We start from the raw sequence: 52,015 nt of genomic DNA, 5'->3' as shown, positions 1-52,015 counted from the left end.
TTCTTCAGTGCTTTTGCTTGGTTTCACTTCTTAGAACCTGACCTCCATGCCATTTATTTACAGTTTGGTTCTGATTATGTTAAAGATGACAGTATTACACAGGTTCCGATAGTGTAGTAGTTATCACGTCTGCTTTACACGCAGAAGGTCCTGGGTTCAATCCCCAGTGGAACCAGACTTATGCTTTAAAGTAAGAACTATGTATTTGTACCACCTGGCAATTGTCATTTGAAAAGTCTTTAGAAGAATTGAATGCAAATAATAATATAAGCCCATGTCTTTCAGAACCTCACCTCCAGCCATTATTTTTAATGTATTGTTACCATTATGTTAATGATGACAGGACGTCAGAGGTTCCATAGTGTAGTAGCTATCACTATCTGCTTACATGCAGAAGTCCTGGGTTCAATCCCCAGTGGAATCAGACTTATGGTTTGAAGGACTGACACTCTGAAAGAATGTCTCTCGTTGTCGGCAATTTTAACCCTAACCTGCGCGGGGAGACCCCAATAGATTTCTAGTCATCGCCTTAACCACTCTGCCACAACAACCTGAAGAGACAGCTATACCTGTTTGGACAAATGTTCATAACTTTTCAAATGGTTAGTAGTAGTTACCAGACACGGGCAAAGTGCAAATTGTAGTGCACTGCCTGTCTCTATGGATCCTCGTGAAGGCAGCTTGATTGATTGATAGTTCCCTTATTTGTACCTTAACAGAGATCTAATATTTTATCAAATCGGGTTGGGCAAGTAACCTTTCTAGTTACTTCTTGACAAATAAACTGCAATGGTTGGGAAACAAACCCAGGTCAATTGCGGGGGAGGTAGCTATGCTGCCCACTATACCATCATCACTGGGCAATACAATGTTGACTGCAAATCTTGCAAACACATCTGGGCACTGAGACTGATTTTTGCATTAAGTACCATACATGCAAGGATGCACAACACTGTGCTATACAAATTTGTTCAAATCCGTCTCAGTTGCTGAGTAAAGCAGGAGATGGTAAAGTGCACAGAGTCATCAGTCACTTATTAAGTTAATCTTCCACTTTATTGCCTTTGTTACACTTGTTGCATTATTTCCTTTCATCAGTCAGAGTAAGATCGTCTAAAGCTCTTTTACAGACTGGACCATAACACCGGATGGAGATGCCAAGGACTGAACCCAGGTCCTTATAAATTCAAAGCATGCATTTGACCACTGGGCTGCATCCCCTGAAGTTTGTCTGATTTTTTTTACTTTCTTGAAACCTGGGTGAAATATGTAATGTTAATGTTGTATGTGGTTTCAAAACGTGGCGGTGACTGGAAATCAAACCTGGGCAAAATGCTTGCACTGCTATGGTATATATCATAGTCAAAAATTAACACACAGATGGAAAATTGCTAGAACTCTGTGTTTCATGGCTTTTTGGTTTATGGGTATGATTCTCGCGTTGGGTCCGATAGGTTCCGGATGAGACCACTTTGCATAGAAGTCGGTCATTGGAGCCGTGAAAAGACCCCATGCCAATCTACCTGACAGAGATGGGAAAAGTACTCACTTTTCGTACTTGAGTAGAAGTACAGATACTTGTGTTAAAAAATACTCTGGTAAAAGTGGAAGTACTGATAAACTTCTTTACTCAAGTAAAAGTATCAAAGTACAGGCTTGGAAATTTACTTAAAGTATAAAAGTAAAAGTAGCCTTGCGAATGACAATAATTTTTTATGCAAAGCTACCAGGACCACACCAATGTTACTAGAGAGCACGCTAAGGAATTTCACTGGACATGAGGAACACGGTGTTTATATGGCAAAGGCTACATTTTAAATGGATGTGTGCCAACAGGACTAAAACATAACATATGATGATGATGGGAATGTCTTGCTGCTTGTCTGCCAGATCTCTATTTTCTTCATTTTCAATCATGTTGCCATCCATACTACTATGTGCTAACGTTAGCGCCATAAGGCACAATGATTTGCTGTGAACTAATGCTGAATCTGTTGAGTTGTCTCAGTCGTGCGTCAAATGCAACGTACAGTAGATGTATTCCCATCCATTTAGACTGAATATGGTATTGATGACGTAAACAATAACGATATCTCCAGTGAAATGATGTGAAAGTTGAGGACTAGATCAGGACTGGATTAAAGCTGTTTGGGGTTTTCAACTTCGCCCCAGGTGTGTCTGTTAAAACACAGATGGAGACAACTTCTCTCTAGCTAAGTTTCCATCCACTTGTCAATTGAATTACAGTATCTGAAGTTTGGTAAAAAAAACTAAAAAAAAAACTCATGCGAATAAAGCTGGTGAAAGTGTTGATTAATATCAACGTGCAAACTAGCTAACAGGTGAAGAACACACCAAAACCACTAGCTAACTTACTTTAAATGTGAAGAACTATAGACCAGTAACAGGCTTAAGTGAACTGACAACATGAGTTATACGACTTACAGTTCTCAAAGACGCACACACACAATATCAGTGATTGTCCTCCGGACAGCTCTCTTTTTCTTTTCTCTCATTTTTTTCTCCGTGTGGCGCGCGCGCGCACCCGCTCGCGGTGTGTGGCGCGTGTCCGCGCTATTTTCCGACATAACATCTTCTTGTACAAACGAAAGTAACGAGCCAATTTTGTAAAATGTAAGGAGTAGAAAGTACCGATATTTGTGTTAAAATGTAAGGAGTAAAAGTAAAAAGTCGCCACAAAAATAAGTAGTAAAGTAAAGTAAAAATATCTGAAAAATCTACTTGAGTATAGTAACGAAGTATTTGTACTTCGTTACTTCCCATCTCTGCTACCTGACCATAGCCTTTCAAGTCAGTGACAAATTCAAGCTTCATTTCCTTTTTAAGCTGCTTTTCTTTTTACCAAAATTCAAGGTCCAATTTTGGTCAAATGTTTTGCTTCAAAAGTAGTCTTTTGTCCAATATAATCAGACAGCTCAATCCGGCAGTGGAGCCATAAAAACACTACATGCCAAACAAACTACTTAACAATTGCCTTTCGAGTCACTGACTGATCACATTTACTTGATGGAAAATTGCTAATAGGAGGTTTATGCATGGCTCGTTGGTCTAGGGGTATTATTCTTGCTTCGCGTGCGAGAGCTCCTGGGTTCCACTCCCAGATGAGCCTTTTAAGGCAGGAGCTGTTACAATCTTAATCTGTAATTTAAAATCCAGTTTATCGTTAAATTAACCCATGCTCAAATTGTAATAGAGCATGTAGGCTATTTTAATATCCTGCTTCAACTGCCCAAAACAGAAAAAAATGGGAAAGAATATTAGGAACAAACGAGCAGGTCATGGCTCTCCTGGTTCATTGGTCTAGGATTATGATTCTCGCTTGGGTGCGATAGGTCCTGGATGAGACTACTTTCCATAGAAGTGGAGGTGTGGAATGAATAATCTGGTTATTTATTGAGTGATTAATAATTGTTTGTTTTATTTAAATCCCCATTAGCTTCAGCATAAACTAAAAGCTATTCTTCCTGGGGTCCTACAATACTCTTAAGACATTTCATTACACACAGACATACATTTAAAAATACAAATCATAATTAAATCTTACAGTTAACGCTATTAATTATTAATAAAAGGCACTACTCCGAATAGACAAATCTATTTTAAAAAATAAGATAACAAACATATTTAATTCCTTTGAAGTAAATATGACTTAAGTATTTTTTAAACCCTACTGAGAGTTGTGTTTGATAGTCGTTGGGAGAGAGTTCCATTCACACATCGCTCTGTACCTGACTGAACGTTGAATTATTTAGTTTTCACTTTAGGTAAAATAAAACTCCCTCCTACTGCATGCCTCATTGGATAATGATGTTTGTTTAATGTAAAGGACAGTTTTGTGTATAAAGTAAAAGGTTTTTTAGTTGTTATAATGTTATGTAAAAAAACACTAGCGAATACACAAATCTATTTTTAACTTTAAACTATGAGAGTTGTTCATGCATGTTATCAACATTTGATCTAAACCCACACGAGAGAGCCACACGTGCAGCTTTAGTCTGAATCACTTGTCATTTTTTCATATTAATTGCTGAAGTGCTGGACTCTGCCACTTTCAAAACACTGACACTCTGAAATTTAAAGCTACATGTTTTACTTTCCATGATCTTATTTATCAATGTTTTTTACAAATCCGTGTTAGCTGTGTAGTTTTTAAGATTTATTTTATTTATGAAATAATCATTGACACAATTTGCTATATCACTTGGTTTAGTAAGAAAATCACCTTCATTTTTCTATCTAAAAGGTCTATCTCTGTAGGGATCCATCCCATAATGTTGTCACACACTTAGAATAATAATCTGAGTCTTTCAGCACTTTTAGTGGATGGAACGTTCTCTTATCAAGGAGTTTAAACACAGAAACGGCAGGAAGGATAAATCCACCATATCAAGTCTCAAATAATCAGCATGAGGCCTCGTTTAATTTATTTTATTTTAACTACAAAACAACAATAACTTGAGAACGTAGAATTAAAAATGGCCAACTTCTAGTGTGCTGGTAATAATGAGAGGACCAATTTAAACAAACATTGAATTTGCGCTTTTTCTAAACTTCCAACTTTTCATAGTTTCATCCCAAACCCACTATATAAGGGTGACAAAATGTATTCCTAAAATAAAATTACAATGACTTTCTGTCAGCCTAAAAAAAGTATGTTTCTAGAGATGAGAAGAAAGTTTTTACAAAATCAAAAAGTTTCAAACACGTCTAAAAAAACATCTTTAAACGTCTTAATGTTTCGCCTTTGGGCCTTCTTCTTCAAGCAATTTACTGGAGAAACATTTAAAAAAATTACATTTAATTTGGACCATATAGCGATAACAAGCTGTTCTTAAATGTTGCTGGCTGTCTTTTTGTGCTCCTTTTTTTAAATTTTTTTTTTTTAAAATATACATTTGAAAAATAGATTTTTAAAAGGATGGGTTCAGGCACTGATAATGGTCCCTAAATGGTAAAGGGTTCTGAGGACAGGCAGAAAACAGTCCAGCTGATCCACAATAACATACATGCTGCTCAGAAGATAAGTTACTGCTGGTCAGCCTTCAATGTGGAGAGAAGATCAGAATATAAAAACACAGCTATCAGGGCATGAGGAGGAGGAAACAGCTTGGCTCTGAAACATGTTCACAACGAGGCAGTGTGAATGGGCTGGTGTCTTTTAAGGCTATCACTCCGAGAAAACATTTCCCCACATTGTTCACACCAGTACGGCATCTCTCCAGTGTGAATGCGCTGGTGAGTTTTAAGGCTACCACTCTGAGAAAAGGTTTCCCCACATTGTTCACAGCTGAACGGCTTCTCTCCAGTGTGAATGCGTTGATGTGTTTTTAGGTTACTCAGTACTGCGAAAGCTGCTCCACATTGATCACAGCTGTAAGGCTTCTCTCCAGTGTGAACTCTCTGATGAATCTTTAAATATCCTGATGTGAAGGATTTGTCACAGTGCTGACAGCGGTGACGTTTGACTCCTCTTCCTCTCCGTTTCTATCAACAGAGAAAAACCAAGAGAGTGAGTTAGTGAGGTGCCATGCTGTAGAGCTCTATCTTAAACTAGAAAAAATATTAGAGCATGTCTATGGAACATTGTTTGACTGACGCAATACTTTTCTTAATTATCTGCCTACATTACTATTATGGAGTTGCATTATGGGAAATGTAACATCCATTGTTGGTTAGTTTGTGATAAATAAACTACTTTTGATCAATTTATGTGTGGTCTCCATTTTGTTGCCAGCCTTTAGCCAGCCGGTAACAAATGGGGGATCATCCAGGATGTTTTGTGCCGGGAGAGTTGTAAATGTAACATTTTCCCACAGATTTTTAGCTCTCACTGGTATCTGTAGGGTTACCGTGTTGTCTTCATGTTGCTGGAACAGCTCTACTCCAGTAAAGTAAATTGGAACCATTGTTCCTGATAGGCATTAGCAATGAGGGGCACCAGTTGACCTTTGACCTTTTGTTTTAGGTTGTTGTTTTGCTAAATCAAACTTGTATAGCCAGCAGTATTATGTAAGTGAGTAATATGGTAGTGTAATGTGGTATTGTCCACACAAGCTACATTTCCTCAAGCATTTCTGAAGCTCAGCAGAGCTTTCTGCTGTGCTCTGGAATAAAACTAGCTTTGATGTACAGTTGTGTTCACAATAACAGCATCACTAAACTCAAATTATTTTTTGGTAAAAGTCATATTTCTACATGGCAAATAATTTACTAGTAAGTGTTGTAGAGTCCTAGAAACCAACAGCCATGACATGCATGCTGCTCATTCTGTAGAATTGAATCTGTCATTGAAAGGAGCATGCTCATAATAATAGCAGTGTTGTGTTCAATTAGAGAGCTGATTGATTCTGTGAAGAAACAGGTGTCAGTTATGGCCCATATTTAATCTATATACTGTATATATTATAGACATATTTAAGGAAGGAAGGAAGTACATGTTGTGCATGCTGGTTATAGTGCTTTTCACACTGAAATACTCAGCAAAATGGCTCGTTCCAGCCATTGCTCTGAGGAACCGAGGACTTTGATTAAAAAGTTGATATGAGAGGGAAAACATATAAAGAAGTGCAGAAGATTATAAGCTGCTCTGCCAAAATAATTTCAAATGTCTTGAAATGGCATCCAACGCCTGACCGACGTGGGAAACAACCAAAGGACACATTGACTGGCCAACAGAGAAATGGAGCAACATTCTGGGGACTGATCTGGAAATTGTTGTTTTTGGGTCTAGGAGACGCAGACAGTTTGTCCTCCGACCCCCCTGCACTGAAATCAAGCCCCAGTCCACTGTGAAGACAGTAAAGCATGCTGGTTATGGGATGTTTCTCATACTGTGGTGTTGGGCCTGTTCATCACATACCAGGGATCATGGATCAGTTCCAATACATCAGAATACTTGAAGAGGTCACGTTGCCTTATGCTGAAGAGGAAATGCCTTTGAAACGGGTCTTTCAACAAGACAAGGACCCAAACACACCAGGAAGGACCAAAGTCTTGGTTCCAGATGAACCAGATTGATTTTATGGAGGGGCCAGCCCAACCCCCGGACCTCAATCCCAGAGAACACTTGCTGGGTGACATCATAAATGCTGTTTCTGAGGCCAAACCTAGTAATGCAGAGGAATTATGGGATGTAGTTAAATGGTCCTGGGCTGGAATACCTGTTCACAGGTGACTCCATGCAACACAGATATGAAGCAGATCTCAGAAATAATGGTTATGCAACTAAATATCAGTGCAGGATACAAACCCTGACCCATTTTCAGTTTATAAAGTAAACATTTGATTTTTAAAAGAAAATGCCAATACTGCTAATATTCCTTTTTCTTCACTTCCTGTAAAGGTAGAACACAAACTTGATCAATGTTGGTCATGTTCTGATTTGGAAATGAACGGCCAGTGTTCCCAATGCATTGGCATTATGGGATTAAAAGCTATTCTAAGGATTTGGATCATTATTCACTTCTTTAAAAACACTGTGGTTATTCTGAACACAACTGTATGTAAAGGGTTTGGATACAAAGGTGTAATGATTGGTTGAAAGGGGGGTGGCCTCATACACCCCCCAACAATACATGCATGTCCATTGATCTGTGTTTGTATATCAACAGACAGAGTGAGTTAGTAAGGCGCCATGGTGGAGCGAGCTAAGTAAAACCAGAAGCATTGTCTGTGTCTTAGTTCCACTGCTGCATTGCCATGGTTACGCTAAGTGTGTGTGTGTTAATAAAGTTTGGGTTGAAATATCTGCGTGGCCTTTTTGTTGCCGGCCTTGAGCCAGGCGGGAACAACCGGGGGATGGTCTGGGATTGGTAGTGCTGGAAACTTTTCTTTGTGGGAGTCTTTGACTTCCAGTTGAACTTGATCTAGTATCTGTAGGGGTCATCAGCCTCTCAGACTTAGGGGATTGGTTGGCACTCTTTGTTTCTTAATTAGATCAAAAATAAAAATTTGGTCACAAATAATACTTTACATGACAACCATAATCCAGAAAAACAAAATGTGAATAAATTGTGGAATCTGTTACGTTAAATTGGTAGAAATGTAAATTACGATAAACGTGACTCCACATTATATGAAAGGCACCGAGGAGATTATCCACACTGATTTTTCCCGGCCTTTATTTATCCGTGTCCCTCCCCCGGCCACTATCAGAGGGCCGCAGTTTAATTGACTAAAAGACATTTGTGAAACCCTCTGTGTGCATTCATTAATATTGAGATTAGATTTCTGGGACTCTTCAGTCTGGAGTACCCTCTTTCCTTCACTCACCTCCTCCTCCCTGACACCTTTCCTCTTGCCCTCCTTCTTCTTCTTCTCCTCCGTCTCCTTGTGTTTCTGCATGTACTGGGTGATAAGGTCCAGGTCCAGGTTGTCTTGTGGCTCCCATGTGTTCTCCTCACTGGAAAGGTGAGTGCAGACAGAAGAACATCTCCTCACACTTTGTTTTTTAGGAAATACATTCTCACTCTAGCTGCTAATTTGGATTATTCCTTTTATCTGTTGCCATGTTGTAAACTTATTTGCAGGTCTGCACCTTAGTGTCAAAATACCAAACCTTCAACTTTGAGGGTATGGTACAATACCGAAAATTATGCTGTAGAATGTGTGGTGTGTGTGTGGTGTGTGTGTGTGTGTGTATTCAGGACTAAAAACACCAATTTGTAATATTCTAGACTCATACTTACTCTGAGAACCCCTTCCATTTCAGCAGAAACTCTACTCTTCCCTTCACCACTCTGCGGTCCAAAACCTTCTCCACCACATGCTCCTCCTCTTCCTCCTTCACTGCTGCAGGCTCCTCCTCTTCCTCCTTCACTGCTGCAGGCTCCTCCTCTTCCTCCTTCACTGCTCCAGTCGCCAGCTTGACGTCTGCTGAGGACTCCTTTGGTAGACCCGGGGGGGGGGGGGGGATAATGATACAAGGGTTAGGCTGAATCTCATTGCTCTGTCTTACCCTTACCCCTTCCCCTCATTTTTGCGCGTTCACGCTGGACCTAGTGGTGTCCCAATACGTTTTGTGATCGAGGGCTAAGGGGTGCATGGCCCTAGACAGTGAAAGAAAAAATCTAGGGAGAACGCGGGCATACTTCAAACCGAGGGGGTAGGATAGACATGGTGCAACAGGCAACAATGGCTGCCGCATCGACCAGAGAGACGCATAAAATAAGTATTTTCGTCTTAAAGAATTGATTTAAAAATTACAACAGTCTTGTTTTGTGGTCTATGCAGTCCTGTACATGTATACTTGCAACCATGTTCCTAACTGAAACCTTTAAAAAAATCGCTAGCTTGCAATGCTAATCGCTGACGTTAACGTTGATTTGCACAACAGTCCCACATTTCTCTGCCTTGAATGGACTGTATACATCATATATATATATATATATATATAAATAAATATTAACGGTCTATGATACATCGCTACATGCTTTACATATACCGTCCTGTATCGCACAGGAGGACACAACAGCTGGTCCACTTTAGGGCTGAAAACGCAGACGTTTCCTAAATCATATGTTCATGTTGTACCCATTCATTATTGCATTGGTACTGTATTATTGTAATAATTTTTTATTAATTCCTGTTCATGCAGTTGTATATTGTTGTTGGTTTTGATACGGGACACTGATGAAACAGGAGGGGGGGTGGGGCACTTATATTAGATATATGAGTGCCTTTTTATGTGTGTGACATGTTAGTTATGGTTCTAATAGTTAATGGTTCTGTAACATAATTTTATGTAACGTTTTTGCCTGTTATGTTTTATTTATCGACAATAAAGACAGATTTTTGTTAAAATGTTTTTGTAAACATCAATGACATTCAAAACGGTGATAACTGAAACAGATATACAACACACCATGTATACATGGTGTTACATGGTGTTACACAGTTTCTATGCTCCTCATATCTGGAATAAACTCCCAGAAACCTGTAGGTCCGCTGCTACTCTCAGTTCTTTTAAATCAAGGTTGAAGACCTTCCTTTTTGATGCTGCCTTTCTTTAAATGACTGCTCATTTCTATGTAGAACAATATTCATGTTTTTATATTCTTCTGACAAGTGGCCGCACCAAAATAAAAAGATTAAGAACCATTGTGGTGTTCCCAGCGTGATGAATGTAAACTACACTACATACGTCCTGTATCTAGGCACGTTATTGGTCCAGGGATGTGAGACTAATTGAGAAGGTTATGAAACCAATGTACGCTATATAAAAAACATTAGGCCTACATATTAAGGAGTAATATAAACTGTCCTTTATTAGAGAAGGACAAGCAATAAGAAAATGAATCATGAATGTATTGGTCTCTGAGCAGTCTGCCATATTATCATCTGGGAATATCGCTACATTAATATCGTCACACTTAATCTCCGGAGCGCGTCCTGTATAAACCTGAGGCTGAGACCACGGACGCTGCGCTGCTCATCTCTACTTTAACAGAGAGAGTGGACACTGATGCGACTCGCAGGTCTGCCGGCAGGTAGCGGCCACCGCCACACGCCAGGCAGCCTCGAGACAGTACCGTCCCACCGAGAAAAGTCCCACTCCGCATCAGGATGCCAGTGCAACCATTTCTAACCATCTAAACAGCTGTAGTAGGGTTTAAATAAAACTTGCGACAACAATAGTGATAAGTAGACTAATGCATGTTAATAAAAATAAAGCAGAACACATGCAGAAGACAACGGAATAACTGTTAAACACGTTTATTTCGGATCAGACGGCAGCTGATTTGACACATGAGACTCCAGGATTAATCTTAGCCTGGCTGTTAGCCTGCTCTGGACAGACGCTACTAGCACTGACTAGCACTGCTCACTGTTGTTGTCTGAAAAACAACACAGACGGGACAAAATGTTGCGTTTACTGGTAAACTGGTAAACCTTGAGACCGACGTATAACCGACTGCTATCTGTGGAGTTTTCCTCACGCTACTCTGTCCTCTGTGACTGTCTCCATCTAGAAACTAAGCTGCACGGGGTGCTGGGAACAACTGATCATGTAGTAGCGGTAGATGGGCTTTGCAAAAAAAATCCCGGAGCGTTCTATGAAATGACGCTTTAAAAAAAAAAAGAAAAAGCAGCCCTACCTCTTTCCTTCACTCACCTCCTCCTCCCTGACACCTTTCCTCTTGCCCTCCTTCTTCTTCTCCTCCGTCTCCTCGTGTCTCTGCAGGTACTCGGTGATAAGGTCCAGGTCCAGGTTGTCTTGTGGCTCCCATGTGTTCTCCTCACTGGAAAAGGTGAGTGCAGACAGAAGAACATCTCCTCACACTTTGTTTTTAGACAATCCATTCTCACTCTAATTAACATTCCTATTATTCATTTTTTCTATTTCTAAGGTTATCTATTTTTCTATTGCCATCTTGTAAGGTTATTTAAGGTTATTTGTGGGTCTGCAACGTAGTGTCAAAATACCAAACCTTCAACTTTGAGGGCATGATACCATGCTGACACTTATTTGCAATATGTAAATATATTATATATCTCAGGACCAAGAACACCAATTATTAATATTCTAGACTCATACTTACTCTGAGAACCCCTTCCATTTCAGCAGAAACTCTACTCTTCCCTTCACCACTCTGCGGTCCAAAACCTTCTCCACCACATGCTCCTCCTCTTTCTCCTTCACTGCTGCAGGCTCCTCCTCTTTCTCCTTCACTGCTGCAGGCTCCTCCTCTTTCTCCTTCACTGCTGCAGGCTCCTCCTCTTCCTCCTTCCTCTGCACTCCTCCTTCCTCCTCCTTTCCTGCTCCGGCCAGCTTGACGTCTGCCCCAAGGCGGTGGTTTCAAATCGAGTAACCGGGGTAACAAATGATTTTTCTTGATTGGGGTTCACTACTTAACTCTCATAGGAGAAAACCTGGAAAGCAGAATCACGGAGTCAGTGAGTGAGAGAACGAACCGCCGTCCTCGTCTCCAAATCTCTGTTTATTACAAATTCTCCCAAACACAAAAGCATAAAACAGTCCTCAACAACAACATTCCCCTCGTGGAAACATGTTTCACTTCAATTTAAGAACCGGAACACCTTTTTCTTTACTCCCCATTTTTCAGTGGGCAAAATCTTCCACACTCAAATTCCCAGAAATAGTCTCGTCCTTACCAAAATAAATATCACCTTTACTGTACCGTTTCAATAATAATATCTATCTCTTCTTTCTACCTACAAAACTCCTCCATTATACTAATGTCCTCATGGAAATCATAAACCCTCTTTGGCTGTAAATAAATATTCAAACGACTTCAGAGTCAAAACATGAACCATCATACACCTGGGGACAATAGTTCAACTTATAATACATTCCTTTACTAATACTCTGTACAACTTTTAGGAGGAACTCCACTTTAAGAGTTAAATAACATTTTAACATTAACAATCCGGTTTTGGTGACCTGTCCCCGGCTGGATCTGTCCCCGGAAATGTCCCCGGATTTCACTGTGACTGACAGACCAGAAATTGGAATGAAAGAAAGAAAATACTGACAAAACGTAGCCGATGGTCGCACACCCAACACCCGTAGGCTCCAGGCAGCCAGAGCCAGCGGTGCTCAGAGATGTTTTAGAAAGCTGTATTTTACGATGCTAAAATCACTGATTATTTACTTGGAGTCTGGTGGGTTTAGCGAACGCAATTTTGCGAACTTTTATGTTTTAAAAAAGGATCTTAATCTTTAACAGAAAGGTCGAGCTCCTTAGAAATCATTTCCATAATGTTGTCAGACACTTAGAATATTAATCTGAGTCTGTTAGCAGCCAAACAAGCACTTTTATGAACGTAAATACAAGCTGGACAATTATCCCAATAACTCACGCTGCGGGACACATACAACATACAGGCAGTCGGCGAAAGTCAGACCCGTTAAAACTAGCTTTTTTACAACGAGGTTTGGCGGAGAAACAAAGCTCGTTTCACATTATCCGGGTCCATTTGAATCTTTAACGACGGATTTATGTTCTTCCTGTGCAATGACATAATATTAAACAATGATTAATCCACGAAACATGCCGTTGGGAAACGCAAAACCACATCTCATTAGCAAAACCTCACATTTAACATTTGGTTACCATATTCATAAATAATTCTCTCCTCGTTAAACACACAGTACATTTTTAAATCCTAAGGTTAGACTAAAAAATTCGGCATTAAAAGAAACACCAATGACCTCCTATTTTAGCTAGTTTTTTAACTTTTATCCGTCCAACATACAGCCAGTCGGCGAAAGTCAGACCCGTTAAAACTAGCTTTTTTACAACGAGGTTTGGCGGAGAATCAAAGCTCATTTCACATTATCCGGGGTCCATTTGAATCTTTAACGACGGATTTATGTTCTTATTGTGACATAATGTTTAACAATGATTAATTCACGCCGTTATATTGTATGCGGGGAAATCGCCATGCCGTATTCCATTAGTAAAACTTCAATTTTACGTTTCTTTTAGCCTTTTCATTAAGAATTCTCACCTGGACAAACTTGAATTGGGATTTTCTTAAATCGGCAATTTACACTAAGAACTTCGGCATTCAACCAACACGCCAAATAACTCTTATTTTACTGAGATTTACACTATTAAGTAGTAGTAATAACTCTTTCAACCTTAGATCCTACGGCGTCTGTCAGCTGACGGACCAGACTCCGATATCGAATCGTCGCATTTTAAATTTGTTTTGTCATTAGGGATTCTCACCTCCACAAACATGAAGAATTGTTTTTGTTTTTGTAATCGGAAGATTCGACATGAAAATTCGGCATCAATTAACTCCCAAAATGAGCTCTTATTTTAACTCGATTTTAACTTTTATCCCGACAACCTATAATAAACATGGCGGAGGTTGACGTGTTAAAAATGGCTATTTTATGAACAAGGTTTGGCGGAGGAGAAACAACAGTATTTGGTCCAGCTGGGAGGAGGCCCCGGGGGAGGGACAGCTCTAGGTCTAATGTCCCCGATTTAAGTTTTACAAAAATAAAAACATGACGTGTTTTGGAGGTAAATACGCCTCTGAGCTGAAAATGTCCCCGGATTTTGTCAGAGAAATCTGGTCACCTTAGTTAAAAACCACAAAATAACTCATTACCAGGGAATGGAAGCACCAGTACCCAGAATCACACACACAACCCTATGTTAACTAGCATGTTAGTTAGCAGTGATTAGCCTGTGTCTATGTTAATGTTAACTAGCATGTTAGTTAGCAGTGATTAGCCTGTGTCTATGTTAATGTTAACTAGCATATTAGTTAGCAGAAATTAGCCTGTGTCTATGTTAATGTTAACTAGCATGTTAGTTAGCAGTAATTAGCCCGTGCCTGTGTAAATAGGCTCGTTCGAGATGAACTGCGCCTCGCCTGTAAAGTGGACGAGAGCAGGCGGCAGCAGCGGGGGGGCGGGGACAAAAAGCTGCGGTAAAGTCGGACAGTTTCCAGCCGATTCCAGCTCCTTCAGGCTGGACAGGAAGTGATGAAAACACTGTGGTGCGATTCCGATTTAATAAAATATAATCAGACCCTCATACCAGCTGGTACACAGTCTCCAGTTGTTTTAGTTATGACAGAGTAGCTGGCAAAGTGCTCTACATGAGACCTGATCTGGTTTTAATGAACAACAGACTGGAGATGATCCGTGATCTGAACGGATTTAGTCTCTCTGACTTCTAAACTCAACTATCAGTCACACAACATGTGTTCTGGACAGAATAAGTCTTTAAATCAGACAAATAGCAATTAAAATCGCTCCGATTGAAAAACAATAAAAAGTTTATATAAAACGTCATCATGTTGTAAACCAATCAGGTGTTAAATCAGCTGAGAAGCCGGCGTTTCCCAGCATGCTCTGGGTCCGCCTGGGTCCGCCTGGCTCTTGCAGTCGGTGAAAAGCAACTGCGCCGCCTGCGTCTCAGAACTGCGGCCGCCTTGCTCTCGTGAGATTTCCGTTGCCCACGTGTGCATGACGTCAGAGCAAGTCGGGATCAAGTCGGACATAAATCTAACCGGCATGCAACGGGCGCCGATCGCCGGTGATCGATTCTGCGCAGACCTGGCTCATCTCGAACGAGCCTACCGTTAACTAGCATGTTAGTTAGCAGTAATTAGCCAGTACCTATGTTATCTACTAACATATACCTACCTCTCCGTCTCTGCTGATTGGGAATGATTGAGATTTCTCTTGCACAGCTACCAGAAGACTTACAGCTTTCAGACAGGTTGCTCACGTCACATCTACGTCATCAAGCTCAGTTGGAGCCTGCGCAGTAACGCTCAGCATCACCGGGAAAGAGTTTCTAATAGACTTCACTGGTCTCCGTCCAGAGCAACGGGACCTGTTGGTCCACTTCTTTAACTGTCTATGATCCCACCCCGATACACACCTGTTAGCTAGCCGCGAGCTCTATTGTTTACGAAACCCGTTTCCCGCGGTTACAAACGCGGCTCTTTAGCTCGCCTTTACACATCATAAACTCCATAACTACCCCCCCACAGCTTCAGTCCACCACACACACGGCAGAAGGAAACCGTCTGTTGTCATTTTTACCGAGTACCAACCTGGAAAGCAGAATTACGGCATCAGTGAGTGAGAAAACAAACCGCCATCCTCGTCTCCAAAGAGGAGGAAAGTGTCCGTCACCTGGGCCCCGTGGTGTACCGATACCCGCACATTGGTTCCGCTTTCTTTGTTTCCCCGCTGCGTTAATATTGCTTACCAATAAAATTTGAAATTCGTAAACGCTACGCTGTTATTATGTTATCCCTTAAGGGTGTATCACACATTCAAGCTGAAATAAATGTGGCGATATGCTGCTCTATGCACGCTAAAAGTAGTGATTATTTACATGGAGTCTGGTGGAGATATGCTGCTCTATACACGCTAAAAGTAGTGATTATTCACATGGAGTCTGGTGGAGATATGCTGCTCTATACACGCTAAAAGTAGTGATTATTTACATGGAGTCTGGTGGAGATATGCTGCTCTGTACACGCTAAAAGTAGGGATTATTTACATGGAGTCTGGTGGAGATATGCTGCTCTATACACGCTAAAAGTAGTGATTATTTACATGGAGTCTGGTGTAAATATGCTGCTCTATACACTCTAAAGTAGTGATTATTTACATGGAGTCTGGTGGGTTGGTGATGGTGATTTCGGGCTGATTCATGTTAACTAAAAGGATCTTACTCTTTAACTAAAGGTCTATCTCTGTAGGGATCCATCCCATAATATTATTAGAATAATAATCTGAGTCTGTCAGAGACAACAACTGAACCTTTAGTGGACGCAAACTTTACTTTTAATTAGGAGTTGAAACACAGACCAACCTGGGTTCAACATGGGGGCGGCACTTCATTTTCGTTAACAATTTGTGTCTTTTCTGCAGTAGTTTATGGTGCAAATGTCTCCATGAATGCAAAGGAAATATAATAGGTATTTGGAGTAGGCTGCACTGAGGTACATAGTTTTTTATTGGGGGGGGGGGGGGGTGTATCAATCTCAGTAAAGAGAGACAACTGATGAATGAAATCATGATATGATCAAATGAAAAATTGATGACACGTATAGATTTTTAAAAAGCATTTAGAAACATTAGACTATATGATGATTGTTTATAGAAACGTTTGTTTTTCACATTTTAAATATATTGCAATATGATTGAAAGTATAAAGGACATAATAGTGACCAATAACAGTTGATTATTTTCAGATGTGACATATCATGAAGTGTTTTAGTCAAACAGTTCAAATGTTGATAATCAGAGATGAAATCAGATGAATGTTGTTGTGTTTGAGTCTCAGATCTGCTTCACAGTGCAGAGTGTGTGTGATGGTGAACAGACTGAACTTTGATTTCAGCAGCTGGTCTTCAGTCAGTGTTTCTGTCCACAGGAGAGACTCTCAATCCTGCAGAGGAACCAGAAGACCCCAAACCCAGGATTAGGGCTGTAGTCAAGACCACCTTTGTCAAGTCCAAGAGAAGTCCGAGACCAGGACTAGTCAAGTCCAAGTCAACACTGAGTCCAGGACAGAAAAAAGGTCTTAGGCATGACAGTATCAAGACAATCAATTTGGGTTATTTGCTGATATAAAAGCAAAAACAGTGTCAGAACATCCAGGATTTCTGTGTATAGCCATTCCTCTTGATATCATATGGTGATAACTCATGATAGCTACATAGACAATACTGCTACAGTAGGTACTAGTACTGAGCATTAGAACAACTAAATCACAACAAAGCTTCACTCCAGATGTAGTGTAGGAAAGAAGTGACCAGTATTACAGAGTGGAGCCCTATGGTTGGTTTATGGCTTCCCTAAAAAAAAAAGGTTGTATTCTATTGTTATTTGGACGTGGGCTAATAGGAAATACATGTATTTACAGAAAACATTAAAGTTTGGTTAAACAACAATGAACAGAGTGTAATTTAACATGTTTGTCTTGAGACAAATTGCACACACACACACACTAGGGCTGCCAACTCTCACATTGGCCGTGAGACACTCAAATTAATTTAAACTTTTATAAAAGGTAATACAATGTGTAATCAAGTGATGCCATTAATGTAAATGCTGAATGCCCTAATACCTGTTGATACTACAACACAAAGGCTTTTAACCCTACAGTTTTGCACATCTCATGTAAGACTTGATTTCTCCATTTTTTGCACAAAACCCTCTAGAAAGCGCCATATAGTTTATTTTTCATAAAAAAAAAAAAAAATCCTTGGGGGGGGCATCCCCCCCCACACAAATCCTAGTTTAAACACTGAAGAATAATGATGCTGAAAGAGCCAAAGATATTCATTTTTATGTGGCAAAATATGGGTGCCCCCCCCCAGGTTTGGTGAAAAGTTGGCGGCTCTGGAATGTCACGTACAGGTTTTTTGAACACGTTAAATTTAGCTAATTTACCATAACTGTCCAAATGAGTTCAAGTGCAGGTGGTCTGGTCACTACGTCCATAGTCTGCACCAGTCACAAATATAACCTGTCCTTGATCTGTCAAAAGAAAAAGAAAACTATAGTACAATTTGCAAAGTGGAAAAGACAATGTGTTTAGTAATTTAATAAGATTTAGAGATGTGTTGCATTGAAAATTACATTGCTTGACCATAACTGCAAAAAAGATAAAGAGGAATTACCACACTGGAGTTGTGCAAAGGAGCCCTCACAGGCAACAAGGTTAACTGAATCAAAACTCGAAGGGTCGCAGGTGTAGGTGGTGTCCAGGTGTGTGTAGATGCCATAGCAGGGATCAGAGGTATGAAAAACGTTGATGTTTAGTTCACACTCGCTCTTGCCATCACACCTGCAAGGAAATGCATGACAAGTAGGGATGAGCCGAGTACTCGGCTGAAACGAGTATCCGGTACAGATAAAGCACTTTTGCCGAGTACAAGTATTATCCGAGTCAATATCTGTGCTCGGATTGAATGAAAGTCTCCACTGACTGTGTCTCCGTTCTGTGATAGGCTAGTCAGAGTGCCAGTCACAGCGCCTCTCCCTTACACTATTCTATGAGAGGCTAGTCACAGCGCCCCTCCCCTACACTATTCTGCGATTGGCTAGTCCCAGCGCCAGGCTGTGTGCCGCTCCGCTCACTCGCACACGGGACATGGAGAAGTGAACAGCTCTCTCCCTTCAGGTCCGCGGGCTTTCCCGTTAACATTTAGGGTTTCTTCAGCTTCAGGTTTGTTTATACTTCGGTTTGAACTAGTAACCAGGAGACTTCTGGTACCGTGGGGTTGGTTCAGACATAGTGCTTGGTAGAATGCTACTCGTGTGCATCTCTGCCGTCGGAGTTAATTTTTTTTTTTTTTTTTTTTTTTTTAACTGCCTGCTGCTCTTACCAGTTTGTTTCAGTGTCTGAAACTTTCTTGCTGTGTTTTATGAAAAAAATAAAGGCAGTGCGGTATAAATGAATAATATTACAAATTAAGATACACACAAACACATTCCAACCCCTGCCCCCTCCACACACACACACACACACACACCCACACACAAACACACACACACACCTTTATTAGGTGCCCCATGCTAGTAACGGGTTGGACCCCTTTTACCTTCAGAACTGCCTCAATTCTTCGTGGCATAGATTCAACAAGGTGCTGGAAGCATTCCTCAGGGAGTTTGGTCCATATTGACATGATGGCATCACACAGTTGCCGCAGATTGTCGGCTGCAATCCATGATGCGAATCTCCCGTTCCACCACATCCCAAAGATGCTCTATTGGATTGAGATCGGGTGACTGTGGAGGCCATTTGAGTACAGCGAACTCATTGTCTTGTTCAAGAAACCAGTCTGTGATGATTCCAGCTTTATGACATGGCACATTATCCTGCTGAAAGTAGCGCATCAGAAGTTGGGTACATTGTGGTCATAAAGGGATGGACATGGTCAGCAACAATACTCAGTAGGCTGTGGCGTTGCAACGCGATGCTCAATTGGTACCAAGGAGCCCAAAGAGTGCCAAGAAAATATTCCCACACCATGACACCACCACCACCAGCCTGAAACCGTTGATACAAGGCAGGATGGATCCATGCTTTCATGTTGTAGACGCCAAATTCTGACCCTACCATCCGACTGTCGCAGCAGAAATCGAGACTCATCAGACCAGGCAACGTTTTTCCAATCTTCTATTGTCCAATTTCGATGAGCTTGTGCAAATTGTAGTCTCAGTTTCCTGTTCTTAGCTGAAAGGAGTGGCACCCGATGTGGTCTTCTGCTGCTGTAGTCCATCTGCCTCAAAGTTGGACGTACTGTGCGTTCAGAGATGCTCTTCTGCCCACCTTGGTTGTAACGGGTGGTTATTTGAGACACTGTTGCCCTTCTATCAGCTCGAACCAGTCTGGCCATTCTCCTCTGACCTCTGGCATCAACAAGGCATTTCCGCCCACAGAACTGCCGCTCACTGGATGTTTTTTCTTTTTCGGACCATTCTCTGTAAACCCTAGAGATGGTTGTGCGTGAAAATCCCAGTAGATTAGCAGTTTCTGAAATACTCAGCCCAGCCCTTCTGGCACCAACAATCATGCCACGTTCAAAGTCACTCAAATCACCTTTCTTCCCCATACTGATGCTCGGTTTGAACTGCAGGAGATTCTCTTGACCATGTCTACATGCCTAAATGCACTGAGTTGCCGCCATGTGATTGGCTGCTTAGAAATTAAGTGTTAACGAGCAGTTGGACAGGTGTACCTAATAAAGTGGCCGGTGAGTGAGTACACACACACACACACACACACACACACACACATATATATACATACATACACATACATATACATATATACACACACACACATACATACATACAAATATCTTACTCACAGGCACAGACACTCACACATACCTGGTGGGAAAATAAAAAAGAACCAATAAAAAAAAAATACTCATACTCAAATTATTGAGTATGAAAACTCTTGTTCATTACATTTTACTTAATTGCAACCACATTGCTGTATTTATTGTTGCAAAACTTGTTATATACTGTAGGCCTATATAGTTTGTTACCATGACAACACCATTGATCTGAAGCTTGATGCTGTCATGTAAATAGTTTTCTAATCAGCAATAAATATAACAATTTCTGATCAACTCATATCAATTGCATGCTTAAATAACATAAAGGAAATGTGCGGGGTTAAAGCCCCGCACATTTCAAGAGAACCTGACACACTTCCGGGTTAAATATGACCACTTCCGGTTTAGGCCCCGCCCACTCCGAGTACGGATCCGGATACAGATAATCCATGTGGTAAACAGATACAGCTGTACTCGCTCATCCCTAATGACAAGCATGTTTTAGCACAAAGCAAAAGCTCTAGCCTGGATGCCAGCTGAACATAGCCCTGCCCACAACATTGAGGTCAGGAACTTCAAATTCTATGTAGATTAATGAGGTTAGGCTACAACAGCTCACCAAAACACTGTAGTGTCTAGTTAAGGGCAATATAGTGTGAAATGTAGACTTCATGAGGTACCGCTTTTTAAAATGCCGTTTCATTGTTTAGTCGTCTGTACAATGCGTTTGAGGCCCCTTAGACAATACTGTGTCCCTGGAGACATATTCTCAAAGTTGGCCTCTTCATGAACAGTAAATTAAAGTGAGATTAGTTGGGGTTAAAATAACCATATAGTCTTTGTCTACATGTATGCAAATCATCTTGACCTCTGCTGCATACAGCAGCATTATGTCGTGACTAAGGGGAGATCAGCTGCAATTAGTAAGGTGCATGCTGTCCTGTTATATTTGAATGATGCATGCATTTTTGAAAGCTCAGTGACTTTGTCTCCTCAGTAGGAGACTAATGCAGTGTCCCCTTTAGAATAAATGCAATTTATATTATATTTATAAAAAGTATATGCTATGATTGCATATGTAATTTGTACCTGTGCCCACTTGAGAGCACTGTCTTAAGCTGAGTATTCCTGAAGGTCTTCCCTCAATGCAGGACACACCGTATCCTTGTCCATACAGTGCTGTCTGCACACTGATCACTCCATCATCTGTTACACAGCAAGAGAGAAATTAATAACTTTTATTTATCTAGCTCTATGGCAATATAATACATTTGTCATACAGGCTCAGCTGACATTTACCAGTAACTAGAGCCCAAGATGTTTAAGCCCACAACACTGGTTGAGTCAGTTTATCAAGGCCTTCGACCCTAGTTATAAAACTAGTCGATTCAACCTGACAATCATATTGGTTAGACAAGTGCTCAAATCAGCACAACCAGGGCAATTTAAGCACACCTGGAAATGGCGGTTTCCATTTCCATTTTAACAGTATTGAATTAAACAAGTTTCAAAAGCTTTAGGATTGCAAGCAATTCAGAAACCACTGTTGAACACAAATGCTCCAACTAGTACATAAAAAGTATTCATCAGCTTGACACTGTGCTAACAAAGCAGTTTGTTTACATTTGTGGTAATTAAGCTTGGAAAATTACCACGATCTCTACAAAGAGAACTTTTGCTTCAGTTGACTGGCTGACTTAAATGGGGATAACTAGAAATAGTCATGCTTTTGAGAGCCTGTTGCCCCATAATGTGAATACAGTTTGATTAACTTTTGTTACCCATGGTTGTATAATCACATTAAACTAATTTAACAAAATATCCTCTACACTAAATAGAGCAGTTTAGTTCACAAGTGATAGCCAACATTAAAACTGTTGCCTGATCTTGTGTGATTTTAGTCCTTATAAATGGGTTTTAAAGTTATTTTTCCTCCTGATGTCTGTCTGAAACATGCCATTTGTGTCAAAAATGTTCTAGAGATATACTGGTCTAAAATTTACTTTGGTGACTGGGACGAAAGGGTCGCTCATAATCTGTAATTCCGTTCACTTCTCCCATTCGAATCAAGACACCCAGACCTGCAGCTAGTCTCCTGAAGAGACGTTGCAGTGGTGGAGCCCCTGTGACAGATACGGGAAACTACTCCAGAGTTGGCGAGTCTCATTTCTGGTTCCAACCATGGTGTCACTGGCAGATGTGACTTCAGTGCAGATTTGTCGTACATGCTCAGAGTTAAATGCTTTACGGAAATCGTAAAGAAATCCATAATAAACCTCATTAAACAGAACATGGAAATCATTTCAAAAAATGTTCAGCTATGTGATTGCCAATGTTAGCTCCAAATGCCACTCAAGTGACACGCGCGCGACTCACATAAGGCATCGATGACAGTCTCTAATTTAATGTCATATTTTTAATAATCAGTGTAATATTGCTTAAGTGTAGGCCTAGCACAAGCAATGGACCAGACTTAAGAGCTCAGTCATACCACAGCTCAGGCGCTGGACATTCCCGGGGTCGCTGCCACAGGTGGTAGCTCTCTCTGTGGAGACAGCTAAAATAATAGAATGAGTTAACGCGTGGTCAAGCTACACATAGATACATGTATAAAATAAAGGCTAACATTAGGATTCACTCAGATAACTTACATGTTGTCATGAGCGAACATGTTGCTGCCTGCACTGGAAAGAAACATTACTGTCAAACTGTGCCAGCCAAGCATAAGCAAAAGGTAAATCTCTATTTACATAGCTACATTTTTTCCTATATAAAATGGGCCCTTTAGGGGAAAAGGAACCTCTTGCACCCGATTTACATTTGTTACAAATAGCATAACTCAAGTCGATAAGAAAATGTCCATTGCAAATAACCAGCCATATTGTGCCAAACACAGAAGTTATGTGGTATGCGAGTCACCCTCTGTTTCGTAAACGTAGCCCATTGGTATTATGGCAAATAGACAATGATGCATTTCTTACCCTGACCCTCTACCCAGCACCCTGAAACTCCAACCACATAGTCTATAAGGTTTAGCTTCTTCAGCAGTAATTAAACTTAATTCCTAATTTTACATGAACCAATAGTCTAAACAGTCTTTTTAAACAACTTACGCAGTTGTTGACAAAGTATTCCCATCCTTGCTTGTGAATAATGACTAAGCCTTCGGGGGGGGATTCTCCTTTTATACCCAATCATGACACAGCTGTTTCCAATTACCCTGTTTACTTGTGGAATGTTCCAAACAGGTGTTTTTTTTTTTTTTTTTTTTGCATTCCTCAACTTCCCCAGTCTTTTGTGGCCCGTCACAGCTTTTTGGAAAGTGTTGCGGGTATCACATTTAAAATAAGTGAATATTTGCAAAAAATACCAATAAAGTTGATTAATTTTAACAATAAATATCTTGTCTTTGTAGTGCACATTTGTATCTATTTTTCTGTTGGAAGGTTCAATTTAAACTCTGTGGGATTAAAACTCATGACTAAATATTCTCAATAATTAGTTTGCCGTTAATGCTGCAGCTGGTGGGAATGGTGTGAGTCCAAAGCATAACTGAATCGGGAACTAGAGTCTGGAGTCTGGCTGTCACCAACATGCAAATAGTGGCTCCTGCTTTAATGCTCTGCGTGTGTCAGACACATGACTGCTAAATGGAGATGCAACCAGTCTGCAGAAGGACTCTTCATTTAGGCCCAACTTGTCCAGACAACTAATACTTGATTTTAAAACCGTTTAATTGTCTTTACATTTTTATTTGTTCTCGACCCACCGTCAGACCCTTTTCTCTGTTCCAGGTACCAAACTTAGTCATTTAAAAACCATTCCCCAGTCTAAAATGTTTTTTTTCTCCCCAACTATCTGATGATTCCCCTAGAAATTAGGTGTGACCCTCTTGGGGGTCTTGATCCCCAGGTTGAGAACCGTTGAGCTACTGTACTAAATACACTCTCAATTATGTTTTTGGCTCTCCAACTTCTGCTTACTTTCAGCTATTTAAACCATTCAACTTTTCAAATTTTCAGCCGATGATGGGACATTCAAACTTTTTTTCTATTTATGCTTTTTCAAACCTTTAGCTTTTAAACATTTTAATATTAAAGTGAAAAAGCAGTTTAAGTACAATGTACATTTTAGGATTTTTCTACATTTATATGTCTGTGTGTAAGTATGTGTGGAGTGATTAAAAAAAATCATCTTGGTTCTCTCTCTATAACTTGCTCCCATGCCAACAATTCTAACTTCTCATGGACAATTTATTCATCAAAACGTAGGTATTCTTGTCTAGTTTCAGCTAATGTGCTCATTCATGCGATATGAATGACACTTTTTGCTCGGCAAGCTTTCAAATGCCAACAGTTCCAAATCTTCCTCCATTCACTGCCATGTTAAACATCGTCTACATTTCTGAGCAAAACGCAGAGCGAAGCACTTTTTTAAATCGCTGAAATGCCCACATTTCTAAGTTTATCCACATGAATTTTATATCAATACATTCACAAAGGTTATTTTTATCGATATCACGTATCCTTTTGGCGTTATGACCGTTAGTTTGAGAGCTTATTCAGTGTCTGAATAGCTGGTGACAGGTACAGTCGTTAACTGATTACAGATCAAAGAGATGACCTCACAGAGATTAAAGGCTTCCTATTGGTCTTAGTCTCCAAGGCAACCATACGCTGTATGTCTGTCTGTCAACATCTATGTCTGTCTGTGTCTGTTTCTCTATCTCAGACACACACACACATACACGCACACACAGAGATACACAGACCTTACAAACATTTAAATCACTGCTGAAGACGCACCTGTTTGCTGTGGCTTTTAACCCTCGTTAACCTGGGGCCACGAAACCAGGATAAGGGATTAAGCCGGGATATTCAAGTTATCCTGGATGAATTTAGCTTGGACTCGGTTGCACGAAACCAGATTGAATTAAGCCCAGCCAAGTAACCATGGAGATTTATTCTTTGCGGCTAGCCTGGTCCAGAGCAGGCTAACAGCCGGGCTAAGATTAATCCTGGAGTCTCATGTGTTAAATCAGCTGCCGTCTGATCCGAAATAAACGTGTTTAACAGTTATTCCGTTGTCTTCTGCATGTGTTCTGCTTTATTTTTATTAATATGCATTAGCTACTTGTCACTGTTGTTGTCGCGAGTTGGATTTAAACACTACTACGTTTAGATGTTAGGAATGGTTGCACTGGCACCCTGATGCGGAGTGGGACTTTTCCCGGTGGGACGGCACTGTGTCGAGGCTGCCTGGCGTGCGGCCGCTGCCCGGTGGCCGCTGCCCGGTGGCCGCTGCCCGGTGGCCGCTGCCCGGTGGCCGCTGCCCGGTGGCCGCTGCCTGCAGACCTACGAGTCGCGTCAGCGTCTCTCTCTGTAAAAGTAGAGATGAGCGGCGCAACGTCCGTGGTCTCAGCTTCAGGTTTATACAGGATGCGCTCCGGAGATTAAGTGTGACGATAGCGATATTCCCAGATATGATTTTAATGGCAGACTGGTCAGAGACCAATACATTCATTTTTTCATTTTCTCGTTGCTTGTCCTTCTCTAATAAAGAGTAGTTTGTGTTACTCCTTAATAAGTGGGCCTATTTTTTTTTATTATAGCATACATTGGTTTCATAACCTTCTCAATTAGTCTCACATCCCTGGACCAATAACGTGGCCTATATACGTATGTAGTGTAGTTTACAGTCATCACACCGGGAACACCACAATGCTTCTTAATCTTTTTATTTTGGTGCGGCCACTGGTCAGAAGAATAAAAAAACATGAATATTGTTTACATATATGCTCACAGCGTGTATTGAAGTCACTTACTTCTTTTTCTAGTTGTTGAACAATCATGATTGTTCTGTATGAACATTAATTGTACAAAGAATTAGGAATATCTTATAGTGATTTGTGCATGGTTGTAAAACATGTTCTCACGTTGTGAATAAGGGTTTGAAATTAAGCCTAAAGTCCGTAGGGTCCATTTCCCGAGGAACATTAGTTCCCTCTGCTCTCTTTTGAGGCAAAGGCTATATTTTTAAACCCCCGCACATTCAGTCGGGTCCGCTATGTTGGGCTTTTTTTCTCGTTTGATAAGAGCCGTATTTCCCTTTTTGCATATTCTTCCTCCTCGTTACTGTCCATTAGAAGCTGCTGCTCATTGGGTGAAACATTTGGCGCATGCGTCTTCTCATTTCTGCATCAGTAAATCTGTGATCGATAACGTGATCTATCTGAGAAAGCCGTGAACGTGCACTTATCCCGAGCACTTATCCTGGCTATCTCCACCTGGCTTGACATAGCTCCACCTGTTCATCCTGGCTCGGCAAACGTGCAACCGATTAAGCCGCGATGAGCAGGTCACACTAAGTCAAGCTGCGCTTTTTCACTTATCCTGGATATCTTTATTCTACTTTTGTGCAACAGGCCCCTGGATTGAGATATTTTAAAGTGTTGTTTGTCTCCCTGTAATGTATTTGGTTGGAGTGATTTTTACACTTGTTATTTATGTATTTGATACCAACCCTGTTCAGCACTTTGGTCAACTGTTGTTGTTTTTAAATGTGCTATAGAAATAAAATTGACATTGACATTGACATACACACAACCATTTCCCAGACACTGCAATGCTCTGTATGTCTGTCTGTCTCCATCTTTGTGTCATCATATATTACAATGTATAGCTCACTGAGCAGATGATCTGGTGGCGGTGCAGTGGTAATGACACATGCCTTTTGTGTGGGAGACCTGGGGTCTGTTGCACAAAAGTAGAATAAAGATATCCAGGATAAGTGGGAAAAACGCATCTTGACTTGTGATCCGCTCATCGCGGCTTAATCGGTTGCACGTTTGCCGAGCCAGGATGAACAGGTGGAGCTATGTCAAGCCAGGTGTAGATAGCCAGGATAAGTGCACGTTCACGGCTTTCTTATTTAGACCACAGTGTAGATCACAGATTTACTGATGCGGAGATGGAGAATACGCATGCGCCATATGTTTCACCCAATGAGCAGCAGCTTCTAACGGAAAGTAACGAGGAGGGGAAGCATATAACATGCAGAAAGGGAAATACGGCTCAAACGGAGAGAAAAAGCCCAACAGACTATAGCGGACCGACTGAATGTGTATGGATGTAAAACTATCTATTTAGCCTACTAGTCACTCTACATTTTTACAAAGTTGTAGGCTACACTGTGTTTTAATTGCTTTAAATGTGCTAGTTTCATGTTTCTATTTTTATGTGATAAATGTGCTGGTTTTACTGTAAAGTGTCTTTGACTAGCCTACCATGTAAAGCACTATATAAATAAAATGTATTTTTATTTAGCCTTTGCCTTAAAGGGGTGATAGAATGGTTGTATAGAGTATATCACGCTGTTCTTTGAGGTCTCCTGATAGGGTATGTAACATTTGTTGGGCTGAAAATGTTGTTTTAGCTGTTCTTTTGGCCCTCATACCATCCTGCTAAATTTACCTGTCTTGAAACGAGAGCTTTTCTGCCTTATATGGTCTGCTCATGAATATTTAAATAAGCTGCGCGCTGATTGGTTGGTGTGCAACGAGCTTTGCTGCGGCACACAAACATGACTAAAACATCCAAGGTGGCGATAGCATGGTTACCGTATCTATTTGAGCCTGAATCAGAGAAGGATCTGATATCGAGGAGCAACCTGCCAGTAATTGGAAATGACTTCTTCAGACTGGTAAGTTTTGTCATTTAGCATTTACTTGCTTTTTCAACATTAGGTTTGTTGTCACACTAGTGTAATACTCCCACTTCAGTATTGTAGCCTAAGAATAACTTTGTATTAGCCTTGTTTTTAGTATTGTAAGCAACATAACTTATTAATTTGCACATGGACAAATATTTTACAACCCTCGCAATTTCAGTCAAGATGTCCAGTTGGCAGAAAAGTTAGTGGCCAGTTCATAGAGCTGCTCTCAACGAAAGTCTCTTAGTCACATTGTAACATTTGTTACCGTATACTCTCCTGCTGAATAGTGATTGATTGTGATTATGAGTTACGTACATTCTTTACCACGTAGTAGTAATGTTATCTTACAACAGGACGTCCATTTAGCTGCACAGGAGCCTATTTCTGTTCAGTTTGTATGCTACATCTAATGTTGTCTTGGAACTACTATCATGCAGATTAGATCATCTGACTATGAGATTATTACCTTCTTAACATGTAGTAATCTAATGTAGTATCTTACCTTGGCACGTGTTCTTGTGGAAACTGTGCACACATGCCCCAGGAGAGAGAAAATATATGTTGCCAATAAATACCTCAGTTAAATAAAACTAGAGATACATTAACTCAAGCTACTTTATGCTTTCTGCTCATTCAACATTATGAAATAACAACAGGCTCATTATGTTTGTTTTTACAGGTCAGAAGAATAAGAATGACCTAGATTCCTGAGGAGATAACCTGTATGGCTCACCATCCTGGCCTTCATCCGTGCCTCAATATATATTCTTTGCAAAATGAAATGAATATTTACAGAGTTGACCATGGCCAGTTGAGAATCAGATGGATGGAAAGGTGAGGCCAATGTGATACCACTGTTAGCAGTTCAAGTATATAAATAAAATGTTTATAACAATACCCATTGATTATTGATGCAGAATTATTACAAAAACACAGTATTAAAGACAACAAAATTAAAAACTTTATTACTTCTATTTTGTTTCAAAACAATCATTACTCTTAAATCTAAAAAATGTGATTGTCCACTACACCCTGTTCTCTTTGTAGGCAATGCAGACACATGGCTTATAGGACTTTTGTGAGCTGGTGCTGGGATTTTCTTGGTAGAAGTGTCCGTATCGTGCTGCGTATACGGAGGGAGTTTCTGGATGCTTCAGGCCAGTATGTCGGGTTGGGTGCCTGTCGAGCTGAGCACACAGGTCCTGGGGCACAGGAATCTGCAGGACTGCTTCCAGATAAGGAAGGGGGTCGTGGATGATCTCCTCGAACACCAGTCTCATCCGGTCTAAGACATAGCCTGTTGTGTGTGAAAAGTCATTTTTAGCACCTATATCATTGCACATTCAGATTTGTTGTTTGCAGTGTGTGAAAAGTTATTTTGAGTGCCTATAAGATGCAATTTTGTATTTTTTGTTGTAATAAAAAAAATATTTAAACTTACAAACTTTTGTCTCTGTCTTCACTTCTTTGACGGTGTAACCTCCCCTGTTGGCCTTTGGGAACAGACGTCTGTACATTAGTTTCCCCTTGGCTGTCTTCCGTTGTGGCTGCAAGATACAATCAAACAAAAACAAATATTGTAACATAACTGTATTACCTTTTACACACACCAAGCAAAATACTCCAGTTGACTCATAGCAAAAGCAGTTGCTAAACCTCTAAGCTGTGCCAAAGCAGGACTCTAACCAGTGTTGTTACAAGTGTCTTACAGTGGGAGCAGCTAAAATCTGAAATGATTTACATTTATATGGCCGGCCATTAGGCTTGATGTCTCTAGACCATGTTTGTGTCTCACTCCTTCACTGAACAAAACCAGTTTCTGCAGACAATTTGTCCCCCATTCACATTTGCCTTTTCTAAAGACTTGTTTTGTTGAATGACAAAGTTCATAGGGCGTGTACATACCTGCAAAAGGCATCGTCAACACACAATCTAGCATTCAGTCATACCTGTTGTATACAAACACATTCCTGCCTATTGTCCAAATTATTTTCACCAGCCCCCCCCCCACAAAAGGAAATGCAATTGATTGAGATCAGACCAATCAGTGATAATCCAGATGAATAGTTCTATTCCTACTTTAAATAATTCACTAATGTGTTGGTAATGGCTCACATATTTGATAAAAGTCACTCACTCATCATGATAACATTAGATAACACTGCTCTGCTAAATGCTACCCAGTCACAATGCTACACAAACACTATAAGACGTCTGGTTTGTAAGAATAATTAGAAAGGTTACCTTGTATGATATGTGAGGTCTTGATGTCTTATGAGACAGTTGTGTCCCCCGAGATGACACACTCGGAGCATCTGTTTGGCAAGCTGCATCTTTCGCGTCTTGTCCTTGTGACATAGCGTTGCTCTGAAATAAAAAAAAACTGCAAATCAATACATTGCAGTCTATATACACACTGTTTTCACGAGATTGACTAGATATCATATGAAATGATAACGTTTCCAGTTCTGTTGTCGAAGCAAACGGGATAACAGAGCTAGCTAGCTAGCTGAGTAACGTTACAGCTTAGCGCTAGCTAGCAACCAAACGATCATGATTCTACTCAGCTGCAGTTAGCTTTCTTGCTGAAATACAATAAAAATGAACCTGACAAAGTGGACAAACATGCATGGTGAACTATAGATGGAGCTACATGACAACACGGGGTATTTATTCGAATGGAACAGTTAGGAAAATGAAACGTTAGCCCCTTTGTCATTACAGTTATCAACACACATTCAGCCTATGCTAGCTACAGGATACATTAGCATTGCTAATGTTACTGTTAGCGACGAAATCATACTTACAGCTTGATGTTGGGATGACCAGACAGTCGGAACAGCAACCGCAGCTTAGCAAATCCTGCTTTAAATTGTCCGAAGTTTTGAAAACTGTCTTTGGTGAAAAAGTTCCCTGGGATCTCCTTATAAACAGCAGCCATGTCCGTCGAGTGGTTGCTTCCTTGGGAAGACTAGCTATGAGAAGTGTCTCCGTTCCCTGTACAGCCTGGAACTCTGCATTTACGACCCTGGTTCATTGTCAATATCCTGGAAAATATTCCAAACTTTCTTCTTAGTAAATCCCGTCAGAGTACAGGAGCAGCGTTCTCAGTCGGACATCTAATCGACCTAACGCTAGCTGCATTAGGAGCTGGTCTCAGGTCAGTGGCCTGTGTGTAAATGTTAGGGCTGGACCGTTCTCCTTATACGTCCATGGGCGTGACAAAGCTAATGGTTCTGAGATCCTGACGTCATCTTTTGGCTTTGTTGGGATTCGCCCGTTTTAGCGGCAGTTTCAAAATGTGGGATTTTCAGAGGAAAGGCATGTCAATGGGATTTAAAGCTTCTATATATGTCCTATTTACCCACTAAACTGTCGTTATTCACCTATGACAAGGTAAAATCGGTTTTGCATTCTATCACCCCTTTAACTTTTTTCAATGTTTTTCACTTTTTTTGACGTTTTTAACACTACGTAACACCAACTTATTAACTTTAGTTTTACAGTTATTTTTCGAATTCATGGTCAATAAACCTCATTTATAGGAAATTATACCTGATGTTTGTGTTAGAAAAGCAGAAATTAGGAATTATTTAGACTAAAATTAAAGGAATGGATGTTGATGATAATCACAGACTGGAATATGTCAACTTTTACTCAATACTATTTCAAAAACACTTCAATTTGTTTTCAAATGCTATAAAATTGAATAAGACGCCCCAAAATTAATGAAAGTAGAGATTTGTACTTGGCAAAGAGCGCTGTGTGGAATCAATTATGTTATTTTGGGGAATTAAAAAGAACATTGATATAGGACAACATGAGGGTTAAAAGATTTTCTTTCTTGGTTTTTGAGAGGTGGCGAGCCGAGTCCGTCGCTCCTCATTTGCATACAGTAGCCTGGATTCACCTTTATATAGATGTATCAAATATTTCGACCCCAAAAAGCATCAAACCACTCAGCAGCATCCACAGAATCTACCGGTATATGTGGGGGTGGAACGGCATCAAATGGGACACACCCAGTTTTTCTGATGCACACCCACATTAGCTTTTTCTGGCTCCACTAGTGGTCCAACCAGTCAGAATGCTTACTTTATTAATGAAGCAAGGACACGCACACACACACACACACAAGCACACACACCCTCTGGTTAATGATGAGAAACTGCGTCACTTCACTTTGTCTGTTGAAGGTGAAGCTCCTTTTCTACACAGACCTGCTGAGGACAGAAGACAGCTGCAAACTGATGAAGTCCATGGCTCAAAGTTCAGTAAGTGGAGTTGTGATTGGTCGAGATGACGTCTTTGATTGTTGTGGTTGGAGAAACGGTTGAATTGATGGTGAACGTGTGATTGTTTAAAGCTGGGAGACAAGATGGCCGCCTGTGTGAGCGGGCAGAGAGAAGTCTAGATGAAGGAGAAGGAGGAGAGTTGAGTCTGATCTGGGGTCTGTTAGGAGGTTCAACACAGAGAAAACAGCTGAGGATAAAATCTCACCTGCTATTATCAATCCTCAATCCTTTCCCTCTTTATTTAAACCCAACTTACTCTAGTGGTTGGATGTGTTTTGTGTTCATGTTTTCTCTCATTGGTCAGCAGCTTGGAGTAGAGTTTGGCCTTTTTTTATCTTCCTCAACATGTCTTCTTTCAGACGAGTGGAGAGAAACCATTTATCTGATTCCACTTTGTCCATTTGTGTCTGTAGATTTCTCCTATATTCACCAAAGGTTAGCATTAGAAAATGGCTCATTTTCATGTTGAAACTCATGTCAGAAAACCTGGAATCCAAAACCTAATCGTGTTAATGTGAGTAATGAGCTGGGGAAGTTTTCTGTTGATATGTTGAAGTAGTGTCTCCCCTTAATGACAGCAGCCATTTCAACAGGCACACAGCTTTCTATCTAGTATTATTTTGCACCTTTCTACATGTTTTCTAATAAGAAAAGAATATTACTTGTAGTTGAAAAGATGGCCGTCACCCAAAGTGACATCAGAGCCGTCTCCGGAGAGCCTGTTCACTGCCTATCTTACTCCCTATTAAGCCCCATTGTACCAACCCGGAATTTTCCCCAGAGTGGACGTTCTCCTTTATTAGACATTCTCTGGTGACATCCAGCTCTGATTCCCATGAAGCAGTAAAATCCTCCAAACAGCTCCATGAGGCCATCTAGAGGACTGATAGAAGTAGAGCATCTGGTGGCAGCTTTCTCTGCTCTGATTCGTCCTCACCACTGACCAATGAGAACCAGCAGCATCTTCTCTGTCCAATAACAAACTATTGATCCATGTCTTGACCAGTTCTATCAGAGTTCATCATGTTTTGCAACACCTCCCACCCCCTACATGACACTGTGGGGTCCCTGGGGTCTACAGGGCTAAAAGGTCAGTGGATGATGCAGTCAACTTAGGACTGCATTACATCCTGCAACACCTTGACTCTCCAGGGGCTTATGCAAGGATCCTGTTTGTGGACTTCAGCTCAGCGTTCAACACCATCATCCCGGACATCCTCAGTACCAAACTCTCCCAGCTCACTGTGCCAGCCTCCACCTGTCAGTGGATCACAAACTTCCTGACTGACAGGAGTCAGCAGGTGAGGCTGGGGAAAATCACATCCAGCACATGGACTATTAGCACTGGCGCCCCCCAGGGGTGTGTGCTCTCCCCACTGCTTTTCTCCCTCTACACCAATGACTGCACCTCAGGAGACCCATCTGTTAAACTCCTGAAGTTTGCTGACGACACAACCGTCATCGGCCTCATCCGGGACGGTGATGAGTCGGCCTACAGACAGGAGGAGGATCAGCTGGCTCTCTGGTGCAGTCAGAACAACCTTGAGCTTAACACGCTCAAGACTGTGGAGATGATCGTGGACTTCAGGAAGAGACCCCCCACTCTTCCCCCCATCACCATACTACACAGCCCTGTGTCTGCTGTAGAATCCTTCAGGTTTCTGGGATCCACTATATCCCAGGACCTGAAGTGGGAGCCCAATACAGACACCATCATCAAGAAGGCCCAGCAGAGGATGTACTTCCTGCGCCAGCTCAGGAAGCTCAACCTGCCTAAGGACCTGCTAATCCACTTTTACACAGCCATCGTCCAGTCTGTCCTCTGCACGTCCATCACTGTCTGGTTTGGATCTGCCACCAAAAAGGACCGGAGCAGACTACAACGGACAGTTAGGACTGCAAAAAAGATCATCGGTGCCAACCTGCCCTCTGTCCATGACTTATACTCATCCAGAGTCAGGAAACGGGCAGGAACCATCACTGCAGACCCATCTCACCCTGGACACAACCTGTTCCAGCTTCTGCCCTCTGGTAGGCGCTACAGAGCCCTGTACGCCAACACCAACAGACTCAGGAACAGTTTCTACTCACAGGCCATCTCTCTGATGAACAGCTGACTACTGACCCACAGTGTCAGGTTCAATTCTGGTCCATGACCCAGTACCACGGTCTCTACAACACCTGCTTACTGGTTCCACTATTATTCCATTTTTTTAGTATTTATTAATCATTCTCATTCTCATATCTCACTTATTATCCATATTTATTCATCATTCTCATTTCCTATTTCAGAACTGTTCATAATGTTCATACTGTTCATATTGTAATATAATAACTAAACTTAATACTATTTATCCCAATACCCTTTGCACTATGTTCCACATTTAAACAATTTTATTGGTCTCTTCATTGCACTCATCTCTCTACATTGTTTCTGTTTAGAGTATGTATATATTAGTGTGTATATATTAGTGTGTAAATATTGTTTGTTGGGTTGTTTGTTTTGAATGTGTAAGCACATTGTGAGCAACTATGCTCCAAAGGAAAATTCCTCGTATGGGTCTTCATACCTGGTCAATAAAGCTGATTCTGATTCTGGGTGATTCTGATTCTGAGGTGCTCCTTCAGCAGCAGACTGATACACCCACGGTGTAAGAAGGAGAGGTACCGCAGGTCCTTCATCATGGCCGCTGTCAGACTCTACGACACCTGCACTACCTGATAATGTTGTAGTTTCTGTTCCTTTTTTTCTCCCATCTACACCACACACTTTCTGTTTATCTTTATTATCGATATTTATTTTTTTGCTGTTATTGAAGAAAATGCTGCTGCTGTAATAAGGAAATTTCCTTGTTGTGGGATGAATAAAGTATAATCTAATCTAATCTAATCTAATCTTTTCTAACTGCTTCTCTAGTCTGAGCATCAGTCCAACGAGCCAAAAGGATTCAACTGACACTGATATGACTCAGAGAGAAGCAGCCAATCAGAGGACAGCTGCTGATGAATGAGTGATGATGTGCTGATGAATGATTGGACTGCTGCTCTCAGTGTTTCCACTCCAGATGAAGGTGTGGACTCTGCTATGAGTCAGTGTGAGGACAGAGAGGAGGGAGTCCCTCCCCCTAAACCCCCTCTGTGTGGGGACCATGACAGCCAGACCAAAGCTCAGAGGTGAGAGGACCATCTCTAACTGTCCACCACTCAGATCACTCCACCATCCATCCATCATCATTCACACTCAAAGCTCTGTGTCTTTTGTGTTTCAGCCCAGAGAAGCAGCACGGACCTGGACCTGGTCTTGGACCTGAATCTGGACCTGGACCCAGTTGTGTGTCCTTCAAGAGTTCAAAGGACCTTGTTATTGATTTTAAACAAAGATATGGAAAAAAGTAAGTAGTTTTATTTTTATATTATTTGATTAATTTGATTGCTAGAATTAGAATTAGATAGAAATTGTAAGAATGCCTTACACATAAACAGACATCATATTCAATCGAGGATAAAAACACAATAAATTTAGGACTTATTTCCATTGTGGTCATCAATGTGATTGTAAATTGTGTTCAGTAACACATTCATGTCAATAATTTTAAAAAAAAAAGTTTTCCGTTGTATTCAAACAATTTAATTTAGATATTATTTCACAAAGAATTTTCCTTAAATAACCTACTAATTTTAATTTCACTGAGTATCGGGACCGTCACAACTAAATGTCACTAAGCTTCTAACCACAAGAGCAAAAATCAGTAAAGTGCAGAGTTATGTCCAGAATATATACCAAGGAAAGATGCTAATAGTTTAAAGCACTGGACCAACGGGCCACCAATGCTCTCAATTTCTATGTTTGGTGGGACATTTGGGAGCTGACATTTGCTAACGTTGATGGAAAAAAAACATATGTATTAGAACGTGGTTAGACAAATCTTGAGTAGCTACAACACTGTCGAGGGCTACCGATCTAGTTCTGCCATCTGGAAGTGCTCGTACATATGATCTCAATCTGACCTTAGCATTACTATTCCACCATCATGGTCCCCCCCACAGCATTATGTTCAAGCTTGTGCTGCACATGGCACTGAATACAGCTATAAAACATGTCTAAGTTAAATCCTGATCATGGATCATACACAATGTTAACAAGACCTTCCTGGATACAACTATACTGTACAGTAGGTGTAATCCACCACTGACAGGTTTGGTTTCAGTGTGTTGTGGGTGCAGTGCAGAATTTATCTTGTGTTTCATCTGGAGGAATCTGGAAGAACCTGAACCCATCTGTGTGTCCATGAAGAGTGACGGGTCTATGGGTGAACCTTTATGCTTCAAAGATGGACGCCACTCTGTTGATCAAAGGTGAGGATTTCAAACTGATACGCAGCAGGACTAGTAAAGGTGGACCACTACAGGGAGTCCACTAATTCACTGTCAACATCCAAACATTACTTAATGGACCTTTACCTTGTGTGTGTCTCTTTGTGGACAGACATGATGTGAGCTAATTCTTCCTGATTCCTCCACAGAGTGGACCAAGAGAGCTCAGAGGGTCCCAGTGGTCAGCCTGCCCAGCAGCATCAAACCCACCTGGACTCCATCTTTATGGTCTGTATATGTACAACAACTACTTTTACATCTATTCTGTCCAACATTGATCTGATGTGTGCTTTGTTGTGGAAGTTTCTGTTCAGCGAGGGAGGAATTTGTGAATGAAGGAGAGACCTTGTTGAAACAAAAATAAAACACAGGCTGTAGACTGGATTAAAAGTTTGGATATTCGGTGAAAGAGTTTAATTATTTTCTCGAGAGAACAATCAAACAAAATGACGAGAATGGCAGTTCACAATGAAACAGAGTAACAAGTGACACCACACATTCTGGTGTCTGTGTAACACTGAACAAACCCTTATATCCTCTTCTGCCCCCTGAGGAAAGCCCTATCATGTTTTGGAAAAAACCCTTTGATTCTAAACAAAACACTTCATCTTATTCTTCAGACCTGACGGAGCCAGTCGTTGTCTCTGTCCTTATAGTTATTGCGTCAACAGATGGCTGTAGCTGTCTTTCTACCTTAGAAGTTAAGAGATTTATCTTTTCCATAGATTAGTTCCGTTTCTGACCTAGAGTTTGGGCAACCTGACCTGACCAACCTGACCGCGTGCATCTGTTCGCCATTTGTTTATTCCGGTAAACAACAGAGTCACACCAGTTGCTGTCCCTGGGGACTGAGGGCCCTAAAACAGGAGGTGTCGTAGGAGGCAGACACGTTGTTTATGAGGCAAGGGTGAAATAGGGAGACAATTATTGAGAGGCATTGTGGTGAGTTAACCTAAAACACAGATCTACTTTTACGAATGCGTAGGAAATGAATATACACACAGATAAGCAGTCCTTGCCTATGTAGAAATCATTGTCTATGTAATTTTCCCATCACAGCTTCCATGATTTCACTTTGATTTGGTCCTTCATATAATCTTCTGTTCCAGCTGCTGGAGGACGACATTGTCACTTTTGTGAAGAACGAGCTGCAGAAGATCCAGAAGGTTCTGAGTCCAAGTTACCCAGAATGCTTAAAGAGTGAGAGGGAGGATGAGGAGGTGTTGAACTGTGAGGATGAAGAGCAGAGGAGGAGCAGCAGAGAGGCATTTCTGAAGATCACACTGCACTTCCTGAGGAGACTGAAGCAGGAGGAGCTGGCTGACCGTCTGCAAAGCAGTAAGAGGGTTTCTCTAAAGAGTGAACATGCTGGATGAACGGGATATTTGTCTCCAAACATTTTACAAAATATATTTATGTACTCGTTCTCTGAGGAAATGATAAATCATGTTCTATGTCTGAATGATCTTCTTTGTTGTGTGTTCATTCAGGAAGTCATTGTGGAGTTTGTAAGCATAAACTCAAATCTAACCAGCAGAAGACGTTCCAGAGTATGTTTGAGGGGATTGCTAAAGAAGGAAACCCAACCCTTCTGAATCAGATGTTCACAGAGATCTACCTCATGAAGGGAGGGGCTGCAGAGGTCAATGATGAACACGAGGTCAGACAGATTGAAACAGCATCCTGGAAACCAGACAGACCAGAAACAACAATCAGACAAGAAGACATCTTTAAAGCCCCACCTGGAAGAGATGAACCAGTCAGAACCATGATGACAAAGGGAGTGGCTGGCATCGGGAAAACAGTTTTAACACAGAAGTTCACTCTGGACTGGGCTGAAGGCAAAGCCAACCAGGACATCCAGTTCATATTCCCATTCACCTTCAGAGAGCTGAATGTGCTGAAAGAGAGAAAGTTCAGCTTGGTGGAACTTGTTGATTACTTCTTTAGTGAAACCAAAGAAGCAGGAATCAGCAGGTTTGAAGAGGTCGTGTTCATCTTTGACGGTCTGGATGAGTGTCGACTTCCTCTGGACTTCCTCAACACCGAGATCCTGACTGATGTTACAGAGTCCACCTCAGTGGGTGTGCTGCTGACAAACCTCATCAGGGGGAAACTGCTTCCCTCTGCTCACCTCTGGATAACCACACGACCTGCAGCAGCTAATCAAATCCCTCCTGGGTGTGTTGACATGGTGACAGATATCAGAGGATTCACTGACCCACAGAAGGAGGAGTACTTCAGGAAGAGATTCAGAGATGAGGAGCAGGCCAGCAGGATCATCTCCCACATCAAGAAATCAAGAAGCCTCCACATCATGTGCCACATCCCAGTCTTCTGCTGGATCACTGCTACAGTTCTGGAGGACATGTTTGAGACCAGAGAGGGAGGAGATCTGCCCAAGACCCTGACTGAAATGTACATTCACTTCCTGGTGGTTCAGGCCAAAGTGAAGAACATCAAATATGATGGAGGAGCTGAGACAGATCCACACTGGAGTCCAGAGAACAGGAAGATGATCGAGTCTCTGGGAAAACTTGCTTTTGAGCAGCTGCAGAAAGGGAACCTAATCTTCTATGAATCAGACCTAACAGAGTGTGGCATCGATATCAGAGCAGCTTCAGTGTGTTCAGGAGTGTTCACACAGATCTTTAAAGAGGAGAGCGGACTGTACCAGGACAAGGTGTTCAGCTTCGTCCATCTGAGTGTTCAGGAGTTTCTAGCTGCTCTTCATGTCCATCTGACATTCATCAACTCTGGAGTCAACCTGCTGGCAGAAGAACAAAAAAACTCCAAGCTGTCTAGAGTCTTCAGAGACAAAACAAGTTTCTACCAGAGTGCTGTGGACAAGGCCTTACAAAGTCCAAATGGACACCTGGACTTGTTCCTCCGCTTCCTCCTGGGTCTTTCACTGCAAACAAATCAGAGTCTCCTACGAGGTCTGCTGACACAGAAAAGAAGTAGCTCAAAGACCAATCAGAAAACAGTGGATTACATCAAGAAGAAGATCAGTGAGAATCTGTCTGCAGAGAGAAGCATCAATCTGTTCCACTGTCTGAATGAACTCAATGATCGTTCTCTAGTGGAGGAGATCCAACAGTCCCTGAGTTCAGGAAGTCTCTCCACAGATAAACTGTCTCCTGCTCAGTGGTCAGCTCTGGTCTTCATCTTACTGTCATCAGAAGACAATCTGGACGTGTTTGACCTGAAGAAATACTCTGCTTCAGAAGAAGCTCTTCTGAGGCTGCTGCCAGTGGTCAAAGCTTCCAACAAAGCTCTGTACGTGCACACTCAGCTATTCAGATTAAATGGAGTTTTCCTCATTCTCAAAAAAGTATCTGTAATCTTTTTGTCATTTCTATTTTTTATCTTCAGACTGAATGGCTGTGAGCTGTCAGAGAGAAGCTGTGAAGCTCTGTCCTCAGTTCTCAGCTCCCAGTCTTCTAGTCTGAGATATTTGGACCTGAGTAAAAACAACCTGCAGGATTCAGGAGTGGAGCTAGTGTCAGTTGGACTGAAGAGTCCTCACTGTACATTGGAAATTCTCAGGTTAGTGTACTGTTATTTGAAAATTATGACCACTTTAGTTCTTTCTTTTTCTTATTTTATTAACCTCTTTAGAAACACTTGAAAATACATGCTTTTCTTGCCTAAATTTTTACCCCCAAAAAAGTGATACAGTTCTCACATCCTTTTGCCCTCTGGGATGACCCTGAGGTCATTGGGAAGTTAACACACTCATTTTTTGTTTCTAGTGTCAGTGTGACACTAGCTCTTACTGACACAGAGCTAAAGAGGTTAGAATAGAGAATTTCTATTTCCGTCCAAGTAAATCATCTGTAAAATTATAAAAAAAACACAACTGTAAGCATATTACATGGGCTATATACAAAAATAGTACCATAGCCACACGTTTCAACTTAAAACAGAAAAAATAATTTTTAAAATTGCTTTTATATGAATTTATTTCTACAGATATGTCTGTGCGTTTTTCTTATTTCTAAAAAAGCCAAAAAAGTGCAAAATAAAAAACTTCTGAAATACCAAAACACATCCATATCACTCACACACATACATGAAATATATACATACGTAAATTTATAGAAATAAGTTATTATAATTTAATGAAAGGGTCAAATGCCGTAAGAAGGCCTTATTTTTGCTTTGACACAGCTGGAGCCATCACAGGGTAAATATTTTCTGGTCAAGTTAGGTATCAATCAACTTGTCTTCTTATTGGCTACACAGGGAGGCCGGTTTCATAACATTTAGTTGTAATTGGATGGAATAGCTGTCAATCTTTCCCAGGTTCCTCCTCTGTAAACCCTGCGACTTGATTGGCTTCCATAAGGGATAACTCAGGTTACAGTAAATGGATTGGCTGAAAAAAGCTGTCACTCAATTCCTTAGGATTCAGCCTATTCGGCTGTCTAAAAAGATACAGTGTGGCAGCCTCAGGGCAGACGGCAGGAGCGATCAAAATCCAAACATTATGGACTGTTCAGCTTTGTTTAAAAGGAAACTCGGACAGAATCTACAAGATTGTGAGGGGACCAGCTCGTTTTGGATTAAAAGGATTGGATGTACTTATTCTTTGAACTGTTGGCGATGTAGGAAAAAAGTTTATGGCAATCTTTCACCGCTGTGTATAAAGACACGAGGAAACAGGTAGGGATGCACGCTTGACTTTAGACAGAAACGGTGCAGAATTTTTCTGTTTCTTTACTTCATAACGAAGTGTGTGGGCTTAATGGAATCATGAGACTTTAAACTTTCTAATGAGGTGCTGCATGAGCGTGTTTATGAAGATTTAATGCTTGCAATTTATGAGTGAAGAAAATGTTGTCTCCTAAAATGGAGAAAACGTTCTGTCAGCGGGACCGTGCTGGCAAAGTTAATAATAAAATGGACTGGCTGAATATTATTTTCAGACTGAGTGGCTGTTACCTGTCAGAGAGAAGCTGTGAAGCTCTGTCCTCAGTTCTCAGCTCCCAGTTCTCTAGTCTGAGAGAGCTGGACCTGAGTAACAACAACCTTCAGGATTCAGGAGTGGAGCTGGTGTCTCCTGGACTAAACAGTCCACACTGTACACTTGAAACTCTCAGGTGAGTGTACTCTTATATGCATATTAATGTCTCTACCTGTGAGAATACCTGTTAGACTCTCAGGTTAGTATACCACTATTTGAAAAGGATGACCCTCTGATCTGTTATTTTTTCATATTAATAATTGAATAAACTTATTATCTGATTGATTTCAGACTAAGTGGCTGTAACCTGTCAGAGAGAAGCTGTGAAGCTCTGCCCTCAGTTCTCAGCTCCCAGTCTCCTAGTCTAAGAGAGCTGGACCTGAGTAACAACAACCTGCAAGATTCAGGAGTAGAGCTGGTGTCAGCTGGACTGAAGAGTCCACACTGCAGACTGGAAACTCTCAGGTTAGTGTACTGCTCTTTAAAAAAGCAAATTTAACATTTTCCTTATGCTGTGTTAAATGTGGTAACAATATTGCACTGAAAGGATTAGCTGACTCAGCAACTTGTCAACAGTATGTCTTGGTTCACAGCACGTAAACTTGACTTGAATGTGCCGTTTTGGTAAATGACACAACATTGATTATTTTTTAATCTTTACCACACTTGAAATTGTATTCAGTTTAATTTGAGGGTTATCACAACTATGTTGAATATACTGTGCAGGAATTACACTGTGTGTGTGTGTGTGTGTGTGTGTGTGTGTGTGTGTGTGTGTGTGTGTGTGTGTGTGTGTGTGTGTGTGTGTGTAGTCTCTCAGGGTGTCTGGTCTCAGAGGAAGGCTGTACTTCTCTGTTGTCAGCTCTGCGCTCCAACCCCTCCCATCTGAGAGTGCTGGACCTGAGCTACAATCATCCAGGAGACTCAGGAGTGAAGCTGCTGTCAGCTGGACTTAAGGATCCACACTGGAGACTGGACACTCTCAGGTATGGACAGATGGACAACCCTGTTCCTCTGTCTCTAACTGAAGAACTCTGGCGGGTTCAAGTTTAATTGAGGGTTTGAGCAATTTTCAAATTTTCTGTCCGTTTTCTAAAACCAGTGATAGAAAGGAACAAGAATCGGCTCAGTCAACCCAAACAAGAGTTAAGAAAATGTGCCAATAGCCAATGATAAAAAAGGCAGAACATGAATGGTGTTTCTAACTTGTAATTGGGTGGGTAGCCTAAACACTCACACTCTGACAGACCCAAGTAGGCGTAAGTGAGGTGAATAAGTGTCACATGTACATTGAAAGAGGAGAGAGAGATGTGTGTAGGCTGAGCCCAGATAGAGGGACAAGTCACCGTAATATCTCCCAAATAAAAGTAATACATGTGCTTTATAGACGAATGTGGACATTACATATTATTGTTATTCATCGTGTGAGTGTGGGTGCGGGGTGTAAGGCCTCACACCGTGAGTTAAGGTGTATGAAGTTGATTTCGACTTTGTTTCTTCCTGCAGGACGGACCATGGTGGACCACAGAGACTGAGACCTGGTCTGAGGAAGTGTGAGTGTGTTTAAAGTTTGAGACCCAGCTAGAGTTTTTCACATCTGGCCCTGGTCACTGAAAACCTGCTTTTATTTTATTTTTAACTCTCTCTCTCTATCTTTCTCCCTCTCCCTCTCTGTCTCCCTTCCTTTCTCTCTCCCTTTCCCGCTATTTCTTCCCCACCCTCCTTCTCTCCCTCTCTCTCTGCCTCTGTCTTTGTCTCCTTCTCTCCCTCTCTCTCAAACCTTTTTAGTAAAAATTGTGCTATATAAATGAAGTGTATTGGATTGAAGGAGGAAATCAACTAAATCTTGTGATATAGGCCACGCCCATTTCCGCCTAGACTTTTATGTGTGAAAAATTACGATATATTGAAAATCAACTTTTTCAAACTCCTCGTAGACCGTGCAATGGATCTGCACAAAACTTGGTGTATATCATCTCCAGACCGACTTGACAAAAAGTTTTATAGAATGGAAAGTGTAAACAAATTTGTGTAGTGTGGTGGAAGTTTCTTGTACAGCGAGGGAGGAATTTGGTTTGAAGATGAGACCTTGTTTAAACAGAATAAAGACAGGCTGCAAACTGAATCAAAGTTTAGTCTCCGGTGAAAGTTTAATTGTTTTCTGCAGAGAACAATCAAAATGACAAGAACAGCTCTCACAATGCACAAAGTTACAGAGTGACAACAGTTCTGTGTGAATACAATCAGTAATACACTTCTTTATATCCATTGCCCCCAGAGGAAAAAAATAAACCTTGTTTGGAAAAGAGTTTAATCTTAAACATAACGATTAGTGGACCTCAGGCAGACAGTTGGAGCTCTTACGTATTTCTGAATCTAACCCTCATGCGTCACGTTTCTTGACCGGTCATTCTATCTTAGCTGAGAAAGAACATCTTGTCTCTTTGGATAGGCTATGGTCTCGACCTGGGACCTGGGACCTGGGACCTGCTATGATAAACACCGTTCTAGGCAACTGTTTCTGTCAGACCTTAGGCTATTTGTCCTTGGAGGACAAATGCAAAGTCATAACATATCAAGCTGTCTCCTACAAGAAGATCACACTGAGGACAGATACAGAAGTCATACACTCTCAGAGGCATTGGAGAAAAATTAAAATGAAAATCATTGGTTAAATGTAATTTTCCATTACAGTAGCTAACTATGAAAACACAGACTTTGCCATATCTCGGCCAAAATAAAAGCTGTCAAAGCCAAACTTTAGAATTTTCCTTGCTATGACTCTCCGAAACAAAAACTCCAGGCTCTAAAACAAATTTCACAAGAAATTGACCACTAGGGGGCGCTACAAACACAAAAAGTTTATTTCTCATGAACCGCTCATCTGAACTTTATAAAATTTGATAGGTACCATCTAGGGCCAATCTTGAGGCGGTCCTTACAGTGGGATACTGATTGGTTGAAGTAGGAGTGGCCTATGGGCCCACGTTTCGATTAACCACTGACACTAAAGTGATTTACTTGAAATTAACAGGGTAGATGTACAATGGGTAGCTGACCTGACTTACCAAATATTACACATGTGGCCCTACAATGACGTCAAACATGTTTTTGCCTGTAACTCCCGCAATTCACATCACACATTAAAAATCTTTAGATTCAAGTGTCACTGAATCTCCTGATATAGGCCACGCCCATTTCTGATCACAATTCTTTTCACAATAAATGCGAAACCAACTTTTTTTAACTTGTGCTAGGCCGTGCCACTGATCATTTACAGATGGCCAGTACAAAAAGTTATTCACAGAATTTTGCTACGTTAACATATGCGCATTTTATGACCAAACTTTCTGTAGCAAACTAACAAAAACATATCATATCTCGGCCAAATTAAACAGCAATTATTATTATTATTTAATTACATCAACACATAACTGGTGGGTAGTGTTCACCATGCCTCCACAATGCTCTGTACCAAATTTGGTAAAGATTGGCCATTAGGGGGCGCTATAATCAACGTTTATTGGTTTTGTCTAAAAACTCATTGCATTGCAATATCTCTGCCACAGTAAATGCTATCAATACCAAACATGTGATGATTGTTTGACATGCTGCTCGGAGGCTCTGTACCAAATTTGGTAAAGATAGGCCATCAGGGGGCGCTTTAATCAACGTAGACCATTTTGGGCCATTTTATCCCTTCTGAGGTCGAGTGCGTTGTACGTGACGCCAAACGGCACTTCTGATTCATAATTTTATAACTTAATAATATAACTAGTAGAAACATACTTATGATTCAAAAATGTATAACTTAATAATATAACTAGTAGAAACATACTGTCTTTTGGTGCTAAAAGCTAACAGCGGCCCCGTTCTGCCGATGTCTTTGTTGTCTTCCCATCCCTTACAGAAGGTTTTGTATCGAGCCTAGAAGCCCAGAGTCGTTCGGGGTCATTGTGCTATTAATCCGTACTGTTATGTGCGCCTCTCCATATTTCCTGACGTTTGCCCCCCCCCCCCCCCCCCCGCCGTTTCACTTTGGGTTCCACTTTCGTGCGCTCCCCGGGTTGTTGGGGACGACTTGCGTGGACCCCGTCGTAACTGCTTGCAGTTCTAGTTTTGTTTCAAATCTTTTGATTGAAGATGAAGAACTTAGAAAAGTTCAAAAAGTTCTCTCCGTCTCTCTCTCCCTCTGTCTCTCTCTCTCTTCCTCTCTCTCTGTCTCTCTCTCTCTCCAAATGTCTCTCTCTCTCTTCCTCTCCCTCTGCCTCACTCTCTTTCTGTCTGTCTCTCTCTCCCCTTCCTCTCTCCCTCTCTGTCTCTCTCTCCCCCTCTCTCTCTCTGCCTCACTCTCTCTCTCCCTCTCTTTCTGTCTGTCTCTCTGTCTTCCTCTCTCCCTCTCCCTCTCTGTCTCTGCCTCTCCCTTTCCCTCTCTTTCTCTCCCTCTGTCTCTCGCTCCCTCTCTCTTTCCCAACTCTGCGTCTCTCTCTCCCTCCCTCCCCCCTCTCTCTCTCTTTCTGGCTCTCCCTCTCTGTCTCTCTTTTATTCCACACAAGGAAGTACAGCACAATATTACTGAGTTCTGAATATCTTGTTCTCTCCATCAGATGTCTGTGAACTGGAACTGGACACAAACACAGTACACAGAGGACTCAAACTGTCTGACAACAACAGGAAGGTGACATATTTGGGAGAGGATCAGTCATATCCTGATCATCCAGAGAGGTTTGAGTGCTGGCCTCAGCTGCTGTGTAGAGATGGTCTGACTGGTCGCTGTTACTGGGAGGTCCAGACCAGAGGATGGGTTTCTATAGCAGTGAGTTACAGAGGAATCAGAAGGAGAGGAAGCAGTAAAGACTGTGTGTTTGGATATAATGATCAGTCCTGGAGTCTGATCTGCTATGATGATCGCTACTCTGTCGGTCACAATAACTTAGTAACAGACCTCACGTCCTCCTCTGTCTCTAACAGAGTAGCTGTGTATGTGGACGTTCCTGCTGGCTCTCTGTCCTTCTACACAGTCTCCTCTGACTCACTGATCCACCTCCACACCTTCAACACCACATTCACTCAGCCTCACTATCCTGGGTTTGGGGTCTGTTCTGGTTCCTCAGTGTCTCTGTGTCCTCTGCAGGACTGAGAGTCTCTCCTGTGGACAGAAACCCTGACTGAAGATCAGCTGCTGAAATCAAAGTTCAGTCTGTTCTCCATCACACACTCCAGACCAAACATGAAGAATTTGTGCCTATAAATCACATGTCAATTTCACCCTTGGAGCCCATCTATCTCTACGCTCCTTTTCACACCCAATCCCAAACTTTCACTTGTTTAGTCGTCCACAACTGGTTAGTTCTCTGCAGATTTAAAAACAAGCCAACCGATAAAATTACTTTTGTTTACAGGAAGAGTTCCTTGAAATTGACACGGCCTCTTAAGTTAAGGAAAAGGTTGTGGGTGGGCGGGACAACAACGGGTTAGGTTCAGGAAAAGAAGAACGGGACACGATCCCCGGTCCCCTCTGTGAAAGTCCTGTGTTGTTTGACCCATCCACCCCCCCCCAAAACCAACCTCCCAATGCAGATTTTCAGGCTTTCATACTACTGGCTACCGTTGTGGCCCATCACACTACGCCTTCTTCTCCTTGACTTTCCTTTGGCGTTGTTTTCCGTGGGGCCACCACCACCTAATGCGCTGGTAACAGTTCTGTGAGACCAGGCTTGATTGTGTTGAAACTTGAGACAAATTGTCTGATTAGATAACGCTGTTTGAGAAACAATGATTGATGGCAATCTAATGGAAGACTGATTCATATCTTATTGGAAATTTATAGTTCTCAGTTAATATATTAATACCATATTGTTGGTGAACTTGAGGTTATCTTTGTTTGTCTGATGTTGCTGGGGAGAAGCTTCTCCTTATATTGCTATTCATAATGTGCTAACGATGACTACAATGAAAATTAATTTGAAAATGTCCTTACTTAGAGTAATGGAAATTTCCTTTTGGGTTTTTTCTTTTAAAGGTTATCAACCTATTAGTAATTCTTCTACTGCTTATACATACCATCACCTATGAACTGAAATCCATGTTAAACACACTAAACTGGAATTAAATAAAGAAATCAGAAGATATTTGAGTTGTCCCTTGAGTCCTTCAGTCCTTAAATAAGCCTTTTTCAGGTTTGGCCAAAGAGCCGGGGTGGGAACTTCATAACTTGACATATATATTTTGTAGAGCCATCTGGTGAGTATACTTTGCTTTCGTCACCTTTGAGCTCCCTGGCTGTGTTCTCAGGTGTTTCCAATCATCAGACGTTTGTAGTCATGATGTCAACAAAGGAGCCATTTTGTGCCGATACGCGTGGGTTGCTACCCAGTTCTATTTGGAATGTAATATTTGATATGAAATAGCCAATGCAATAAAGGTTTTTTAATTGTTTGAAAAGAAGAGTGCCTTGGAGCCTTTCTTTTAAATAGGATGCCAACTGTGGTGTTGACCAATGAAATGACCCCCGCCCATTGAGGGTGCGTTCGCTTTATGTTAGAACGTTGCTGTGGGCGGCTGCTCTGTAACATGGTTTATTCCCCTCTCTGTCCATTGATTTATTATTATGTCAACAATATGCACAGAATGGTGGACAGACTTTCACTTGCACCCATCAGGAAACAGGGAAAACTTTGAAGTGGAAAGTATGAAGTTATGTCTACAACTACGAGAGTGAAGAAAATGAGTAACATAACTTAGCATATGATGCTAGCATATAGCTTAGCTTGATGTTATGAACAAATATTGTAAATATATATAATATAATTTTTTCTTATTGTTTAGCTAGATTGAACGACAGATGATGGACAGTATGTGTATATGTGATGTCTCCACTTTGGTATTTTTTCCTCATTTCAGTAACCATGTTCCTGGGATTTGTCTAATTTCATGTTAGAGACAGTGGTAAAACCTAAACTGTAATATTAACTGAAAGAACACAAGAAACTGGATTGTTTGTCAGCTTTAGCATCACTGTGTGTGTTCATCAGAATTTAGTCTTCATTACTTCAAAATGAATACCCAATTGAAAGTGTTGAAGGTGATAGGTCAAAGCAGTTCTGTGAGCTTGTCTGTATGATGGCATTATGCTGGTACTGTATGTGTGGAGCTTAAAAGCCTGAAAGAGGGTCTAGGCCGACAGGGATGGGGGACCCGGGGATCTAGCGTTTGAGTGGCGTGCCCTGAGTCCATTTGAGACGGATGGTAAAAAATGTTAAATCTTAAAGTCATTAGTTGGTGAAAGAGTTGACCGGGGTACTTGTATAAATGTTGTTTATGAGATGTGAAAGAGTCAACAGTTTTAACCTGATACATTAAAAATGGAAAGAGATTTTGAAAGAGTCGACCAGGTTACAGGAGAAAGTGTTGATGAAATAGTTGACCAGGTTTAGAATCCTGATGACAACAGAGTTTTAGTCCCGGGGGGGGCGGAGGAGGAGAAACTAAGACTTTTTGAAAGCCAGGGTACAAACTGGGAGGGAGTAGGGCCTGTAAACTCACTATGCTGCACGGGGACGTGAGTCCCATGGAAAGACCCCTCAGTCTTTTCTCCTGGCCATAGTCTAGAAATATAGGAAATAATTTGATAGCCTATAGTCACGTTGTGGAAAAAGTTCCACTAAGGACATTGTACAGAAGCCTGATGTAAATAATTGGTTGTGGTGGTGGAATTTGTGTGTTTTGGGATTGGTAGCATGAATAAGATAACTTCCATCCATCCATCCATCTTCATCGTCGCTTATCCGGTATCGGGTCGCAGGGGCAGCAGCTCCAGCAGGGGACCCCAAACTTCCTTCCCGAGCCACATCAACCAGCTCCGACTGGGGGATCCCGAGGCGTTCCCAGGCCAGGTTGGGAGATATAATCTCTCCACCTAGTCCTGGGTCTTCCCCAGGTCTCCCCCAGTGGACGTGCCTGGAACACCTCCCTAGGGAGGTGCCCAGGAGGCATCCTTACCAGATGCCCGAACCACCTCAACTAGCTCCTTTCAACGTGAAGGAGCAGCGGCTCTACTCCGAGCTCCTCTCAGATGACTGAGCTCTCACCTATCTCTAAGGGAGACGCCAGCCACCCTCCTGAGGAAACCCATTTCGGCCGCTTGTACCCTTGTAAATAAGATAACTTCATTGTAAATAATTAAACAAACACAAAATTTAACAAAAGTTGAAATTGGGAGCTTGTAGAAGGCGGCGGTTCCAGCAGTGGTGATTGGGACTTTAAATAACTCATTGGATGAATATTTGATTTGTTGAATTGGGAGCAAGCAAGCTCAAGTAAAGTGGTTTTAAACAGAAAAAGCGTTCAGAAGCCTATTCTGTAGTAACTGGATAATGTGGGGGGGATGTTTTAATAAAAAACTTAGCAGAAAGTTCTGGTTGAAAAGAAACATTTCATACTTCTGAGTGTCGGCCTTAAAACGGTAGAAGCTCGGCTCCTTAAGAAGTGATTAAGTTGGAAAAAAACTGTGGAACGGGGGCTGGGAAAACATTCATAACAATGACAATAACAATTTTTGATATTGCATGGTGGAGAGAAAATGCGGTCCCTGAGTGGCAGAAACAGACAGTGGCTCCATCTGGAGAATGCAGGTTCTGAAGAGATCTCGGTGGGAATGCTAGAGCCTTTGAAAGATGGGAAACTTTGGAAAGTGGGATTGGAGTTTCTCAGAAAATGCATATGAATGAGCAGATTGCAGTTGGAAATGTATGGAACATGTATGAACACTTTAAACATGAAGTCCATCAGTTCTGTTGTGGGACAACACATGCCTGCTAAACGGTGAACATTTAAAATAATGATTCATTTGATTCCATCTTCTATTTATTTGTGTGTAGTGAATGTTGTCATGTAGAAATTTCAGGACTGATCTAATGGGACTTGACAGGGCGCAGCATGGATCCAGTCCGCTGTCGGCTGTTATTATGGTTATGTCTTATTGTCTTTGTCATATCATTTCATCATGCTGTTTTATTAAAGCTTTTGTTGATTCTCAACTGGACCTCTAGCCTCTCTCCTTCCTCATCACATCAAAGACACGTGGTAGTTTTTCAGAGACGAGGGAGACAAACCAGACTAGATCCAACATGCTGATTGGTTTAAATTTGCTGTCTCATTATGAGTCTCTTGTTGAGTCAGGTTAACTTCAGCTCAGATTCATTAGTCTTCTTCCTTTTCTTCAGTTTTTCTCCTAGTTTTCCAAATCATTTCCCCATCATACACTACATGACAACATGAGGGTTAAAAGATTTTCTTTCTTGGTTTTTGAGAGGTGGCGAGCCGAGTCCCTCGCTCCACATTTTCAACAATAGCCTGGATTCACCTTTATGCAGAGGATCAAATATTTCGACCCCAAAAAAGCATCAAACCACTCAGCAGCATCCAGAGAATCTACAGATATATGTGGGGGTGGAACGGCATAAATGGGGGACACCACCCAGTTTTTCGAATGCACACCCACATTAGCTTTTCTGGCTCCACTAGTGGTCCAACCAGTCAGAATGCATACTTTCATAGGGAAGTAAGGACACACACACACACACACACACACACACACACACCAACACACACACACACACACCACACATACTCTGATTAATGAAATAAACTGCGTACTTCACTTGGTCTGTTTGAAGTTGAAGCTCCTTTTCTACACAGACCTTGCTGAGGACAGAGAGAGAGCTGCACACTGATGAAGTCCATGGCATCCAAAGAGTCCTAGTGTTAATGTGAGTAATGAGCTGGGGAAGTTTTCTGTTATATGTTGAAGTAGTGTTTTCCCCTTAATGACAGCAGCCATTTCAACAGTCACACAGCTTCTTATTAGTATTATCTTGCACCTTTCTACATGTTTTCTAATAAGAAAAGAATATTACTGGAGTTGAGCTGTCAAATTCCAACCAGTGTGTTGATGGTATTTTATTGTAGAATATTTCCTCGTTTTATGGTAATTTAATGAGAACTGTTTTGAACGTTTTCTTTCATGGTGCACATTGATCAGCAGATTTTAGTAGATTTTTATTAATCAGCTGTCAGAGCCACTTTTCTCACCTTAGGCTGTTCTGTGTTAAAGAGGAGCTCAAAAAAGAGACACGCTGCTCTGAAAACATGATTCCTCGTTGGCTTCGAGTCCTCGCTGTAGAAACAACCAAGGTCAAATTACAGTCTAAAGGGTGGTGGATTTAGTCAGTGGTGGAACGAAGGAAAACCTGTTTACAGGACAGGGAGGAGGGAGAGAAAGAGAAAGATGAAGGAGGGAGGGAGGAGGAGAGACCGGGAGGGAGGGAGGGAGGAGGGA

General features: G+C 41.3%; 2 protein-coding genes and 1 non-coding gene across 3 annotated transcripts; 2 read left to right on the top strand and 1 right to left on the bottom strand.

The window, feature by feature from the left end:
• The first annotated feature begins 101 nt into the window (after window positions 1-101).
• trnav-uac (transfer RNA valine (anticodon UAC)) lies at window positions 102-175 on the top strand. The gene has a single exon. It is a non-coding gene; the product is annotated as a tRNA-Val (tRNA).
• A 12,863-nt stretch (window positions 176-13,038) lies between these two features.
• LOC116681413 (L-rhamnose-binding lectin SML-like) lies at window positions 13,039-23,009 on the bottom strand (the record flags this gene model as incomplete). Its single annotated transcript, XM_032509614.1, has 7 exons — window positions 22,977-23,009; window positions 22,817-22,882; window positions 21,415-21,531; window positions 20,945-20,960; window positions 18,157-18,323; window positions 17,955-18,013; window positions 13,039-13,052 (listed from the first exon to the last, which is right to left on the bottom strand). Coding segments are annotated over exons 1-7 (449 nt in total), but the record flags the coding sequence as incomplete, so codon positions are not given.
• A 12,244-nt stretch (window positions 23,010-35,253) lies between these two features.
• On the top strand, window positions 35,254-47,548 carry LOC116681414 (NLR family CARD domain-containing protein 3). Its single transcript, XM_032509616.1, has 12 exons — window positions 35,254-35,507; window positions 35,603-35,725; window positions 36,588-36,689; window positions 36,857-36,935; window positions 37,817-38,045; window positions 38,198-39,986; window positions 40,083-40,256; window positions 41,639-41,812; window positions 41,968-42,141; window positions 42,489-42,662; window positions 43,183-43,229; window positions 46,284-47,548. Exons 1-12 carry the CDS (start codon window positions 35,341-35,343, stop codon window positions 46,814-46,816), a joined length of 3,765 nt encoding a protein of 1,254 aa, XP_032365507.1. The 5' UTR covers window positions 35,254-35,340; the 3' UTR covers window positions 46,817-47,548.
• The last annotated feature ends 4,467 nt before the right edge of the window (window positions 47,549-52,015 follow it).

The sequence above is a fragment of the Etheostoma spectabile genome, unplaced genomic scaffold, assembly GCF_008692095.1.
Source record: "Etheostoma spectabile isolate EspeVRDwgs_2016 unplaced genomic scaffold, UIUC_Espe_1.0 scaffold00018617, whole genome shotgun sequence".
NCBI lineage: Eukaryota > Metazoa > Chordata > Actinopteri > Perciformes > Percidae > Etheostoma > Etheostoma spectabile.
This window is presented reverse-complemented; position numbering and strand designations above follow the sequence as displayed.

Bases quoted from the DNA above. Each gene is read 5' to 3' on its own strand.
- LOC116681414 (XM_032509616.1), top strand. From the start codon at position 35,341: ATGAGTGATGATGTGCTGATGAATGATTGGACTGCTGCTCTCAGTGTT. The intron at 35,508-35,602 runs GTGAGAGGACCA...TTTGTGTTTCAG, and splicing joins AGCCAGACCAAAGCTCAGAG to CCCAGAGAAGCAGCACGGAC. The intron at 42,663-43,182 runs GTATGGACAGAT...TTCTTCCTGCAG, and splicing joins TGGAGACTGGACACTCTCAG to GACGGACCATGGTGGACCAC.